This window comes from Lynx rufus, unplaced genomic scaffold (genome assembly GCF_022079265.1).
Source record: "Lynx rufus isolate CCGP_SWC_20201006 ecotype Redwood Valley unplaced genomic scaffold, mLynRuf1.p SCAF_8, whole genome shotgun sequence".
In the NCBI taxonomy this organism is placed as follows: Eukaryota; Metazoa; Chordata; class Mammalia; order Carnivora; family Felidae; genus Lynx; species Lynx rufus.
Window position 1 is genome coordinate 102,758,773 of NW_025814896.1, and position 63,672 is coordinate 102,822,444.

At 45.6% G+C, this 63,672-nt stretch overlaps 3 protein-coding genes across 8 annotated transcripts; all 3 read right to left on the reverse strand.

Moving 5' to 3' along the window:
- Nucleotides 1-10,113: 10,113 nt before the first annotated feature.
- Nucleotides 10,114-27,206, reverse strand: IL1F10 (interleukin 1 family member 10). Of its 3 annotated transcripts, XR_006960141.1 has the most exons (6): nt 26,005-26,198; nt 16,947-17,006; nt 15,072-15,157; nt 14,664-14,791; nt 13,993-14,379; nt 10,114-10,251 (listed from the first exon to the last, which is right to left on the reverse strand). XR_006960141.1 is itself a non-coding variant. In XM_047068148.1 (5 exons), exons 2-5 carry the CDS (start codon nt 16,976-16,978, stop codon nt 14,167-14,169), a joined length of 459 nt encoding a protein of 152 aa, XP_046924104.1. In that variant the 5' UTR covers nt 16,979-17,006; nt 27,121-27,206; the 3' UTR covers nt 13,701-14,166. The 3 variants fall into 3 exon arrangements, 2 of the variants coding, with proteins under 2 accessions (XP_046924104.1, XP_046924103.1); XM_047068148.1 differs by lacking the exons at nt 10,114-10,251; nt 26,005-26,198 and adding an exon at nt 27,121-27,206 and having other exon boundaries at nt 13,701-14,379; XM_047068147.1 differs by lacking the exon at nt 10,114-10,251 and having other exon boundaries at nt 13,701-14,379.
- LOC124503254 (interleukin-36 receptor antagonist protein) lies at nt 24,541-37,364 on the reverse strand. Of its 3 annotated transcripts, XM_047068151.1 has the most exons (8): nt 37,323-37,364; nt 36,603-36,765; nt 32,724-33,472; nt 30,123-30,428; nt 29,693-29,748; nt 28,285-28,370; nt 27,121-27,248; nt 24,541-26,918 (listed from the first exon to the last, which is right to left on the reverse strand). In XM_047068151.1, the coding sequence occupies exons 5-8, from the start codon at nt 29,719-29,721 to the stop codon at nt 26,694-26,696; spliced, it is 468 nt and encodes a 155-aa protein (XP_046924107.1). In that variant the 5' UTR covers nt 29,722-29,748; nt 30,123-30,428; nt 32,724-33,472; nt 36,603-36,765; nt 37,323-37,364; the 3' UTR covers nt 24,541-26,693. The 3 variants fall into 3 exon arrangements, with proteins under 3 accessions (XP_046924107.1, XP_046924110.1, XP_046924109.1); XM_047068154.1 differs by lacking the exons at nt 32,724-33,472; nt 36,603-36,765; nt 37,323-37,364 and adding an exon at nt 31,948-31,989; XM_047068153.1 differs by lacking the exons at nt 32,724-33,472; nt 36,603-36,765; nt 37,323-37,364 and having other exon boundaries at nt 30,123-31,103.
- Nucleotides 37,365-37,452: 88 nt separating this feature from the next.
- On the reverse strand, nt 37,453-58,325 carry LOC124503253 (interleukin-36 beta-like). 2 transcript variants are annotated; one of them, XM_047068150.1, is made up of 6 exons: nt 56,624-58,325; nt 55,609-55,641; nt 54,946-55,053; nt 52,190-52,329; nt 41,521-41,623; nt 37,453-37,492 (listed from the first exon to the last, which is right to left on the reverse strand). In XM_047068150.1, exons 1-6 carry the CDS (start codon nt 56,676-56,678, stop codon nt 37,476-37,478), a joined length of 456 nt encoding a protein of 151 aa, XP_046924106.1. In that variant the 5' UTR covers nt 56,679-58,325; the 3' UTR covers nt 37,453-37,475. The 2 variants fall into 2 exon arrangements, with proteins under 2 accessions (XP_046924106.1, XP_046924105.1); XM_047068149.1 differs by lacking the exons at nt 37,453-37,492; nt 41,521-41,623 and adding an exon at nt 50,769-51,395.
- Between the last annotated feature and the right edge of the window lie 5,347 nt (nt 58,326-63,672).

The following is a 63,672-nucleotide window of genomic DNA, read 5'->3' on the forward strand; positions in this document are numbered from 1 at the left end:
GCCCCTCTGCTCTCCCATTGCACTGCTTGGCAAAAATCTGGATCTATCCGAAGTCTGCCTCCTCAGATTCTACACCGAAGTCACCAAGTAGCTCGGAAGATCATGGCAGATCTGCCCCATTGCATCTTGATGACAGGCCAAACCAGCTAGCCTCTATCGTTGCTTAGCATCCCTTCTTTGTTTCTATAATTTGCTAGCTATCCCATCTCCACAGAAAATATTTCAAATATTCCTTATATTCTTTAGTCTCCTGCCCAACCTCCTCTTCCTTTACTTAATAACAAAGTAACAGAAACTAGCAGGAAGAATTTCTCAACTCCTCATCAGCCCATATTGAACCTTTTTTTATCTTTGCCTTCTTCCCTCTTACCCAAGGCTAGTCTCTGACCTCTAGCTTTGGGTACCATCCCATTCAGCCTCCTCAAGTTTCTCACATCACCTACCATTTTTGATCATCACGTGAGAACTCTTGTGCGCCTGGTCCCATGCCAAGAGCTTGGCATGCCTTGACTTACTCAATCCTCCCCCAAAAGGCTACGATATGGTGGCCACCATTAGTATAAACCCACTTTATTTGCCCAAGTTTACATTAAGTGGAAGAAAATCGCTCTACGTTCCTTATTCTACTATCATTAAATAAAAATCCTATTTAGTTCTTTTTCCATTCTGCTGTTAAGATTAAACCCAAGGGACTGCTGCTTATTTATCATAGAAATAGTATAATTTCTATGCCTACAGTGTTAGTCTTCATAACTGAAAAACAAAAAATCCTGGTAATATAGGAGGTATCTGCTCTTCCTCACAGCTTCAGCGGGACAGATATGGTTCTGCAGCATAAACTAGTTCAAAGAATCCATTTTAAGCAAGATTTTTTTCCATATTAAGCAATAATTAAGAACAGCCACGGGTGCCTGGGTGGCTCAGTCGGTTAAGCGGCCGACTTCGGCTCAGGTCATGATCTCACGGTCTGTGAGTTCGAGTCCCACATCGGGCTCTGTGCCCACAGCTCGGAGCCTGGAGCCTGCTTCGGATTCTGTGTCTCCCTCTCTCTCTGCCCCTCCCCTGCTTGCACTCTGTCTCTCTCTGTCTCTCTCTCTCTCAAAAAAATAAATAAATAAATAAACGTTAAAAAAAAAAAAGAACAGCCACAAGACTATCACTTTTTGAGTGTGTGCATTGTGAAGACCTGTATGAATATTCGTTACTGTCACAAACTTTTCTATTCTTAGTTAAAATAAATAATCCCTTGCAAGTGTCAGTTGAACAAAACGGTCTTATAAAGCACTGAAGCCTTCAGAAGTTGTGTCCTGTGAAAGTAACCCCCCAAAAGAAACCTGTAGTTTTAATTTGACTCAATTGGCACCGTGTTGCTGTTGTGGTTTCAAAACATACCCACACATTGTTTGAGACTTTTCTCATGAGGAGGTGGGACCTAATTTCCCCCCTTCTCAAAGTGGGCTGACATTGGTGATGCACTTCTAATGGATAGAATGAGGCAGGAGTGATACCGAATGACTTTTGAAGCTAGGTCATCAGAAGTTATACAGCTTCTGCCTGGCTCTCTCTCTCTCTCTCTCTCTCTCTCTCTCTCTCTCTCTCTCAAGACGCCCACTCCTGGAACCCAGTCACCATGTCGTGGAAAAGCCCACACTGCATGGAGAGTCCATATGAAGGTGATTTGGTCAACAGCCCCACCAAGGTCCCAGCAGAAAGCCGGTATTACCTCTAGACCTGTTAGTGAAAGAACCATCGGATGACCCCAGCTCTTAACCTTTGAACTCCCTCAGCTGATGCTGGGGTGGATCAGACTGAGTCTTGTTCAACTGCAGATTCACAAGCAAAACGAAATCGTCTTCTTCTTCTTTTTTTTAAGCTACTAAGTTTCAGGATGCTTTATTTCACAATAATAGATCAATGAAATCGTTGGAAATAATGTTGAAAAAGCATTTCCATATCCTTAAATGGTATAAAGATTTAAAAGATGTCTCGTTAAATCTGAAGGTCACTAGCACTTTTCTTTTCTCACAGATGCATCATGGAAAGAAAAAAAAGCATATGACTCTGCAATGTAACTTAAAAAATAACTTGAGTATGCCTATTTCATTCATTTTTCTCACATGAGAAAGAGCAGAACAGGAACTTAAAGTCACACAGACTTATTTGAGGACCACATACTTACCCACAAACACACATATTGCATCCCTGCCCTGACTTTTCCAACCCATCCTTCTCCATTAGCTCCTTCCCATCCACTTTTACACTTGTTTAAACCTGTTACATCTTGGGGCGCCTGGGTGGCGCAGTCGGTTAAGCGTCCGACTTCAGCCAGGTCGCGATCTCGCGGTCCGTGAGTTCGAGCCCCGCGTCAGGCTCTGGGCTGATGGCTCGGAGCCTGGAGCCTGTTTCCGATTCTGTGTCTCCCTCTCTCTCTGCCCCTCCCCCGTTCATGCTCTGTCTCTCTCTGTCCCAAAAATAAATAAACGTTGAAAAAAAAAATTAAAAAAAAAAAAAAAACCTGTTACATCTTGAAAAATCCTTCCCTTAGCCATGTGTCTCCCTCTAGCCTTCCCTAGCCACATGTCTACTCATCTCTCTCTCCCCTTCAGAGCCAAATCTATTGAAGAAATTATCTCTGCTCACTGACCTTCAGTTCTCACCTTCTACTCACTCCTGAAGATGCTTTATTTCTTTTTTTTCTTTTAGTATTTAAATATCTTTTTTTTAATGTTCATTTATTTTTGAGAGAGACAGAGCACGAGTGGGGAGGGGCAGAGAGAGAAGGAGACACAGATTCTGAAGCAGGGACCAGGATCTGAACTGTCAGCATAGAGCCCAACGTGGGGCCCGAACCCATGAACCATGAGATCCTGACTTGAGCTGAAGTCGGCCACTCGACCAGCTGAGCTACCCATGTGCCCCATAGACCCTTATTGAAACTTTTGCCCTAGGGTTACCTAGCTCCTAGATCCAATGGACACTTTTCAAACTTTACCAGCCTTGATGTACCGCTAGTGTTCAACACCGATGATTCTTACTTTAAAACACTTTTTTCTCTAGACTTCCATACTCCGTGTCTCCTGGACTTCCCTCCACCTCCTCAGGCCTCTCCTTCCGAGCCTCCACTGAAGGCTCTGCACCTTCCACCTCTCAAACATCCCTCTGTCCTAGACCATCTTCTCTTTTAAACAAATCTCTCTCCCCATTTTATTCACCCCACACGTTCAATTATCTCCTTTGCTTTGAAAACTCCAAATTTTAAATCTCCATTCCAAATTCCTCTCTTGAAAACCAGATCTATATAAATAGCTGCCCACTGAGCACCTCTATCAGGAGTTCACATATACCTCAATATTCAACATCCAAAGCTTATCAGCTTTCCCCCAAAACTGCCACTTTCTCTTCCATCACTCCTTATGTCAGTGAATAAAATTGCCATCCATCACTAGAATCACTACCCGTCAGTAGAGACATCCATCAATAGACACCAAAACTGTAAATCTGTTAATCAATCTCAACAATTACCCCCTTCATTCTGCATATAATAAATTACCAAAATCTATCAACTCTACCCTCTTACTATGCCTTAAATCCATTCACTTCCCTCAAATCCCCTGTGACAATTATTAGACACTCATCTCTTATCTGGAAGCAAGAAACACTGGAGTAGGGAAACTTGAGAGGCTGTCCCAACATCCATTCTCCAGCCAGGAGCCAGAAGCAACTATTTTAGGAGGTAATTTGGTCATGTCATTCCCCTGCTTGAAATCATTGATAAGAACTCCATGTTGTCCTCTTGTTAACAACCTGGGTTTAGCATGTATAGTCTTAATAAATGTCATGATCTGGCCCTTATTTTCCTCTAAGTCACCTCTCTCACCTTACCCCTTTTTCTTCTACTCTGTTCCAACCACTTGTGGCTCCTCGAAATGCGTTAGCATAAGGCTTCCCTTTTTATTCTCATCAGCTAGAAAGTCAATCGAAGTACTAGCTTTTTTAGTACAAGGCACCTTATTGTCAACTACCATAACATTGTCCTAATAAATATTCAAGTCTATGATGTCAAAATGTGAGTGGTGTCCTCTAGAGCCATGCAGCCTAAAACACGCACACCCGTGTGAGGTAATGTTAGCTGCCTTGTGCTCATTTATGAACATTTAGAAATGAAAATTTCAAATCTCTTCCCTGTAGGAGTTCACCGTCTGGTGCCTTGTAATAAGAACATTGATAAAGCGTCAAGCATTAACCTACCACCATCAGAGTATTTGGAGCGTGCGGGTTTGTGCTCTGCTATCCCATATTCTCATGTCAGGATCTCTCCAGAGAAGGAACTCCCATCCCTTTGGCTAAGTGATTGGCCAGGCCTAGGAAGTGCCACCTACAAGATACAACAAAAGTGTACCCAAGGACAACACAGTAAGGGGAGACACCCAAGTTCCAGAGCAAGAAAGGAGGTAACGTCAACCTCAAACTCTCACCTAAAAACCATTGCCCTGCACCACCCCCCACCCCCACTAACCAATCCTAGGCAAAGCACTTCCTGTCCCAGTGGAGTCTATTCTAATGAATTCCCAGAACCAAGCTTTCCTGAATTTCCACGCTGGTCATTCACTTTTCCCCTCTCATAGGATGACTGGGGAAGTAACACCTGACAAGCAGCTCTCATAATGAGGATGATTTTCCATGATCTTCTATGACTAATGAGCCTGAGCAGAGAATGACATATTAGGTCACATCTGTGGCACATGTTTTTGTATAGAGACTTATGTTCTGATTCTCAACTTCCTGTTTTCATTAATCCCCTTTGTGTCATGGAAATATACACAGACAGAGTGCCATGTGCTCTGATTGGGATCTCATTTCTATGGGGCTGGTTGTGGAGGAAGTGAAGTTTCGTTTACACTGGGGATCCTCAGAATCTTCCAAAATATCACCCACAGGCTCCCTAGAAATTCAGGTTCCTGGGCTTAGCCTCACAACTCTGTACCTGCCAGTTTGAAGTGGGGACTCAGGAGTCTTTGTTTTTAACTGGCTGATCCTGATATACATGATCAAGAGATTCTGAGAACTTTTGGTACTCTGAGAACAGACTATTACTTAACATAGTAAACATGTAAATCTATACTACCTACAAGGTGCTCAGCATCCTAGGAATTGTATGATGGGAGGGGGAGAGTGTCTTGGGTAAGGGTCAGGCTACTCTTTAGGATGTCTGTGAAGATACTCTTTGACCTTGCCCTCAGTTTGCAGCTGCAGCTTAGAATCATCCCAAACCATTGATTAAGCTCTCAACATGTGCTCAATATTGAATTCAGGATTTGGGAGAGCAAGACAGAAGCATGAGCTTGAGCAGGCTGTGGAACCAAAACTTACAGGTATCTCCTAATACATAACTTAACGTCGTGAATACAAATGGAAGTAAACACAAATGGAAGAGAGGGAAGGAAGAGGAAAAAAAAGAAGGAAGGAAACATCAAGGAACAGCATGGGTGCCTTTATTATAATATTATTGCCAGGGCACCAGAAGTTAGTTGCTTTGAGGCAGGTGGTATCTATTTCAGAACCCATTCCTGGGGCCACAGGCCCTTTGCTTTCTGATGTTCCTCCTCCTCCTTGAATCTGTTCCTTTTCAACGTTAGTGATTTGCCTTAAATCTTACCCTCACTTATACCAGCCTGTGTCCCATAGACGGAGGCTCCATTTGGGCTTCACTTCCCTCTGGAAGTCCCTCCAAGGGCTAACACTGTCCCTTGGGTTCCCAGTTAGCCTTGAAACCACTAAGCAAGATGAAGAACATCCAAGAGGGCTTGAGCAAGGTGGCTTTCCCACTTTCGTTTGGAGCACCAAGTGCTGGACCCCACTCATTTCTATACTCCCATGCCCAGCACTGCACTTGAACACCATGAGAGCTCAGTAATGTTTGATTAGCAAAGGAGTGAATGAGTGAGTGAGCAAGTGAGTGAGTGAGTGAATGAATGAATGAAGAGTTTACTGCCTTACACAGCCCACTGAGTTAACTATGAAGGTAGGGTAACATGAAAGTCAAGAGTGCTCATTCAGTCTGGGTTTAACCCTTTCCTTTTCCATTTCTTCACAGTGACTTTGGGCACAAATCCTTTGCAGTGCTCCCCATTAAGAGGTAGAGTCTATTCCTCCATCCACATTGCCTTAAATCTGGCCTTGTAAGTTGCCTCGACCAGTAGGACATGGCAAGAGTGATAATGCGAGTTCTGGAGTCTAGGTTTCATGAGGGTTTGCAGCTTCTATTTTTCCCCTTTTGAACAGCAGCCCTAAGACTGCCACATAAGGAAGTCACTCTAGCCTACCAGAGGACACACAGAGGAGAGCCAAGGCCTCCACCCAGCAGTGCGTATCAACTGCCAGACATGCGAGTGAGACCATCTTGGACCGTCCAGTCCAGCTAACACTCAGCTGAATGTGTGTGAGCCCAGGAAAAACCAGCAAAGGACCCACCGGCCAACACACAGAAATCATGAAAAATAATAAGCCATTCTTGTTTTAAGTTCTGAAGTGTTGGATTGGTTGTTACACAGCAGTAGATAACTGGGAAAATCCCTCCTGGAAACTAGACCCTTTCTCCACTACGCCCACCCACTGCCAAATCCTGACAAATCTAGACAGGCGTTCTGGTGCTATTCTTTATAGGGCCTGACCTTCAAATTGGACCATTTTGGGAATCCTAGTTGAGTTTTTTTGGGACTGAATTCCACAGTGACCTGAATAGCCAACATTCCCCCAACTCACTGGTGCATCTACTTCTGTACTAATTCAGCAAATGTTGCTAAGTGCCTGACACATGTTATAAACACTTTTGCATGCTCATGATCTGTAAACAAATAAAAGAGACTAAAACTTCTGCCCTGTGTAACTTGCATTCTAGTGGAGTGAGAAGGAAAAAAGTAAAATACATTTAAAAACTACATCATAGAGTGTGTTAGAATATGATGGTACTATAGAGGATGTGGGAGTGCTGGGATTCATGTTGCTATTTTAAATGAAGTGATCTAGGTAGCCCTCACTGAGGAAGTGAAAATTCTAGGAAGAAGGTAGTGCAAAGGCCCTGGGGTGGCATCAAGCCTGGAGTGTTTGTCTTTGGAGAGAAGTGAGGAGGCTGGGGTGGCTGAAGCAGAGAGTAACAGGGAGAGGAGCATAGGAGGGTAAGTCAGAGATAACTATGTTAGGGTTCTCCAGAGAAACAGAACCAATAGGACAGATTAGATAGATAGATAGACAGATAGAAATACCTATATCTATATCTATTTGTCGAGAGAGAGAGAGAGCGAGAGAGAGAGAGAGACTTGTACAGTTATGGAAGCCAAGGAGTCCCACAGTCTGCTGTCTACAAGAGAGAACCAGGAAAGCCAGTGGCAGAACCCAGTCTGAGTCCAAAGGCCTGAGAGCCAGTGGGGGGTGGGGAGGAGTGGGGGGGGTATACTGTTGGTGTCAGACTGGAGTACAAAGGCCCTAGAATCTGGAGCCCTAATATCCAAGGGCTAGAGAAGGTGGATATCCCAGTCCAAAGAAAGAGAGAGAAAAATCACCCTTCCTCTGACTTGCTCTGTTGGGGCCCTCAGTGGATTGGATGAAGCCCACCTACACTGGTGAAGGCCACCTTCTTTCTTTTTTTAAACATTTATTTAGTTTTGAGAGACACAGAGCACGAGTGGGGGGAGGAGCAGAGAAAGAGGGAGACACAGAATCCAAAGTAGGCTCCAGCCTCTGAACTGTCAGCACAGAGCCCAACATGGGGCTCAAGCTCAGGAACCGTGAGATCATGACCTGAGCCAAAGGTGGCTGCTTAACCAACTGAGCCACCCAGGCACCCCAAGGCCACCTTCTTTACTCATCCTATGGATTCAAATGCTGATCTCTTCCAGAAACACTCACACAGACATTCCCAGAAATAATGTTTCACCAGCTATCTGGGTATTCCTTTGCTCAGTCAAGTTGGCACATGAAATTAACCGTTACAATAACCCCTTTTCCCCATAAACCCATGAACATTCATTGGAATAATGTTCCCCAGAAGAAGTCTGGAATATACTTAGGTAGGAGATACCCAAGTCTCCAGTCCTCTGAGTAGACAAAGTCACATGACCTGTGTGTTTTTTTGTGTTTGTTTGTTTGTTTGTTTGTTGTACCTTAAGTCCTATAGCTATGAGCCTTCAGAAAATGTCACTGGGAAATGCCCCAGTGCAGAAGAGCCTCTGCCAAAACTGCAGGCTTCCAGCCTCCTATGCCACTCTACTTCTATGACCAAAGCCTGGGCAAGGCTTTCCCAGGGGGGTTGGAGGGGATGAGTATGGGAAAGGATGATTCACTGCAGGATGATTCACTGTCACCAGGAGAAGGGATCAGACATACATCTTTGGCTCCTTCACATACATACATAAAGAGTAAAAGTGAGTATGTGTTTAATATCTTTCTTCCCTCCGAGGCTCCAAGCTCCTAGAGCATCAAGAAGGTGCTAGGAAACTTGTCAGAAGGAAGGAGCAGGCAGAGCTTCATAAAGTCTCCATATGATTTGGACCTGCACTCAGATACCATTTGAGAAGGCTGCATCTATGGTAGGAAAGGCAGAGATTTGGTGCACACAGGCTGACACACTGTGGATACTAAATGTAAGAGGAATTGTGATTGCTCAAGGCCTCAAATAGGCAGTGAGGAAGGTTGATCTTTGTCGCCACCTGCAGCCCAAAGGCCTCATTGCAAGTTGCTGGCCTCAGAAATGTGCTGTGGGGACCAAATCCCGGATTGGTGTGAATTTGCGCCTTTTAGGAGCAGAGATCAGAGTCTGCTTTAAGGATAGACAGACTTTGTTTTGGCATAATCGCTAGTGAACCCTATTAGTTACACAAACGTAGAATCCAACCGGTAATGCTGTCAAATAACTCAGATGCCAGCACTTCTGTCTAAGACGTTAACTTTTCTCATAGCAAAGGAAACAACCAACAAAACTAAAAGGCAACCAACAGAATGGGAAAAGATATTTGCAAATGACATATCAGACAAAGGGCTAGTATCCAGAATCTATAAAGAGCTCACCAAACTCCACACCCAGAAAACAAATAACCCAGTGAAGAAATGGGCAGAAAACATGAATAGACATTTCTCTAAAGAAGACATCCGGATGGCCAACAGGCACATGAAAAGATGCTCAACGTCGCTCCTCATCAGGGAAATACAAATCAAAACCACACTCAGATATCACCTCACACCAGTCAGAGTGGCCAAAATGAACAAATCAGGAGACTATAGATGCTGGAGAGGATGTGGAGAAACGGGAACCCTCTTGCACTGTTGGTGGGAATGCAAACTGGTGCAGCCACTCTGGAAAACAGTGTGGAGGTTCCTCAAAAAATTAAAAATAGACCTACCTTATGACGCAGAAATAGCACTGCTAGGAATTTACCCAAGGGATACAGGAGTACTGATGCATAGGGGCACTTGTACCCCAATGTTTATAGCAGCACTCTCAACAATAGCCAAATTATGGAAAGAGCCGAAATGTCCATCAACTGATGAATGGATAAAGAAATTGTGGTTTATATACACAATGGAGTACTACGTGGCAATGAGAAAGAATGAAATATGGCCCTTTGTAGCAACGTGGATGGAACTGGAGAGTGTGATGCTAAGTGAAATAAGCCATACAGAGAAAGACAGATACCACATGGTTTCACTCTTATGTGGATCCTGAGAAACTTAACAGAAACCCATGCGGGAGGGGAAGGGGAAAAAAAAAGAGGTTAGAGTGGGAGAGAGCCAAAGCATAAGAGACTCTTAAAAACTGAGAACAAACTGAGGGTTGATGGGGGGTGGGAGGGAGGGGCGGGTGGGTGATGGGTATTGAGGAGGGCACCTTTTGGGATGAGCACTGGGTGTTGTATGGAAACCAATTTGACAATAAACTTCATATATTGAAAAAAAATTAAAAAAATAAAAAAATAAAAACAAACAAACAAAACAAAACAAAAACAAATACAAAAAAATATATATATAAGACGTTAACTTTTTTGTTTATGCTCATTTTGTTCATTTCTGTCGTGCTCATTTATGAAGGGGCCGTATATTTTAGCAGAACAATACCTGGGAAAATTTGGCTGCCATTAGAGTTTTCTTCTTCACTTTTATTTTCCTCCCCGAATCCAGGTGTAGACCTCCCTACAACTGCCATCTCTTGTGTAGCCTGTGGAGTTTGTGTCCAGCGTTTTAAGTCAGTGTTTGTAGAGGCTGTAATAAAGTGCAGGAGTGGGGTCATGAGGCGAAAATTGGGGTCCAAAGTAAGTGTGACCAGATCTTGAATCCTGGTTGGAATGACACATGTGTTACGGGAGACCCTGAACACATCAGTCCCTTGTATAAAGTTGCTCCAGGCTTCTTGGAATAAAGACAAGGCTCTCTGGTTCTCGACAGCTGGCAATGTCTGGAACCTCTTGTGGACACAAAGAGAACAAACACACTCACGCAGACATTCATGCATACACACGACACACATATGCATGCACGCAGACACTGGTTCACACACGTGCGTATGCACGCCATACACACACGTGCACACATGCATGCTAGTGAGCACACGTATACATGTGCTCACTAACACACACATATGCAGCCACACTCAGGATTGCCTGCAGGCGTGTGACTGTCTCCTCTGCCTGAACCATCTTGACCTGCCCCCACGACTCCCCCATCCCCTCCCCAGGCTGGTCCCCATGCATGCCTCACTTCCTCTAAATCCTCTCCTGACCCCTTGGATGAGACCACTTACCCTCCCCACCAGCCCAGCTCCCTGGTGCTGCCTGAAAGAGAAGTTACTACGCTGCTTTCCAACCGCTTGTTTACTAGTCCTTGGCTCCCAACTACAAGTTCACCCTGAGATATAAATAGAGGATGAACCTGAAAGTGTGCCTCTCCCAGAAATTTACACAGTAATAGCTCTGATTGGCTGGTTTTGGAATGAAGCCTTTGGTGTGGTCACCAGGGAGGAGGAGGAATTTTAAAAACAAGACTTGGGAGGGAGAGGGAGAACATTCCTGGCATCTCTGAAGTGTATCTATCAGAAGTTAGTTCCATTTCTTACTCTTAAATCCCCAGTGCCGGAACATCCCATCATTATTCCTAGAAGAGCCCTACAGAATTTCAATCCCAGGTTCCCTGAGTGCTATTTCGAGTGTCTTCTAGTCATTCTGTAGAAAGCAGTCAATACATGTTGGTTTTTTATTCCTAATGTCTGGTTTCTGCATCTACAGTGTGTGTCTTTAAAGGGGGAGGGACTGTGTCTCCTAAATCTCTTGTGTCCTCTTTGTCCCCTATGCACTAATACAGAATTGGCATATGTTAGGTGCTCAAAAAAAAATTTTTTTTTTTTTTTTACTTATATAGAGAACTTGATCCAATTTATCTTTCTCTTGTGAACTATGCCCGTGGCCACCCAGGCATACCCAATATTCCTCTCATTCGTGAGCCCTGCTCCAAGCAGGATCAAGTTGAGTTACCATGAGTGAAGGAGATGAGCGGGCATGGGGAGGTGACAGGGGCTGGCCAAACCTTGGAACCAAAGCACCAAAGCTGATCCCAGGGTGGTGCCAGACAGAGGCAGTTGGGGCAAGAGGGGGAGGAGAGAGGAAGCTGGAGGGGCTGAAACCCTCATAGCAGCTGGGTTGGGCCAGTGCTGATCTCAGGGGCCCAGGCTTAAAATCCAGGTTCTACTTGCAATACTTGGATGATGCCTCCAGGCCTCCTGGATAAAGTGTCACCTCCTCACCTCTTTCACCAGCATTCATAGCCAGGCCTCACCTCTTCATTTTCAGCAACTCCTCAGCCAGAAGCCCTGGGGTCCAGCACGGCCATGGCTCCCCAGGCCCAGAAGTGTTAGCAACTCCTCTTCATCACGCCTCCCTGAGTTGTTCTCTCTGCCTAGAAATGCCCACGCCCACACTCTCCGCCTGGAAAACGACTTTTTCTCTGAGGCCCTGACGAAGTGCGCTTTCCTTTTTGAAACGTTGTCCAGCCCCCTCTGCCAGCTCCGCCTCTGTGCTACAATGGGGACCATCTCTCTTGCTACCTTGGCTCTCCTTACACTGTATCCCGAATGATCCATAAGACCCAAGTGATCATCCGCTAATCCATTCAAGACTTTGCCCTTCTTCGGCACCTTTGGTGTTTCAGTAGCTACTCTGGGCACTGGTGACCCAAAGTTGAACAGAACGGGCCCTCAAAGAGCACAGAGCAGTCTCAACACATAAACACATAGGTATGACATGATGGCCAGAGGGTGAAGGAATCGGGGCATATGCGGGCCATGGAGAGGCAGGAGAAAAATCTAAGGCCAGCATGTCCCTCCTCTGCTAAAACCCTTCCCACAGCTTCCCTTTGCACTTGAAGATAAACTGAAGCCCTCACTTTGCCTTTAAAGCCCCCATGACCCACGCCCTGCTGGTCTTGCTCCCGTTCCAACCCTCCCTTATTCTCCAGGTTCCAACGCCCCTGCCTCCCACTGCCGTTTGGACACACCAAGCCCCTTCTGTCTCAGAGCCCGCACGCTTGCTATACCTCTGCCTCATCACACCGCTCCCCCCTTGCTCCTGTCCTTCAGTCTCGCTCAGATGGCACCTCCTCAAAAAGACAGAGGTGCTTCCCCTGACCACCTTCTCCAATGTTATCGTCATTCAATACCTACCTCGCTCACCCTCTGTGATGTAAACTGCTCTTGTTTGTCTGTTTTCTTCTTTGATTATGTGCCTGGTTAGTGTTTTCCCCACCCGGTTATCAGTTGTAAGGAAGCTTGTGCTTGTTTGCCATCCTGTCCGAACTCCCAAAGAAAGAGTGGAATAAAAATGCGTGGACCAACACCGGGGTCAGATGGGCCAGGACGACCCTGAGTTCCATCACGTACGGCCCACATGACCTTCAGCAAGGGATTTCATCCCTTCTAGTTCAGTGTCCTCATCTGTCAAATGGGTGAAAACGCTTGCCTTGCAGGGTGGGTCTGAGGGTGAAGACAGCCTGTCATTAAATGCCCCGGCCCCTGGTGCCACGGGGGCTGAGTGGTTACACAAAGGAGGAAGAGAGCCAGCAGCCCACCGCTCTGAGCACTGACGTCATGGGCTCTCCACTCTAGCCTGTGCCAGACCACAGATTGAGAAATGGAGAGGGATTCAGGCTCCAAGGAAGAGGGTCAGTCCCAGCTGCAAACAGTCAGCCGAGTCCCAGCCCTGTATTGCTGTTGGACCAAGCCACCCCAGCCCATCCGCTCCACCGTAGCCTAAACAACACATCCACTACCAGCTCGCCATCTCTCCCTCACTGCCCCTCCTTGCTCCTCACACGTCAAAACTGGCAGACAACCAGAGCCTCTGATCGACCGAATGACTGATTGATTCACTGTGAAGTATCTGAAAGGAAAATCGTAAGACTTGAACTAAAACTACAACTGTGAGCAGCCCAAGGCGTTGTCTGTCCATGGACAGCAGGGGAGAGCTGGGTTCTGCCTGGAGCTTCTGGCTGTTTCTAGGAGCTCTGGGGCAGATGGACTGCAGGAGAAGCTGTGGGCAGCTTCGCAAGAACCCACCGAGTTACCCACACCCCTTGCATTAAACACTGAATACTAGCACCTATTAAGACTCTGTACCATTTTTCTATTGCTGCTGTAACAAATTACCACAAACTTAGTGGCTTCAAACAACACAAATTTATTATTCTACAGTTCTGGAGGTCAGAGGTCTAAAATGGGTTTCACTGGACTAAAATTCAACTGTCAGCCGAGCTGTGTTTCTCCTGGAAGCTCTAGGAGAGAATCCTTCCCTTGCCTTTTCCAGCTTCTGGAACCGCCTGCATTCGCTGGCCGATAGCCCTGTCTGCTACATTTGAAATTCGATTAATAGCATAGCATCTTCCAGCCTCTGACTCTCACCCTCCTGCCTCATTCTTACGAGGACCCTTGTGGGAGTCTTCCCATCTCAAGATCCTTACCTTAATCACATTTGCAAAGTCACTTTTGCCTTGGAGGTCACATATTCACAGAGTCTGGGGATTAGGACGTGGACATCTTTAGGGGGGCATTATTCTGCCTATCAGCAGGATGCTGCCTTCAGCAGGATGAGCTTGGTTTGGGGGCACCAGCCTGGAACTCGGCCTCCTGCCTCGCTACCGACTCTGTTCAAAGTAGAACTCAGTGCAGGCCAATGGCTCACTTTCCTTGGCAAGTCGTACTGGTTGCTGGGGCTCAGCTGGGCCACAGAGGAACCAGCCAGGCCAGGCAGCAGCCTCAAGCCTGAAGGCTGAGCCCAGGCTTCTCTGGAAGAAGGTGAAGCGTGTGGCCTGCTCACCACCCTTGTACAGGTCCTCGATGTTCACATCCTGTGGGAGCAAGGTGGTCGCCGCGGGATGAGGCTACTGGTAAAGATGTCAGCCCCAGAGGCCTCCAGGGGGTGGTCAATAAGGGACTTTACGGAGAGGTTCTATACCCGGGGAACTGCCTTCTGCGGGTTCTGGAGGGCAGAACCCAAGAGGTTGGTGCTAGGTGCAGAGGGAAGGAGAGGAATGTGTGACCTGGCCAGGAATCCACAGATGGGTGCAGAGATGCCAGAGTATCCTGGAAGCCATGTCTGCAGGGTCCCCTAGAACAGGGTGTGGTTTCTCACCTCCAGCTGCAGGGAAGGCCCCTCTTCTGTCTCCACACAGGCCAGGCAGCGACTGCCTCCCTGGAGTCCCAGGAAGATGGGGACTTTGGTGCGGTCCAGGCCTCTGTTGGGAAGTATGCAGATCTTCTCTGGGAGGGAAGAGAGACGAGAGCCAGGAGATGAGAGGGATTCAGATTGCAAGCTCTCAGTGAGCTAAGCCCAGGCAGGAAGGAACCGGGTCAGGCCTGGCCCCTGCATGTGGGCTGCTAGGCGAGCCAGGACCCCTGCAGCGGCCACGACACCCTCCGAAAGAGAGGTCCTCAGCTGTTCCCTGCGTCTTTTCACTGTTACCAGAGGCAGGAGGGAAGGGGAAAGCCTGTGGAAGGTGGAGCATGAGTGTGTCCGAGGGGGTGAAGCCCAGACGCTCACCTGCACAGCAGTCGTCCGCACTGGGATCTCCTACCAGGAGCTGGTCACCTCTTAAGTATAGAGCCTTCTGATCTGCATCCTTAATTCTGGAACAGGATGGCAGTGCTGATGGCCTGCTCCCTTCAGGCACCACCAAACCCCAAAGTCCTTGCCCCCCCACACTCTGAAAGTACCACACTGAGCATTTAGGGGTTCTTCTCTCTTCTACACATGAGAAGTGGGTATACAACTCCACCCAAGAACAGGTGAAACCAGGTCAGCCTTAAGGCCAGGGAAGGTCTTCTGGGGCTCGAGATTCTCAGAGGCTCCCTTTACCAGGCTTGGGCTCTGTCGGGGCCCTGGGGGCACTGAGGAAAGCCAGTACCTTCTCACTGAGGGGTAGACAGAGTTTTCCCGATTATGCCGGCCCTTTTGCATGCCCGTCCTGAGAAATCTCCTAATGAGGCTCAGATATCTGTGGGATGTAGTAAGCCTTATCCCAGATTTTCTGAGCCTGCCCCAATTTTACATAAATGTTTATTCTCTTCAGTGAAGGGATTCATTGAGTATATAATAAAGTGTGGCTTGCTTTTCCAATATCTTAAGGGCTTTCTTATAGAACAAAATCCAGGAATCAGGAAAAAAAAATCCAACGTGACAGAAGGTGTGCCAACATTGTCCCCCCCCCCCACCGTTCCACGCGAGGTATGCCCTGGGGTGGGCCCACATTCTAGGAGCCAGACTTAGGAGGTCAGCAAAGAGCTCGAACAGGGTGTGATTACAGGCATTTGGGGTTGGCAGAGTTTCCATTGATGGGCCTGGGAGGGTAAATACGTGCTGGGGAGCAGGGAGGAAACCACAATGAGTGTGTGCAACATCAAAGTCACACAGGTTATTAGCCTGGTCGCTTGGCTGGTTTCAAACGTCTGTCAGCCACTCTCAGGACCCGGGGAGCCCTCCCTACCTCCTCTGGGCCAATGCCATCGCCTCCAGGAGATTTTTCTCTCCAATAACAGCTAATTATAATACCCTTAGCTAATGACTGTATGTGTTTAAAGTAGGTTCACTTGTACAATAAAAATAAAGATCTCAAAAGAGCCTAGGCTTGCCAACCAGCATTCTCTCTCCAACCTGGATGACCAGGACTTGTCTGTAACTCATCTGCAAACCACATTCTATTTGGAGACCAGAACCCAAGTTAGATACCCCAAAGTGCTGATATCTGTTTTGTCATTTGGGTGCTTTATACACAGGTGTTTTGCCTTCCCAGCCACGTGGCAACTTCCTAGAGGTCCTGACTGGCCCCCTCACGTCCAGGACAGGACAGACCCATGCAGGAGCCGCAGCAATGCAACCCAGAAGTCAATTCTGCTTTTGGCTCATTCCTCAAAGGACTGGAAGTAGTTTCCAATGAGAAATCACAGGCAATAAAGTGTAAGCTATAAGTAAAGTCTCAAATGTCAAATGAGGTAACAGTGAGAGTTGGCAGTGCATGCTGGGAGCAAAGGCCACAGAGACTGACGTGTGAAGATGCTGTCTCTGAGATTCAAAATTGTTCCTGAGCTTCTGGAGAGAGGAGGTTGGAGTGGCACAGAGAGTGTGGGTCCCGGCTCTGTGATACATGAGGTCATTGATCTAGCCTCTTTGAGCTTCGGTTTCCAAATCTGACCGGACTTAGGCGCGTTCCCCTTGTAAGTTACTCAGGATGGAGGCAAGGCATCTTGGATGCTCAGGGAAGAGGGCTATTGTTAGCATGCTTATGATTAACCTTAATTAGGGGGCACTTGAGAGTTCTCAGGTGAGAAGGAGCCGCATCCCTCCCCTGGGCCTTCCTGCCCTCTTCCCACGTCATCTCCAGACCTCCAGTTGGAAAGGATGGACTCCCGGGAGACTTACGTGTAGTATCTTGCCATGGGCAGGGAGCACATTCTTGCAATCCTGGGTGACTGGTCCTTGCTGAGGGGGAAGAAAAGACAGGCTGTCAGAAAAGGAGGGTATTATAAGGGTGGGGCTGGGGGGACAGACCCCCTGAGGGGCCCCGAATCACTGAATCACAAAGCAGAAAGATCTCACTAAGCTGCTTATCTATAATTGGCCTGATGGAATCCACCAAGGTCTCCCCAGCCCAGAAAGCTCCAGGCATCTCTGCTTCGCCCTGCTTTGGGGTCATCTGGCAGGGGTGTGAGCCAGTGACATGTGAGTGGTGCTAGCTTGGGGGAACTGAAGAACAGGTTCCCCGAAGAGTTTGGCCAGGACTACTTCCTGGGGCTGAGACTAGGGTGGGGTGTGCTCCAGCCTCACAGTTTGAGGATGAGCTGAGCTCAAATCCTGTCTCACTGCCCAGCCTAGCCGTAGAGTCACCGCACCTCTCCCGGAGCTGCGGGAATAGCAGCGCTCCCAGGAGCCATCTCCAGCACGCTGCTGGAGGGTGCAGGGTCTCCCTGCAGAGTTAGAAAGCCTCATTCAAGGAACTAGAATGTTTTCCCAAGATTGTGAAAGAGAGACCATCCAAACTCCCCCATGATGCTCCAGATGGAAAATAGGACAGGCCCTGAGATATAGAGACTTGTGTTCTTGAGGATGAGTGATCTCAACTGAAGCCAGTGTCCCCTTATTAATCCCACACCACAGTTTCACAACAGCTCTGCTCCTTCCGGTTGGATTATCCTGCCCTAGAACTTGACCCTAAAATGACCACCTTTAGAAAGACCATTCCAGAACCTAGCATGGAAAAAAACCCAGAGCCATTCAGGGCATGAGGGTGGTAGCCATTAGAAAATAGCCTGGAAAAGTAAATGCAAGGGTAGCTGGGGCTGGGGTGCACCCAGTAGATCTGATTCTCACAGAGTAAGAAAACAAAATAGAAGAAGAAAGAGAAGATAGCAGAAAATAAGAGGGGGCAGGGGAAAAGGGGCGGGCAGAAAGGAGTAGGGCTCAGAGAGAGAGAGAGAGAGAAAGAATGACACTGAAGGACATTTGGGGAAGTGGGTGAGGAGGAACAGGTTGATGATGACAGCAGAGCTTCTAGTCATGCCAGCAGCTCCGAGCTCCAGGACCCAGTGTTAGTACTGGATTTGCCATGCGGTCACCTTGGACAAGTCATTTCCCACCTCATAGGCTTGGCAGCGGGCATTTAAGTGTTGGTGAGAATAACGAATAACAGGGCATCTCTAGGATTCTGGATGGATATTGGTGACGTGAATCAAAGTCTTAAACTATTCTACATACTCTGTAATTTCATTTGTTGCCCTTTCTCTAAGGGAAAGTAATGGATTGCCCAAATGTTTAATTATGTTCACTACATCATTTCGGACAATAGCAAGAAGTTGGATATAAGCTAAACGTCCAATAACATGTCATTGGTTTAAAAATTATGGCAGGGCGCCTGGGTGACTCAGTCGGTTAAACATCTGATTTCGGCTCAGGTCATGATCTCACAGTTGGTGAGTTTGGGCCCTGTCTCAGCCTCTGTGCTGATGGCTCAGAACCTGGAGCTACTTCAGATGCTGTCTTCCCCTCTCTCTCTGCCCCTTCCCCACTTGCACTCTGTGTCTCTCTCTCTCTCTCAAAAATAAACATTTAAAATTTTTTAATTAAAAAATAAAAATAAAAATAAAAATTATGGCAAGTTAAGTAAATAAGAAACATGTACATTAAACAGGTACACTAAAGATGATATTGTGGAAGAACATTTTATGACACGAAATGTTCAAAATACGTTAAGTGGAAAATTCAGGTTATGAAGAATGTGTACATTACTATTCCATCTAAAGCCACACACATGGAGAGACACAAACAGGAACAAAGACTGCCCATGTTGTTCTCTTTGGCTGACAGGGTTATGAGTGATATTTTCTTCAGCTCTCTTAACATTTTCCCCATATGAACATGATTCTCCTTTGTAGTGTAAAGTAAGTTTTGTTTTCAATAATTAAAATCAGCTAAAGTCATTGGCTCCCAAGCGCACCTGCCCATCAGTCACCTGGGGGACTCTGGATAAGTACTATTCCCTGTGCTGAAGGTTCTGATTCGCCAGGGCTTGAAGTGACTCCATGATCAGCCAGGCTTGGGAACTGGTATACCATCTCGGTTTTTCTCCCTCTCCAATGAACACGTAAATCACCTGACAATTCTGGTTCCCTAGATCTGGGGTAGAAACTGAGACCGTGCATTTCAAACATGCAACCAAGTGAGATTAACGCCGCTCGCCCCTGGCCACACTTTTGAGTAGCAGAGGGCTAGACAGATGATCCCCCAGCCCAGATACGCCATTAGCAGCGTGGCCTCAATGCAAGCACACTTGGTGCTGTGCTCTCTCTCATCCAAACTACTGGGGCTTCTTTGGTTGTAGCAGCAAAAATATGGGCAGCCTAGTAGCTATGCCAAGGCCTGGCCAGGGCCGATCAAATGGAGGGCTCCATGTGAGGATGATGACTCCCACTCTTGGTCAGTGTCGGTGCAAGAGACGGGCAGAAATTCAGGGCTTGTCCAGTCCAGCCAGATCCCCTGGGGCCCCAGAAGCCTCCTGTCCCAACCCCAAATTCCAGTGTTTCCCCCAAAGACTCTCTTATCAGGCACCCCCTGCCTGGGTCTGGCTAGACTGTGATGAAGTAAACAGGAGTGAGAAGCTGGCTTCTAGCCCATCAGAGAGCGTGGGGTCCTGATGCTGAGTCTGTCATGGTCCCTCCCAATGCACCACACACTCCATTCCCTAAGATTTCCCTTCCCTATTGTCTCCAAGTGACCTTTCACCGGACTTTGGCCTATAGTCCTCCCTGGACACCATCTCTGGCTGTCTCAGATTTCATCAATCCACCCGTCCTGAGTCAAAAACCACTACCAAGTAGCATTAGGCATTTCTCTATCACACCCTCTTCTCATTCTCCTACACATTTTCCGTGTGAACTATGTTCTCTCCAAGACCACTATTAACCCCTGTGGAGCCAAATCAAGACTCTTTTGATTCCTCTAATATTTGGCTACTGCCTCCTTGGAACTCTTGACACTGATTGACTCCCTTTGCACTTCATTTTCCCCTTCTCAGGTCCATGTAGATTCTCTCTTCCATTTGGGGGCATCCCTCAGGCTGGAAGTCACACATCTAAGTCTTAAGCACTTGTATCACATGCCCCCCAGAGTTGCAATTCATACATTTCCACATCTGCACTGATCATCTTGGTCTGATGCCTCCCAAGCCCAGACTGAACACCCTACTGTATCTCCAGCAGACTATAGGACACCCCCCTTTGGACATCCTGCCATCACACCCAACAAATAGATCTGAAGCCAAATCTATCTTCTCCTCCTCCCAGCCCATTCATCTCCCCACTTTTCCTTACTCTGTATCTGATTTACCAATAAGTTCTGATAATTTATTCTTTAAAATGTAACTTTGTCCAAAAAAATAAATAAAAATTTAAAAAGTAATAATAAAATGTAACTTTGTCTTCTTCATAGCCATTAGACCTGTGCCTGTATTCCTGGTTTTTCTCCCTTCAATCCAGCCCAACCTATGTGAGGTACCTGGACCTACATTCTAAGTACTGCTTTCACAATATCCCTGCTCAGCCCTGGAGTCTACAATGGCTGTCTATTTCATCACCATCTGGCCCCGATTCACTTGCATGAGTGTATCTCACTCCTCTGTGGACACTAAACCACCCCTCCAGGCACATGACCTCTTCCTTATCTTCCCAGAGGGCATGCTCAAAGTTGTCTTTGGTTTCCCTGCCTCAAAAGCTATCCCTCCTCCTTGCCGTCCATTCAGATCTTTTAATTATCAGGTCAGAGTAACAGCTCAGGCATACAAGGTTGTGACACTTAACCTCCAATTCTCAGTTTCAGCATCTATAAAATTAGAGTCTGTGGTTATTAAAGATTCTTTCCAGATCAAACTACCTGTGATTCCATGACTCAAAGTTTAATGAATCTTTCCTTTACTATTGCAACCCTACTCTGAACTCCTATTAAATCTCACTGTATTGTGTATTGTTCTATATATAGACATTCATTTCCATAAAAGTTAACAATATCTTGATCCATGAAATGTGGCTTCTAACTCCCTCCAACCACCCTGACACACATGTATGCTTATAAGCAGGACATAGAAACACAGCAAGGTTGGGTTCTGGACCTAGCTCTGCTACCAATTCATATTGCCACCCTTTGGGGCAAAAGTCCCTTTTTGTCCCTGGGCCTCCAACTTGTTATCATTAGGACGAGAGGCTAGGTAAGGCCACTATTGCTCAAAACTAAATTTCACAATGAAATTTTACACAGAAACCTGATGAAAGTAAAATGGATAAAGGGGACCTTCTTTTGCTGAGTCAGAGAATGATGGTGACTCCAGAACCCTGTTAACACTGTCCTTGACCACGGAAGCAGGCACCAGGACATATCCAAAGAACTCCAAGCCTCACCACATACTGTGGAATACCACCGGCTTAGCTGATTTCTTCTGAAATTACTTTCTAAAATCTATGGTTCTAAATATTTAAAAATCTTGACTTGGCTTAAACTATATCTTCTCTCAAATTTTTTTCTATGTGCTTTCAGGCTTATTCAGCATCCTACTACGTTCCGTGGAGGAGATACCTCGTTATCTAGAGAGCTTGTCAGGAGGAGTTAAGGGAGGGGGCATATCAGAGATATTAACAGAAGGGAGAAGGAAAGTGAGAAAGAGAGATAGAATACTGCCTACCAACCACTGACCTTCAATCCTGGGTGCCTGAAAGGTCCGAATGATTTCTCCCGGGCATTTGCCCTGAGTTTATACTGTCGGGTCAGGGTGGGTCAAGCCTGCAGCAATCTTTATAATTGGTTCCAGGATGGGGAAGAAGAGCCTAGGGATTTCACAATGTCTTTAGCACAGTATGGATAATAAGAAGGTGGGGGCATTAATGAGTGTTTGTTGAAGGGGGAGAGAGTCACCCATAAAGCCCTGGCAGAAGCCAGGCACTGGGCCCCTGCTCATAGCTACTGTCATTGACACTGTTATTGGTGCTTTCAGTAGCCACATAAACAGCCTTGGGGTCAGATGTCTTCATGTCACCTTCCCTTTGGTGCCCCATGGGGCTCCATCCTAGACTTAGAGGGATAGAAAAGGCAAGAGTGAATGGGTCTGAGGGGCCCAAAGACAGAGTGACCTTTAGTGTTTTAAGCCAGGCTGTGGCCAGTGAGGCAACGTGAGAGAGAGGACTGATGGCATTGCAAAGATGGCCCTGTTTGGAAAGAGGGGAGGGAAGTCTCTGCTTTTCAACAGGTCCTATTAGCTAGTATTAGGCTGATGAGACAGAGCATCTGAGGAAACCTACCTACAGAGGACATGGACCTTAGACCCATCCTGGGACTGGGCAGCCACCATGTGCCCTGGACTGCTAGGACACATGGCACAGTGGGAACAGGGCAGGGGTAAAGAATAGTCAAGCATCTAATTGATATTACTTAACTCAGTCCATCTATTCACCCATTTGTCCATCCAGCCATCCACCCAGCCATCCATTCATCTACTCACAAGGGGTAGAGAAGCTTGGCATAGCATTCTCTGGAGACCATATGCCTTACTGTAATACTCGCTATTATGTCATTTGCACAGTTCCACAAAGGGCTTGGTAAGGAGGTAGGAGAGGCCAACCCACATGCAGATGTCTGAAGAGGGAGAGACAAGAAAAGATGGGCAGGGAAGGGACCCAATTTGTGTTTCCTAAGGCTGACAGTCATTCTTCACCCCTCTCCCAGTCTCTTCTCTCTCCGTGGAAAGGCCCAAAGCATGGGGTATTATGCCAGGCAATCAATGGGCATTTACTGAGCATTTACACTGCTGTGTGACAAAGATGTGCAATACATAGTCCCTGTTGTTAGGCAGCTTCAGAGTCCAGCTGGGGAGCTAAGTCATAAACACTTAAAAAGATCATTAAGGAGACCAGACTCTCTAATCTGCAGAACAAGGGCATATTGGAAACAATAGATGCAGAGAATCTCCTCGAGTAAAAAAATTCCTAGAATTCTTTTTATGACTTAGACGTGGCATATAGGTTCCCTCTAAATGGAGAGACCTGTGCTATGGCATCCCTGGGACATAGTTAATCAGGCTTTGCTTCAACACCTCCACAACCTCTTAAAGAAACCCTAACAACATGTGTGATCTTTGCGGTTAAAATTTTTGGGTCACACATAATTTCTATCAATCGGTCCTGCTTGTACCTCCTGGAATTACACAGGACAAGTTTATTTTTCTAGTAGGCAGAGCTCTGAGTGCTTGAATGGAGCTCTCTGTGTATTGCTTCTCCAGGATAAAGACCCTCAGCTTCCTAGCCTCTGCCCTTGTGACTTGCTCTTGGGACACTCTCTACTATTCAGGACCCACTCAGTCCTCAATGCCTACAACCTACACAAACTCCATGTGATGTGGGCATTACACCTCTGTAAATACAGGTCAAGCAGGGTGCTTATACTGAAATTGAAGAAATCTAAAACCACTGTATCTTTTTCATATAAACAGTCGTGATGCCAGGGTCCCCCAGCCCAAACACTTCTAAGGTAGCATTTTACATTCCTTCCTTTTCTGTTGACTCACGTCAGCTCATCCTTGCTAACGCCATTTTGAATTCTATCATCCTACAGATGATGAAGCAATCACTGCAGGCTGGAGAAAGCTTCCAGAGTGAGGCAGAATTTCAGCTGCTTCTTGAAGGGTGGGCCCATTTAGATGGGTGGAGAAGAGAGAAGAAATATTCCAGGGTGGAGGAATAGTTTCCACTGTCTGTATTCACGGGTTTCCAATTATTTGTCAAACATTATTTGAGGTGCTTGGAAACAAACTGATACAGCCTTGACCTTGAGGTCACTTCAGGGGCCACAGACCGCAAATCAATTCTTACAACGAGGGGAAGTTAACATAGCAATGTAGCACAGTCAGAGCAGATGACCAGATGCCTCAATTCAGCAAAGGCTTCTCGGAGGAGGAGACAAGGTGAGAGTATGGCTGGGCCTGTGAGCAAAGACAGAGTGTGAACTAGGTCTGCAGAAGCAAGCCTGGTGCCCAGAGCCCGTGTTCTCGGCCCTCCTGAGAGGCCTCTGGAGGCACTTGTGCTGTCTGCTACCCGAGACCTTCAGCTACATCGGGGTCTCAGCCGCTCCACGGAGACAGAGGCTTCCGGCCTGGCCACCTCCTTACTAGTGCCTCAGCAGAATCTGAACCTGCCAGGCTGGTCTGACTGGTGAGGTGCAGGCAGAATCCCTGGGACTCAGATTTGAGCCTCTCCTCTGGCTTCTGTTTTCATCTCCCAGAGTTTAGGTAGGGACGCTGGAGTCACAGTCCCTGGCATGTAGAACTAGAGGTGTGAAGGTAATCAAGGAGGAGCTAAACCTTGCAGGAACAGAGACTATTCAGCATATTTAGCATGGTCAGTTTTTACGTAGAATGTTGGGGAAATTAAAGGGCCGGTGTTGATTTTGAGAAGGAAAATGAAAATACTGGAGAAAATTACAATCATAATAAAAGAAATGTGTTTATTTCTCTTTCCTTGTGTATTAGTTATCTATTGCTGTGTAACTAGTGACCCTGAAACTTAGCAACTGAAAGCAACAAACACGTATTTTCTAGCACAGTTTCTGGGGGTTTGGGAATCTAGACCAGCTTAGCCAAGTGGTTCTGCTTCAGAGTCTCTCCTGAGGTGGCAGTCAAGCTGTCCCCAGGGTCGCCTCATCTGAAGGCCTGACTGGGGCTGGGGGAGCTGCTTCCAAATGCACTCATGTGGCAGTTGGTAAGAGGCTTCATTTTTCAACACATGGGTTTCTCTACAGAGCTGCTTATGCCATGGCAGCTAACTTCCCCCCAGAGCAAGTGAACAAAGAAACAGAGAAAACAAGATAAAACCTACAGTCTTTTATAACCAAATCTCAGAAATGGCATAGTATTATTCCTGCCATGTTCTGTTGGTCACAGAGACAACGTGGGTACAATGTGGGAGGGGACACACACACTGTGAGATGGGGTCATCGGCAGCTGTGTTAATTCATAGGGCTGCCACAACCAATCCCCACAAAGTTGGTGGTTTAAAGCAACAAAAATTTGTTCTCTCACAGTTCAGGAGACTAGAGAGCCATACTCCTTCTGAAGGGTTTGGAAAGAATTCTTCTTTGCCTCTTCCTCACTTCTGGTGATTGCCTCAGTCATGGCATTTCTTGCCTTACTGCTGCATGAGGGCAATCTCAGGCTCCATCTTCACATGGCCTTCTTCCTGGGTCTCCTCTGGGTCTCTGTTTGTCCTTTCCTCTTCTTGCAAGGATACCAGCCGTGTTGGATTTAGAGCGTGCCGCCCCCCTCCCCCAATACAACATGACCTCTTGACTAATTGCATCTGCGAAGAACCCATTTCCAAATAAGGTCATGGTCTAAGGTTCCCAGAAGGACACGAATCCGGGGGGAACACTATTCAACCAGCACAGGTCCCTTTGGAGGCTGAAACCCACACTCTGAAATCTCAGGGAGTTGTGACCACTCCAGGTCCAGGATGGTTCTTTCTGTAAATTCCTTCTCTGGGAGATTCCAACCACACTAACTAACCCATCATATGCTTTTTCTTGGCAGCTCTGTTGAGGTCTGTTTTCTCATTCTCACTACTGCTGCTCAGAGCAGCAGATCTTAATTCAACATGAATTTTACTCAAGGAAGTGGATGTGGAGGACCATCAGAAATACTGTCTGCTCTGTTTTCCTCAAGGTTAACTTACTTATTACACAAGGAATCCATCTTCATTGTATAACAATTAGAAAAATGCAAATAAATAAAAGAACAAAAAGAAGAATCACCTGTGATACCACCACTCCGACATTGCTAAAATCGAAGGAAACTCTTACAGACTTTTTTCTATGCAGAAATATATAGATAGGCATTTCTTTTTAATTAAAATGAAATTATAGGATACGCGACTTTGTAATTTGCTCTCCTTACTTAATACGTCGTAAGAATCTTTCCATGTGAGTGGACACCAGCATCTTGGATTTTAATGGTATCTCGGGTCTCAGAATGTATGACATGCCTGCCTGGCCATTCTTCAGTCTTCTGAGCTGGAGCCACTTCCTCACACACCACCACCCTCTCCTGCCATGGCTAGAGCACAAGGATAGGATGGAAAAAAATAGCATACAATGTCAGCTGAGTTAAAGGGAAGAGGGAAGGGGCTGGGCCTTGTGCCCCTAACTCTATGACCTCCCTCTCCTGCACAGTGGTGCACGAAAGGACCTCATGTGGGCAGCTAGTGGCCCTAATAGGCTCAACTGGGATGGGCTGCCCTGTGGGCTCAGGGGTACTGGCTGAGTTACCATAAAGCATGAAGGATTTCTACCACTCCCTGCACCCTGACCCGTAAGGAACCTTTTTATGTGACTCCCAGTTCATCTCATATGGTTTTTTGCAAGGTGCCACGAGAGCAGCAGCACCCAACAGGGAAAGAAACTGTGGCCTAAGCCCCGAATCGCAAAAGAATTCACCCAAACTGGGAACCAAAAGGGAGAGTGGCCAAATGCGCAGCCAGAGGTGGGGTCCCTGAGAGCAGAGGGGGTGGCTGCCATCAGTGTCCTCTTCCACCTTCACCCCTGCCTGAGCTGGCTCTGCCCAGGGAGTTCTGGGGGCACATTGCCCTAGTCACACTGCTGGAAGTAGAAGTCCGTGATGGGGCTGTCCCAGCTGGCATCCTCTGAGAGTTGGGTGAGTCTGAGAGGCTGGTCTGCTTCCGGCACAGTGCAGAGGAACCAGCCTGGGTAGGCAGCTGACTCAAAGCTGGAGGTGAGCCCTGTGTCTCGCCGGTAGAAAGTGAAGCTCTTGGATTCCTTGGCACCGAGGTAGAGCTCCATGATATTTACTGGCTGTGAGCAGAAGGGCATGGCAGGTGAGGGGAAAGGAGTGGGGGAGGCAGGAGAGCTGGGCCGGGAGCACGGAGAGGCAGGGCTGCAATCAACAGAACCCCACAAGGGAGAGGAGCTTGGGCCCCAGGACACCCAGCTCAGTGGCTTCAGCATCTGCTGGCTTTGTGAGATCAGAGAGCAAGGATGTCCCAACAGGACTCACCTCTAGTTTCAGAGTCGGTTCCTGCCCCGTCCCACATGACAGGCACTGGCTCCCTCCCTGGACACCCAGGATGACTGGAGAGAGCTTGGCATCCAGAGACCGATTGGGGACAACACTGATCTCCTCGCCTAGAGAAAGGAAGTCAGATGCAGAGGCCTTGACTGCCCTTCCCTCCCTCTCCCTGCATCATGGACTTTGGAGAGCAGGACCTGTGTGAGACCTCCTGTCCCCAGACTGAGAAGAAGGGAATCCTGTTAGCAGCTGTCACCTAGGGAAGGGTGGTCTCCCGTCAGTTGGCCCAGTGACATCAAGGGACATAAGCACATTGTACCACCTCCCACCCCATGCCCACCCCCTGGTCCAGGCTCAAATTTTCAAGTCTTCTCTAGTCCCCAGGAAGATTTGACCACTTCCTTTAATGCCGCTTGACCCTCTGGCCTCTTTTCGGAAACTCGATTGGATAAGCCTCTCATCAGGGTTATTTGGACATGTTCTACCACCTGTGAGATTCCTGAGACCAGAAGAGGGTCTCATTCTTCTCTGTACCATCCCCCACTACTCATACACACACATGCACACATGCACTCACATATACATACATGCAAGCATGCACACGTGCACGCACACGCACACAGGCTATACAAGTGTCCCAAGTGGCCAGGTATGTGCTGTTCTAGAGAGAAGACCTGCCACAGTGTACGGGGCAGAAGGAGTAAGCCCACCAGCCACCTGGGTCCCACCACTCTGAGTGACCAGGAATCCCCAGAGAGCAGAGGGGACCCAGGGTAAAGGGGCAGAAAACCACTCCCACATGGGAATAAAGGCCTAGAGAGCCTGTTTTAGATCTCTCCTCAGCACTGGATCCCAGGAAAAGAAATGTTTGGTCTAAGTCCACCTCTGAGGGAAGGACAAAGCATTCATCTTGGAAATATTCTCCATCTCTGCATAGAGGCCTCAGGTGGCGTTGGGGCATGTGTCCTCACTTTGCTGGAAGATACTGTAGTTTATTTGTCCTTGTTCAGGGTCTGCTTTTATGATGCCTCATCCACTGTGTCAGGCCTGGGCTCTGTAGGTCTGTGCCAGTTTGCATGCCTGTTCTAAGCCCTCTTCAGGCCCCGTCCCCTCAGAGTGTCTAGGGAAGTGGTGTCGTGTTTTGCCACCAACCTTGGATGATGTTCCCTGCATGCAGCCTTCCAGCTAGAAGCTGGTTATCATGCAGATAAAGCACCTTCAATTCTGCATCCTTCATCCTGCAACATCAGGACAGGATGACACTTAGTTAGGGGAGGAGTGGGTGCTCCAGCTTGCTGGGCTCTACAGAGACCCACTGTCTCCCTCTCCTCTGCCAGGAGCAACAGTCCAACCTTCTTCCCAGCCCTGCTGGGCTCATACCCTACCAATGGGACAACAACTGGACTCCAACAACAATGGGACTGCACCTGAGTCTTGGATTTGCTCTTCCACCCCATTCAATCTTTGCTACACCAACCAATCTCCTCCATGGGTGATGTTGGAAAAGAAACTGGACTGTGAGTCAGAGTCCTGGGTGCTTGTCTGGCTCGCCACCATTATTTCCAGATCACAACAGACAAGTCACTTGACCACTCTGGGCCTGAGGCTCCCCACTGCTAAATTAAGACAATGGGTTAGATAACGCCCAGGCCTTTCCCAGATGAAAATCTGATTCTTCAGTCATTATTGAAGACATCAAGGCACATTTACTTCCACTTATTAATTGTGGGATATCTTTAAATTTGAAATGAAAGAATTTATTTTTCATCTCTGATCTCAGTTGATTTTCCAACATCCTATGAGGTGAAAAGATACATCCCAAAGTGGGTCTCTTCAGATATTATATGGAAACAAGCACGCTGCGTGCAAACTGGTTCAATGGTAGCTAAACATAAACAAATCTGTACTTCAGAGTTGCTAACATGCGGAATTACGCCATGGTTCTCTTATGCGGAGACGTAGAAAGCAATATTTCCCACATTTCTTGATCACGGGGCACCACTGTATCAAGCAGCTCATAGGACTGGGGTTCCACTGAACACACCTTGCAAAAAGCTATAGTAGACTCTCGGTTCAGAGAGAGCAGGGACCATTTTTGCTCATTAGTGCAAAGTCCAGAACACGGCAGACTGCCTGGCTCAGTACATGCTAGGAGACAGACAGACTGACTAGTTTTGCCCCAAAGGGCAGCAAGGATGTAGCAGAGCAGAGCCGCTGGATGGACATTAATATTCACCCCAGTGGGTGGTAACAGCTCCAAGCTGGGTCTCCCGACTTCCATCCTCATTATGGATACATGAAGCTGCAGCTCGACACAGAGTGATTCACTTGCTCCCCTTCTCATCGGGGAACCCCCATGAGGTGGCCAGCCTCAGCCTGACGAAGGCTGGAAAAACTTTCCTTAGGACAGTGAGGGGCTGTTCATAACTGCCCAGCTGCCCACCCACCTGCACTCTGAGCAGCCACAGCCCCTCCCTACGCAGAAAGGATGGACAACAGGTCTACCTGGAGCTTAACTTCTCCCCAGAGGACACAGCCCATCAGAGGCTCAGATACTCACCGAAAGCACAGCGCCCCACTCAGGACCATCTTGAGTTTCACAGTGTGTAGACTCTCCTGTTTTGAAATAACACAAAATCTTAGGTGGAAATAGAGGTTGAGCTGGCAGGGGCCTGGGTAGCAAGCAGCGTTCTGACCCCACCCCCTCAGCATGGGAACATCCCCCCCAGAGCAGGGGATTCCAGGTCTGGGGTCAGGAGAGAGCCTCGGCCCTGCTGGGGAGAATGAAGCCCAGCTCCCCAAAGGACACCTCAGAATGCTCCTTTCTCCTGGCAGAGCCCGCGGTATCTGCCTACTCCTCCGAGGTGCCACAGCCCTTTTAATAATGCACTAGGGAGGAGCCCCTGAAACTGCCACAGGCTGAGGAGGAGCGGGGTGTCCCAGGTATTTCACACCACCCGAAGCCTCCAGAAACACCTGCTGTTCCTTACCTCTCCCAGGGAAGGAAGCTTCTGGAGATAATCTTCTTTTAGCAATTCTGAGGAACTTCCCTGAAGCTTTCCAGCGCTTCCCAGCACTCAGCTCCTGGACTTCAAGTGCTTCCAGACCCAAAGACTGCAGTGCAGATAGCCCCCCCAGGCAAGCAGATTTTAGAACAAACCCCCCTTCCTCTTCCTTCCTTCCTTCCTTCTTCCTTCCCTCCTCCCTTCCTGACTTTGCCAAGCCTATGGAAAATGCTGGAGGTGGGGTTTTCCTGTGTAGGCAACGTTTAGTCTACATGTTCACTGTAGAAAAACCTGAAAATCCAGATCAGGAAAAAAAAAAAGTGAATACTTGTGTTCTGTGAGTGTGCCACCAAAAAGCCAATGAAAACAGTTTTCCTCTGCATACATACACACGTAACTGTCAACAGTGTTTCACAGAAACCTACACTAGATTCAGCTTGCTTTTTTCATATAGCAAATAGCAGAATATCTTTCCATACCAAATATGAATGATGCAACATTGAATAGCTGAATACATTTCATTATATAGATGCAGCATCATTTATTTATAGCAATGAATTATTAGTTTATTATTATTTGCTTGAAAATCATGTTGTGACAAATTTTTTGCATCAACATCTTTGCTCATGCGTTTGATTATTTCCTCAGAAAGTAAAATCTAGCTCATGCCATCTGTGATTGACCTTTCTCCAGTACCTGACTGGCAAAATAAAATGTGATTGGATAACAATTCATGCAGTTTCAACACCTCCATACATTCTCTGTGATGGATCTGAATTAAAGGTAGAGGGCAGTGCATAATAACAATTTAATTATATCTTGAGTGCCATTGATAGCAATTTATTGTTCAGGTATCAATGTTAAAGAAATTGCATTCCAGCCTATAGACTAAAAACCCTTACAGCATTCAGGAATAAATAAAATATCAAGTTATTCTTTTTTTTTTTTTTTTAACGTTTATTTATTTTTGGGACAGAGAGAGACAGAGCATGAACGGGGGAGGGGCAGAGAGAGAGGGAGACACAGAATCGGAAACAGGCTCCAGGCTCCGAGCCATCAGCCCAGAGCCTGACGCGGGGCTCGAACTCACGGAGTGCGAGATCGTGACCTGGCTGAAGTCGGACGCTTAACCGACTGCGCCACCCAGGCGCCCCGAATATCAAGTTATTCTAATGTGAAAAACACCTGCCAAAACATTTTAAAATCATTAAATGGACCAAATGGAAATGACACTGAAATCATTGCAAAAAAAGAAAACCAAAAGGAAACTCCAGAAGGTGTTGTCCTATCAGCAAAATGGGTTTAAGCAGACAGGCTTTCATTTGTAAAGTGATTATAGAGAAGTACATATTGTTTCACCCAAAAAAGTAAAACACCAACCTCCCTGGGCTCTGATCCTCTAACCCCAGTGAATTGCACCCACGTGCCCACAGGACACGTGTGTGGGGCTTCAAAAGCTCTGTCCTCATTCTGACTAACATGAAATGATGCCAATGCATGGCTGTCCCCCTCCAGATGGGGTGACTTGCTGAGGGTGCAGGGGGATGTTTCTGCCAGCTGTGTTTGCTCCGCAATGTGTTTCACGGTGATGGGTACAGGACAAATGGATGGAGAGGTGAATGAAGGAGCTAAGACGGTGAAAATATAAATAAATAAATAAATAAATAAATAAATAAATAAATAAATAAATAAAATAAAATAAAATAAAATAAAATAAAATAAAATAAAATAAAATAAAATAAAATAAAATAAAATAAAATAAAATAAAACAAAACGAGCCCTCATTAAGAAAGTTAAGTTCTTGGGGCACCTGAATGGCTCAGTCGGTTAAATGTCTGACTTCGGCTCAGGTCACGATCTCTTGATTCGTGAGTTCCAGCTTCGTGGCAGGCTCTGTGCTGACAGCTCGGAGTCTGGAGCCTGCTTCAAATTCTGTGTCTCCCTCTGTCTCTTCCCCTCCCCTGCTCATACTCTGTCTCTCTCTATCTCTCAAAAATGAGTAAACGCTAAAAAAAAAATCAGAAAAAAAAAGTTAAGTTCTTCAATCTTGAAAAAAGACAAAATGGTGACCACATGTGCTTTCAATGTTGCATTGGAACATCATGGAACAGGCTCCACCAGTGGTTACTCAATTCTCTAGGAAACGGATGCCTTGGCTTGACTTATGATGGTGGAGTAGATACCAGATTCTGTAAAGTTAGATGTGAACTAAGAAGAGAGAGATAAATTGCAAATCATTTCTGCCTGATAAAAAATATAGCATCCAAAGGGTGCAGTTTTATTGCCTTGCAATTCATTAAGTAGGGTTTTGTTTTTGTTTTTCTTAATCTAAGTCAGCCAACCCATTCCACCATTTCTTTCCTGACTGATCGTATCTTTTGAATCAGTTTCATCGTCCTGCTGGTTCCTTCATTTATTAACAATGGTAAATCTTTGGCACATGCCCACTTTGTGTTTGTATGAGAGTTATATTTTGGACTTGTTGAAAACTAAACTGGTAATACTTAAGACAATGTTATTTCGCCCCAAGTCACACATCACGTGTGGTGGTTTTAAAATCTGTCCACAAATTCTTTAATACTCTACCATTTAAGAGGTGGAGCTTAATTTTCCTTCAAGTGTGGCCTGGACTTAGTCACTTGCTTCCAAAGAATCTACTACCTGGTAGAAGTGACTTGTCACATCTGAGGCTAGATCACAAAAGGTATTGTAGCTTCTTCCTGATCTTTCTTGGCTCTCACCCCTGGGGGGAGCCAGCTGCCAGGTGAGGAGGACACTCCAGCAGGCTGTGGAGAGGCCCACGTGGTGGAGAACTGAGGCCTCCTGACAACAGCTATGTGTGAGCAATCTTAGAAACAGGCCCCACATCTTCATTCCAGCCTTCGGATGAGGCAGCCCTGATGACATCTTGACTGCAGCTTCATGAGGAGCCCTGAGCCAGACCCAGATAATGCCACTCTTCTGATTCCGGATTCTGAGAACCTCTGTGGAATAATGCTTGCTGTTTGAAGCCGCGGCTAAGGCTTGGAATACTTTGTTACACGGCAATAGGTAACGAATACACTTTGCCATCACTATGGGGCATTTCTGCTCCTGTTCTCTTTTCATTCTCCTCAGTCTTCAGTGGGTGTCTTCCCTTCTTAGGAAACATCTCAAGTCTTCATGGACTTTATATGGCCATGGAGGTTGCCCCAGAAGCTGTCCCAGTCTGTAGAGGGGTAATGCTTCCCCATGGTGATTCTCACCACCTTTGTGAGATTGGCAGTGCCCCGGAGTGGGGTATGGTTCCCGCTCTTGCTGTGGAGATGAGGAATCAAACAGCACAAGGGACACACCTGTATCAGTGTGTAAGCACACATTCACAAGCAGTTTAGTAAAACAGTAATTTTTTATTAGGAAGATACATTTCACAATAATTTAAAATGACCAGTATCCATTTGGTGTTCACTATGTCCCTAGAATTATGTGTAGTGGGTTTTTTTTCTATTTCATGAGAACTTTCCCATTTTATGCTCATAACTGCCCTGTGTTGTAAATGCTATTATTATCTCTGTTTCATGGATGTGGAAACCAAGTACAGAAAGGTTAATTATGTTGCCTGATACGAAACCAATAATTAGTATTGGTCAGAACCAAATCCAGAAAAGCTAAATCTAAAGCTGTTGACCACAGGATACAACACGGCAGTCAGAGGGAGCCTTCCTCAGTCGGCCTCAGATCATGTAACTCTTCTGGTCCCTGAGTCTCTGAGAGTAAGAGGCAAGTCTCTGCCATGCTCCCAGGCCCCACAAAACCAGGCTGTCATTAACTCTTGACCATGTTCTTTGATCACACCATGCAGTAACTCAAGCCCATGGACCTCTTGCTCTTTCTTGAACAAGCCAGGCACAGTCCTGCCTCAGGGCCTTTCCACCGGCTATTGTCTCTGCCTGGGAACTTCAAGATATGAGTGTGGCTCATTCCCTTACATCCTTAAAGCCTTTGCTAAAATATCACCTTCTCCGTGAGACCAATACTCATTATCCTATTCTTTCCTTTCCTGCTATCACACTCCCCTTACCATGCTCTATTTCTTCCCAGCACTCATCATCTGTTAATACATTGTATAATTCAGCTGTGTGTTATGGGTATTATTCATCAGCTCCCCCACCAAACCCTGCTGGAAGATAAACTCATACAAGGGAGCTGTTTCCTGTCTATTCTGTTCATTAGCGTATTCCGAGCACTTTATGGGCCTGGTATACAGTATGCCTTAAAAAAAAAATTTTTTTTTTTAACATTTACTCATTTTTGAGAGAAAGAGGGAGACAGAGCATGAACAGGGGAGAGGCAGACAGAGAGGGAGACACAGAATCTGAAGCAGGCTCCAGGCTCTGAGCTGTCAGCACAGAGCCTGACACAGGGCTTGAACCCACGAACTGTGAGATCATGACCTGAACTGAAGTCAGACGCTTAACCAACTGAGTCACCCAGGTGCCCCACACAGTATGCCTTTAATAAATAATATTGCACTAACACTGAACAAGTTGTATGCTGTTTCACATTGAAAAGGCCAGACAATTGTCTCACGTTTTGCTCGCAATAATGATCTTTTTATTTCTCAGAGAACTTTGATGCTTCTGGGTCCTCATTCTCTTAACACAGCAGTTAAGACCATGGTAGACATACTTGGGCCAGTGGGCCAACATGGGCCCTCTGTTTGTTTTCTAAACAAAGCTTTATTGGAACACAGCCACGCTCATTTGTTTACAGTCTGTGGGTCCTTCTACACCACAATGGCAGAGTTGAGTATCTGTGACAGAAACTGCATAGGGTGCAAAACGTAAGATATTTACTGTGTGGCCCTTGATAGGAAAATGTTTGCCAAACTCTGGTCAAGACCATCTTGATTCCAGTCCTAAATCTGTCACTTATTACTATATGTCTTTGGCCAAGTTGTTTAATCTTTCTGGGGTTTGGAGTTCTCATCTGCAAAATGGGGATAAAAAATAGTACTGGCTCAGGGGTGGTTGTTAAGATTAAAGGAGTTAATGTTTGTGCAGTGTTTAGAGCAGTGCCCGGCACAGGCAGGTCCTTAAACGTCAGCTGTATCATCCTCCTCCTCATCAGCCACGTGGTCTGGGGGAATTTGCCTCATCTCTCTGATTCCATGATTCATCTCACCTCATTTGCATTTTTTCGTAAAGAAAAGAGGAACAAACCACCTCACCGGGTTGTCATGAGGATGGATGAAACAGAGGCTGTGAAGAGCAAGGTCAGCACTTAGCACAAACCCGTAGGCACCTCCTTCCTACCCACCCACCCACCCCTGTTTCCCACCTCTCCGGCACCCCTCCCCAGGTATGTAAAGAAAACCCTGAGAACGTGGCAGAGGCCATGTTTACATTGACCTAAATGTGAGGCTAGCTCAAGACTAAACACTTCCTTGCCCGTGTGCAAATGCATCTTACTTGACCCAGAGAGGGAGAAGGCCCCACCTGAGCACATGCAAATCCCTTACAGGAAAGGTTAACATTTGCTGCACATTCACTGGGTCAAGCATTATCTCGAAAGCAATATAGGCATTGTGCCATCGGGCCTGTGAAGTGAGTGCAATTTTTATTCCCATTGAACTGTTAAGACAAAGTCAGGCATGGAGAGATTAAGTAACTAAAGCCAAGGTCACAAACTAGTAAGAGATGGACCTGGTGTTAGTACTCTGGCAATTCAATTTCATACTAACTCATCCCCATTCCCCACTGTGAACGAATAAACCATGTAATGCTTATAGATTCAAGCAATCAAGGAATGGTAGGCAGAGCTGGAGGCCAGAGGGGCTCCCTTCCAGGAGTCTTTTGCAGAAAGGACCAAGGGGCTTCTTGAGAAGAACAGAGGCTTCAAAAAAGTCAGAAGAAACCAATAGAGTTTGTCCAGAGACAAAGGGCTCCCACCAAGACAGAGTGTGGTACACATCAGGACAGAGGGAATTCTTCATTCCCTAGAGTGACTTTTCGTGGCTGAGAACAAACATGAAGGCCCTACCTGGCATAGGGGAGATGGTGGTGACACATAGACACACAGCCTCCAGGGAGCTGTGAACAGAAGGTTACCTCCTACCACAGCCCAGGACCCCTACCCCAACTACAGCCACATCCTGTGGTCACTGTGGGGAGCAACAGAAGGGAAGGTGCTACTTGGCTCACAGCATATTTGAGTTAACACTGGAAACCCTGTGAAATCACAGGGAAGTTTGTGGGTCATGTCACTGCAGCCAGAACGTGCTGAGCCAGAACGTGTTGCTTTGTTGTTTTTGCTTAGTCCCCTGGCATCTTCCAGGGTGGGGGGTCTAGGGAAGGGCCAGTTCTACAAGCTGGAACCGGGGAGTGTGTAGACAACGATGGGGTGAGACTCGTGTGTGTCACACCTACGGGCAGTTTCTCCTGACTGAGTCACCAAGGACAGAAGAGCCATTGGCAACCTCCTCACCTCAGATCATGGTGAGACCCTCCAAAGCAGGTCCAGGTGCTTTGCTCATCTGTACTTCTGAGGCCTCCAAGAGTCTGAGGACTCACCTCCCACAGATTGTGTGGTTTGGCCATTGCTGGACCTCTGTCCACAGAACAGCTAGGACGTGAACCAGATTCTGTAGCTGAAAATTGGAAATAAGCCAGTTGTGGAAAGGAAAAGCCAACAGGTCAGGAAGAGTACCGGTCTGGCCCCATCTTTGCTTTCTGGGCCATAGCCTCCTCCTGTCCAGCCAAAGCACAGGCTCTGGGTGCAAGGCTATGACCCCACAGGGAGGCCACTCTTGGCCAGGCTGGATTGGACAGTCTTTCCTCCACAGGGTTTGTTTTTTTGTTTTTTGTCTCCTTCCACAGAGGACCTGGACCAGTGAGCATCCATAGCAGAATTAGACAAGGCCAGGCCAACTGCCTTGGGGCTCCCCCAGAGGAGGCCTCAAGCCTTCCTTGGCTCTGACTGTGACACTTAGCACTGATGGAGTAGAACCATCTCCTTTCACAAACGCCTCAAGAACCAGGGATTACTTCTTTTTTTAATATCTATATGCTGCTGTGGCCGAGGTCAAAGAGGTTGTTGCCTGTTTTCTCCTCTAGGATTTTGATGGTCTTCTGTCTCACATTATACACTGTATGTTAGCTAACTTGACGATAAATTATTTTTTAAAAAAGCAGAACTCTGGGGCACCTGGGTGGCTCCGTTGGTTAGGCGGCCGACTTCGGCTCAGGTCGTGATCTCACGGTCCGTGAGTTCGAGCCCCGCGTCGGGCTCTGGGCTGACAGCTCGAAGCCTGGAGCCTGCTTGTTTTTGTGTCTCCCTCTCTCTCTGCCCCTCCTCCGTTCATGCTCTGTCTCTCTCTGCCTTTCAAAAATGAATAAATGTTTAAAAAAATTAAAAAAAAAAGAACTCTGTGTAGCTACATATGTAAATAAAAACAAAACGATAGGCAGAAAAAATATATAACAGTTATTATATAAGTGTTTACATATTTGTCTTTTCTAATTTATTATTATTATTATTATCATTATATCTAACTGCGGTAAAATACACTTAACAAATTTATCATCTTGACCATTTTTAAGTTTACAGCCATGTATGGATCTTTTACATCTTTTGTTAAATCTCTCCTAAGTATTTTATTATAAATGGAATTTCTTTTTTATTTCATTTTCTAACAGCTTGCTGTCAACATATAAAAAAATACAGTTAGTTCAAGGATAATAAAAATAAACGTAGTAATATTTTGCAATCATCATAGTAATGACTGATTCAGGCAAAAATCATCAACAAGAGTTAAAACCTTTAAGCAAATGTTTGATAAGCACAAGATGTACATTGCCTTAAAGAATCTCCTCACAGACTACCTATCAATTACAAAAGGAAAATTGGTGGGGCGCCTGGGTGGCTCAGTCGATTGAACGTCTGACTTCGGCTCAGGTCATGATCCCGCGGTTTGTGAGTTCGAGCCCCATGTCGGGCTATGTGCTGATAGCTCAGAGCCTGGAGCCTGCTTCAGACTCTGTGTCTCCCTCTCTCTCTGTCCCTCCTCAGCTCACACTCTGTGTGTGTGTCTCTCTCTCAAAAAATAAATATTTTAAAAAATGAATAAATAATTTTAAAAAATCTTTAAACAAAAGAAAAATTGGGAATTTTGCAGTGGAGAAACCTAGCCAACCTCACCTTAACCAAGTGGCCAAAATTTCATTTACCAGTAAGGGCACAAGCCAACACAAGGCATCTCCTTACAGATGATACACTGAGAAGGACACATGATCTCTTCTGGAATGTTCCTGCCAACCGTGCATAAGCTGAATCTAATCATGAGGAAACGCCAGACGATCCCAACTTGAGGGACAGTCACAAACTAACAGCCCCTTATTCTTCAACGGTGAATGAACAATGACAACAGGGATGGAGAAAGAGTAGGTTGACTCAGAAAATATCTCAGAAGTACATCCTCTGAAGGGTCCTCTTCTATATGTAGCATGTGCTACCATGTATGTGGAAAAAGTACACATTCAGAGGCCTGTTTGTGTCCTAAATTTCTCTCCAAAGATAGTCTGCAAACTGGAAAAAGTCGATTAAATTATCTCTAGGCAAAAAAGAAAACAAGAAAATGGGTTGGGAGGCAGAACGGATTTTCACTTTGTTCCCTTCATCCTACCTGAATTTTTTTAAAAAAATCATTCAAGTGTGTTATTTATTTAAAGTTTGCTTTTTTGCTTAACTTCAAAGGTGGTTCTCAAACATAATATTGCGAAAGAAACCAAGCACAAAAAGAAGGTACGCTGTATTGTTTCATTTACATAATTCAGAACTGAGGAAAACCAATCCATGGTGTTGGACATCAGGCTAGGGGTTAGCCACACCCTGAGGTAGAAATAGTGGCTGCAAAGAGCAAGGGCTGTTTCTGGGTGCTTATGTGTATAATCGGAAAATTCCGCAAACTATATCTTGATGAGCTGTGCAGTGTCCTTTGTGTATGTTATACTCCAATTTTTTAAAGAAAGTTTGTTATTTGTTTAAGAAATACAATTAGGGGCTCCTGGGTGGCTCAGTGGATTACTCATCTGGCTCTTGGTTTCTGCTCAGGTCATCATCTCAGTGTTTGTGAGATTGAACCCCGCGTTGGGCTCTGCGCTGACAGCACGGAGCCTGCTTGGAATGTTTTCTCCCCCTCTCTCTCTGTCCCTTCCCCCCACTCAAAGTAAATAAATAAACATTAAAAAATGCAATTAACTTTCCTATATTAACACTGTATCCTGCCACCTTACACTTATTAGTTCTGGTAGTTGTTCTGTAGATTTCTCAGGATTTTCCATACAATCATATCGTCTGCAAATAGGGACAGCTTTCCTTATTTTCGGGTCTTTATTCCTTGGATATTTTAATTTAATTTATTTTTAATTTAAATGGCTAGGATCTCTGGTAAAATGTTGAATACAACCATCCTTGACTGATTACCGATCTCAGGAAAAAACATCCAGTCTCTCACCATTAAGTGTGAGCTGTAGATTTGTGTGTGTGTGTGTGTGTGTGTGTGTGTGTGTGTAGATGCCCTTTTAGATACTGAAAAAGTTTTTTCTGTTCCTGGTGGACTGAGAGTGTATATCATGAGTAGGGGTTAACTTTAACCTAATGTTTTCTCTGTAGCCATTGAAATAATCATATGGCATTTCTCCTTTATTCTGTTAAGATGGTTCTGTTTTACAATTCTTGCCCACTAATTCTGACGTCTAGATCATTTCAGGGTTGGTCGTCATTGCCATAATTCTTGACACAGGAGCACACATTCTTTGTTCCTCGTAACTTTGAATTGTTCCCTGGGCATCATAAACGTTATATTGCAGAGGCTCTATATCTGTTACACCCCTTTGAAGAAATTTATATTTCTGCTCTACCATGCAGTAACTTCATTAGACTCAAAATACAAACCCTGTCCCTCAAGTGGCAGGAAATATGTCAGATCAATTCCTTTACCTTTAGCTGGGCTTCTAGGCATAGCTCGAGGGTCAGCCAGGGATTTGGGCACTTTTTACACTGAATTTTGAGCTCTCCCTCACTGCCTCTCTCCTTTTTTTTTTTTTTTAAGTGTTTATTTATTTTTGAGAGAGAGAGAGAGAGCACAAGCAGAGAAGGGGGCAGAGGAGGGGCAGAGAGAAAGAGGGGGACGCAATCTGAAGCAGGCTCCAGATTCTGAGCTGTCAGCACAGAGCCCAACAGGAGGCTCAAACCCACAAAACATGAGATCATGACCTGAGCCGAAGTCGGATGCTTAACCTACTGAGCCACCCAGATGCCCCTGCCTCTCTCCTTCTAAGATTACCCCCTTACTTTCCAGTGCTGTGGTTGTCCCAGATCTGTCCCCTGGTTCTTCAAGGAGGACTTTAGGGTTTAGCTTTAGTTGTCTTATGCTGTGTGGCTTAAGCCTGCCATCAGAATGAAAATTGGACATATTTTTCCAAGTAGCTACTCCCCTGCAGAATGTGCTTGCATGTGTTTGCTTATGCTTGGTCACCAATGCATTCTGGGTCCCTCCCCATTTCCCACCAGGTCTTGTAGTTGGTTTTGTGAAAGTCTTGGTCCAATCAGAGCCTACTCAGTGACACTGAAAGAAACTCATGCCTTTTAGTTCTAAGGATGTCTCTTGTAATTAGCACATTGCAGTATTTCTTTTTCTAGTCTGTTAACCTTCTTTTAACTGGAAAGTTAAGTTAATTTAAATTGACTAATTACTGAAATATGTCAATTTATTTCTACCATCCTTTTGTTTTCTTTCTTTTTCTGTCTTTCTTTCTTTCTTTCTTTCTTTCTTTCTTTCTTTCTTTCTTTCTTTCTCGTTTCTTTTTCTCCTTCATTTAGTGCCTTCATTTGGATGAATGAGGTTTTGTTTGTTTCTTCTTTGTTCATCCTTCCCTCAACTTTGGAAGTTACATACTCTATGTTAATTTGATGGTTACTCCAGCTATTTTAAAAATCTTTCTTGACCCAACTAAATACAAAGCTAATCAGTGTTTTTAGCTGGAGAAATGTGCCATAGTGAGGATGCCCACAGGGTGAGGATGGTGACCACGTTTGGGGTTATCTGATTTTTCCTTCTTTCGTGTTCACTGAGTTTTGTAATGAGTGCACAGTGGGACTCTGTCATTCAGCTTGTAATGGTTAAGGGTCAAGAAAGAGCAGAACTCAAAGTTGGTGCCTGCCTCATCCTACAAAGCACACACTGACTACCTCCTTGGACACCAAGATGCCTGGAGTGAGTTTGGCATCCAAAGTCCAATCTTCACTAGTTGATATCCAACTCAGAAACAAGAGGCCAGATGCAGAAATATGAGACCACCCTACCCTTTCTCTGTCCTCCGCCTTTAGACCCATGACTACTTGCCTTCAGTCCGATGATAAAGGAAGTAGATCCCCCGAGGACGTGGTTTGTCTGGTCTGCAATGGGAAGTTTCGCACTGAGTCAGTCTCCTTGCTGAGTTCATCACCTGAAACACAGGCATAGATGGAGATTGAGCAGTTGAGAGGAGGGGATGGGGTCTCCCAGCCTGTCTCTGAATCCATCTGAAGCTCAATCTCTTGTCCTCATTTCTGTCTCTCTGCCTCCCTCTCCTATCACTGATCCTTGAAGTCATGAAGCTTATCTCTTCTCCCTGCATTCTGGGGTCATGACTTCCTAAAATAACCAATCCCATGGTCTCTCATCTGAGACTTAGTCTTCACTACCCTGTATCTTTCCCAACATTAGTCAGCCTCCTCAGCTTGTAGCCAGAGTGGACTGAGACTCAAGGATGTCACCCACTACCATATATCTCACTCTGTATGAACTACCACAGTGATGCAACCAGAGGTCACAGCTGGGTTAAATATTTCCCATCAGGAAACTACCTTTCCTTTCTATAGGAATTGGACCTTCTAGAGAAGAAACATGGAGCAGAGATTTCCTGAAAACAAATGGGCACGTCCAGAACCATTTGACTTCCCAGTAAGAAAGCTCCTCTATTTGCAAAGAAATAGAAGTACCACAGGACAGGATCTGGTACACAATGACCATGTTTTGGTTTGGGTTTTGGGTTTTTTGCAAGTGTCCATATTTACTTTATGCACACAACATATCGTCACCTCTTGAGTCTCTGTTCAAGCAAGAGTCTGGCCAGGCCACCCTTATCAGGTCTCAAGACCATCCAACTGAGGACATTCCCTCAGGGGACACTCAGGTCTTGGCGGAGCTGGGCTTTTTGTTTTAATAATAAATAAAAACTCAACTCTAACAATATATACATCCTAACTGGGGAGAGATTAAATTTTCTAACAATGGAACTCAAAATTCCCAAATGGAAAATGTTCAGAGTGATCCAACTACATCCCACCCCCGGGTCTGGCCTCAAAGAAGGCCATTCCTGGGCAGCTAGCCTTCTGGTCCCCTAGCTCTGGGCCCCTTCCCTCTCAACTGTTGCTGGTCCCAGATGGGAAAAGGGCAGAGTTTGGTTTTTAGTCAGAAGCCAAGAGTGACTGAAGTAAAGAAAATGAAGGACTGATATTAACTTGCTCTGCACAGAGGACCAGCAAAGGTGGCTCAGACGTAAATAGCATTTGGGTTAAAACTACATCATTAGCTGAATAGATAAAAAAGATGTCACACACACACACACACACACACACGCACACACACACTCTCTGGAGTATTACTTGGCAATCAAAAAGAATGAAATCTTGCCATTTGCAACAATGTGGATGGAACTAGAGTGTATTATGCTAAGCATAATAAGTCAGTCATAGAAAGATAAATATCACATGATTTCACTCATATGTGGAATTTAAGAAACAAAACAGATGAACATAGGGGAAAGGAAGGAAAACAAGATAAAAAAGAGAGGGAGGCAAACTATAAGAGACTCTTTAATACAGAGAACAAACTGAGGGTTGTTGGAAGGGAGGGGAGGGGGGATGGGCTAAATGGAGGATGGGCATTAAGGAGGGCACTGTAGGGATGAACACTGGATGTTATATGTAAGTAATGAATCATTGGGTTCTACTCGTGAAACTATTATTACACTACATGTTAACTAACTTGGATTTAAATAAAATTTAAAAAAATACTATGCCATTAGCCAATTTAGTTCTCACATCTTTCACTCTCTTCGGCAGATCCCTGAGCCCAGCCAGCAATGAGAAGCCCTCTGGAGCTGGAATTGTGGATCTGGTCTGGATACTTTGTTCTCTAAAGCCTCCTCTCCACCATCTTAGAGCAAGAAGGGGGAAAAAAAAGCATCTTTCCTGTTTGGAAGTGCAAAGCTCAGATCGCAAGCTGTTTCCTGGCCCAAGTTATCAATACAATCTGTCCTCTGGGGATATCTCAGCCCCACTTAGGGCTTTGTAGTGGAGGGGAAGAAGGTGCCCATCAAGCTATCATTTAACCTCAGAAGGAACAATACCACTGAACTTCAAATGTCAGCTTCAAAGGCTCACTGAAACTCCTGTTATTCATTCCCTCAAGGAGGGAAATGCCCAAGGAAATTCTCTCATTGCAGAACTACCCTAATTATGATGCATACACTAAATTAGACTAAGAAACACAAAATTATCCATGCAAATTTAGTAGTACCAAACATGCACTCCTTTAATTGAGCTGAGTCAATTGAAGAGTCAAATCAGCACATAAAATTTAGTATTCGATTTTGATGAGAATTTGCCTCTAAATCATATCTGGCAGTTACTAAGCCCAATTGCCTAAAGGGCACTTGAGTGTGTTTAAAACTAGACAAAATAAAAAGACAACAAAAAGGATGCAGAAGAATCCCATTATTCATATAATGATTCGAAGAATGTACGAAAACAGAAATTATGGACCAGCTGGGTCTTCTATAGGAGCCAAGCCTTCCAAAAGAGCATATGGTTGCACTCTCTGGTCTATTGAGAGAACCCACAAACAAGTCTCAAAGGAATTCAGAAACAGCAAAGCATTCTTGATGCTGGAACATCCATGGCAGTTCATGGCAGAAAGAACCTGGACATGGTGATACACAGCTTCTATCTGCGGTCACAGATGCATGCAGACACCCATGCGCACCATGGAGAGGGACAGAGAGGGATGCCACTTGTTTCTCAAGCACTTATAAACATACCTAAGGGTCAGAAGAAGGAATCTAGAGCCAGGGCTCCTCCCACTCTATAGATTCAGGTTTAGTTTAGCAATTATTATGCTACAGTTACCGTGATTCAATTACACTCTCCAGACTGGAGAAACTCAGGGAAGGGCAAATTGCCTACAGGTAGAATGCAGGCAGGGCAGTGCAGCCCTAGATTTCGTCTTGCCCGGACATAGCCTCCTCTGATCGGCTGAATCACCAAGGCTGGTCTCCAATAGTATCCACCTTACTCTAAACCAGGAGAGGGACATCTCTGGGTTCCTTTCTTTGAAAAAGCAGGATGAGGCACTCTGGACAGAATCAAGTACTTACTCATTCATTGGCTCAAGGGCCTCTGAAGGCCCGAGAATGACCTGTCCAGGTGCCCTGAGCTATTTGGGCACCCACAGAAGGGTCAGGGGATGGAAGTTCTAGTTCATCATTGACTTTGTCACCAAGAAAGACAAGGATTGAGGCAGAAACTCCAACATCCAGGTGAAAATGAATGTGAAAATGAGCTTGATGTTCTCAAGTGTATTCATCAGAGGTTTGGTTTTCCTCTCTGGAGAAAAGAGGAAAGATGCCATTTTTGTGATTTAGATAAACCCTCCTGGATTTCCTATATTTATCTCCTTAAAAGGGAATCAGTTCCCATTCCCAGTGAAAAAAGAAAGACATTTCCAGATGAGTAAAACAAGGGCACAGCATCATACTATTTTAATTCATTTTAATTTTTATCATTGTAATATACACATTATTTTTAAAAGGCAGATAGAGGCGTGCCTGGTGGCTCAGTCAGTTAAACATGCGACTCTTGATTTTGGTTCAGGTCATGATGCACAGTCACGGGATTGAGCCCCACTTTGGGAGCAGAACCTGCTTAGGATTCTCTGTCTCCCTCGCTCTCTGCCCCTCTGTGCCCCTCAAAATAAATAAATAAACATTTCAAAAAGGCTAGATAGAATTTTTTAAATGCATAACTATAAACAAGAGAATCCTGCCCCACACCATCTTCCTTCTCGTAGCCCAATTTTCATATCTTTTCAGGAAAGGTATTCTCTATGCCTTCGCAGGAATCCCCATGCCCCTCTCCAGGGCTAAGCCCCCACCCTATGACTCCTGAGTCTTTCTTCTCCTTGGTCTGTTTGCTTTTCAACCCATTTATAAGTGGCCATCTAATCATCTAGGTATAAATGTCAAAATATTTCATTTTTTTATTTTCCTTTAGAGCAGTCACTTTAGATTTTGCAGTATTCACTCCACTTTCCCACCTGGTTATCAGGCCCCCTAACAATACCCAGTCAAGGTGTCCCAACTTTCTCGTCATTTTTCTCAGAATGGTAGGGTAAGAGGAGATGATGTTTTGGTTTTGGAACCCTTTTACCAGGCTTAGGGCCAAAATGCTGCAAGCAAAGAGCAAAAATAGGAAAGGCACAGCCCCCTCTGTGGGGCACTGGCTTCGGATCTGCAGGGAAGGTGTTCCCACACTCTTGGGTGTAGTCTGGTTTCATCAGATTTCAGTAGGTGGGGTGTGTGTGGCTGTCGGGGAGGATATGACTTTTGGTGTCACCCTGCCTCTACCCACTGTTAAGCACTGTCCGAAGGACTTAAGTAACTCCCAGGCTCAAACTTTTTTTGGGATTGAGCATCTCATCACTTGACCCACTGCTCCCTTAGAGAAAAATCTCATGGTTCCAAGCCTTCTGCCAACCCCATCTTCTTTACATGAGTCTTGAGGACGTCTGGGATTATCTTCCACCTTCCTATATATCCCAAAGTTCTGAGCTGGGGTGAGAGTTTCCACCAACTGCTTCTGAAGAATATTACCCCACAGTCCCTTCAAGCTCTGCTGGCATAGGGAATGCAAGAAGAGTCTTCTGTCTTCACAAATCTCTAGAAAAGCCCACACTTTCCAGGCACTGGGAACTGAAAAGAGATTACTGGGAAAAGCTATAAGCTAGAGTCTCAGTCTTGGAGAAAGTGCCTCTATCTTCTGTATTCCTAACAGAGGGATTTTCAATCTGTTTTTAAGGACCAGGATGCTCACAGGGGTGACCTTCCCTGGACTCTGAGAAGCTGGGGACCTGTCAGGTGGAGGGGCTCCTCACCAGAATTCCTTCATTCAGCCTGAGGAAGTATTCTCCCTGACACCAGGGAGCTTCCATGTTCAGATAGAACAGCGTCCAGGCACCTGACTCAGGACAGTTCCACAAAATGTTTCTGTCATTTCACCTCTATAAGGATGCTTTCTTCAATTCAGTTGGTTCCCAGTGGAAAGTAGGCAAATAGCAACTGAGCCACACTATCCCTTTTTCTAATAAGTAGGGTGACCACATAATTTATCATAAAATATGGCACTTTTGAAAGGGAAAGGCAGTGGTACTGGCAATTACACCAGGACAGTAGGTGTGCACTAGGACATATGGTCTTGCCTCCACTTGGGTAGAGAGAGGGAGGGAGGGAGGGAGGGAGAGCAGAGAACAGGTGTGTGATGGCAGGAGACATCAGGAGTGAGGAAGAACTGTTCTCCCTCTTTGGTGGATTATGTCAGAGGAGAAAGAGAGGTTAAAGAAGGCAACAGAAGTAGCATTCACAAAGCTGAAGGACTCTGTGGACATGGGAGCTCCTTTTTCCATGATGTTCCATGACATAGGAACAGGAAGGTAGGTTTTATTCTAAATGAGGCCAATCTCACAAAGGAGGGCAGCCTGCCTGGGAAGGAAGGCAGGTCCTCAATCATTCATTCACTAATTAATTTATTAGCAATGTATTTATTCAACATATATTTATTAAACACAAACACTGTGCTAGGGACTGGGGATATAGTGGTAAACTAGACAAACGTTACTTCCCTGCAATCAAGGACTGTAATGTACGTAAGGAGGAAGTAGAGATAAAGAAAGATAAAGAAATTGTGTGAAGGATAAACAGTCAAAAACGAGAGATAGAAAATTCAGGAGGTAGAAGAAGGGGCTTACTTCAGACATGGTGGTCAAGGAAGGCTTCTCTGAGAAGGTCACATATAAAGAAGTGACTTGAAGGAGCCAGAAAGGCAGAGAATCAGAGTAAAATGATACAGGTATAGGGATGTGCATGAGCACATCATATGCAAAGGTCCCGAGGCTGGAAAGAATTTGGCAGGTTCAAGGAACTGAAAGATTGGCATGACTGAGAATAGAGATGGAAAAAGAATTACCTGGAAGAGGGGTTGGACACGGGGGTCAGGCCATCCAGGCAACCCTGAAAATTTGGTAGGGAATTTGCATTTCCTTATAAGTGCAAATGGAAGCATTGAAGGGGTAAACATTGAAACTACATAGCTTAGATTTCCATTTATGGAGATAACCCTGTCCAGCTTGTGGAGACCAGACTGAATGGGCAGAGGGAGGAGCAGGCGGAACTCACGAGTCAGGAGTCTGATTTATAGCACCAGTGAGCTATTGCTGCTACTTGGTATGGAGTGGTGAGTGGCAGAGAAGTTGAAGAGAGACGGGTGTACTGGAGATGTCTTTTGAAGGTAGCCTTCTTTGGAGACAGACTTCATGAATTAGAGGTAGGGTTCCAAGGAAGGGAGGAATCAAGGATGGCTCCTAGGTTTCTGTCTTGAGTAACTGAGAAGGAGAAGATGGGTGTGGGAATAGGCATGTCTGAGTCCTTCAAAATTCCTATGGTGTAATCCTAATGCCCAGTGTGATCAGATTAAGAGGTGGGGCCTCTGGGAGGTGATTAGATCATGAGGGCAGCGCCCTCATGAATGAGACCAATAGCCATTTAAGAGAGGCCTAGGAGACCTTCCTCTCCCCTTCTACCATGTGAGGACACAATGAGAAGTCTGCAACCTGCCAAGGGCCCTCACCTGACTGTGCTGGCACCCTCATATCAGACTTCCAGCCTCCAGAGCTGCGAGACATCATGCTTGTTAAGCCTCCTAGTCTATGGAATTTTGTTACAGTAGCCCAAATAGACTAAAACCTCCCTGGAACTAAGAGAGCCAGTAAAATATCTGAGAATACCTCTTGGCTCCTTCTATGGTTCCTCCTCCTCCTCCTCCTCCTCCTCCTCCTCCTCCTCCTCCCCCTCCTCTTCCTCCTCCTCCTCCTCCCCCTCCTCCTCCTTCTTCTTCTTCCCCTCCCCCTCCTCCTCCTTCACCACCACCACTTCCTCACCTCCTCTTTCAGAGAGAAGAGTGTAGGCGGGCTGGCCATCTACTCCCTGCTCATGTCCAGTGCTCTTGGGATTTCTGAGAAGCTAATATTTACAAGCACAGCCTAGGGTTACATTGTTTTTGGTTCATCACTATCTACTATTCTTTCTACACATTCAGCTACCTACAGAACTCACATTCCTCGCAGCCCTTCTCAGAAAACTTGCTTACTATATGTCCATTTCATTGCTGCCACAAGTCTCTCATAGTCATCCCTGGGGTCATCTGGTGCTGCGTCCTGACCTTGTCAGAGAAAAAAACCAAAATACTGGATTCCCCTGGTGTCCTTTTCCTGTGCCCCCAAATGGTTTGTGAGTGCATGAATGTACGTTGGTGAGGGTTTGGACAAAATCCAAGAAGAAGATGCCAACGGGCATTGGCTGGAGGCTCTCTGGGAAGCTCTGGGCTGTGCTTTGTTTCTATATCCACCCTCTCCTGAGAGGATATCCTGACATCATTACAGTCCCCCAAGGTCAGACTGGCACAGGAGGAGGAAAAGTTGAGACAGGGAGGCTCCTAGTCAGCCTTTCTGTGCTGTCCTTCCCCACCTTCTCTGAGGAGCTTTGATGTTCCTCGTGCCCTTATTGCAGTTAGGGCTGTCTCTGCCTTGATCGAGCAAACTCCACTCTGACACACTTGAGTATCAATGGAAGACGCTAGTACATGCAGTGAGAATTCATTTGTTTCAACAACTGCCAGGTAGGAGGCAAGATCTGGCACCCAAGGAGTATAGGGTTATCAAAGATACAATCTCTGCCTTCTAATGTACCTAGAATTTGGTTGAAAAGAGAGAAAAGAGGCCAAGACAAGGAAAAAAAACTCCAGCATGAGTCTAACAAAAGAAATGTCTCAGGATAAGGTAAAGTGCTATAGACCTCAGAGAAGAGAAGATGTTGTATTTCGTTGGGAGATGAGGAGTGGCTTCTGAACACTTTAGACAGACGTAGGATGTTAGGAAGACATAAGGGGTGGATAAGATACACAGTGATGACAGTGCTTGAGATGTTTGCAAAAGCACGCGCAGAGGCACGGAGGGAAGAAATCCAATGCGTTGGGAGTAGCTGGTAGACGAAAGAAGCTCGCCTTGACCGAATCTGCCTTACCCTGGGTTTACACCAGAAAGCAGCACCTGAGACAAGGGCTTGCATTCCGATAATGAGAAGTGACCCCAGGGAACAGGATTGGGGCCTGAAGAAACTGAAGCAGGGAAATGAGGCAAGCCAATGCAAGGCTATGTTCTTGAGCTCAGCACTGCCATGGGTGACAATGACTCATTCCTACTGGGACCCTCCGAGGTACTGTGCAGGTAGAATGCATCTCAGAATTGTACACTTGAATGGTCACAGCGAGTAGCATGTTCCCATCTACTCCCACAACCTCCCCACGACGGTCAAGGGTTCCTCATGGGGCTGCTCCCTCTTACTTCCGAGCGTGTACATGTGTGAGTGCCAAGTGGGTTCCTACAAGTCTTTCCCCATGGTGTCCTAGGAGCCTCCGAGCAGAGAGAGACAGATGCTTGGTGTAGCTGAGATAACATGCTGTCAGGTTATTTATACCTTCTCCGAGCTGGTTGCACAGCATTGACTGGAGTAAGAGGCATGCCACCAGGATGTAAGAGGGGATTCAAGGATTAGCTCAGAACCATGGGCAGTTTGTTTTTTGGTTTTTGTTTGTTTGTTTGTTTGTTTGTCTTTGAGAGAAAGACAGAGAGCAAGCAGGGGAGACGCAGAGAGAGAGGGAGACAGAATCCCAAGCAGGCTCTGCACTGCTAGAGCATAGCCCGACACGGGGCTCGAACTCATGAACTGTAAGATCATGACCAAAACCAAGAGTCAGACACTTAACTGAGCCACCCAGGCACCCTTGTTAAGTGATTCTTTGAAATACTGGTTGATTTAAATTCACTACGGTAAATAATTAATCTTAATCAAAGTATGTATTACATGTCAGATTATTAACTAATGATATTATGAACCTGTTATGATGATCAAGACATTTAAATTTTTTATTTCACCTTTATCTGTTTTCTTTTTAAAAGCGAACTTTTAATGGAAGCATACATACGTACACACAGAAAAGTGGCTACATCATAAATGTACAGCTCACAGCTTCCCATTCATTTGTATTTCACATTTATCCTTAGATTCCTCTTTGGTGGGGGGCCTGGCTGGCTCAATTTGAAGAGTACGAGACTCTTGATCTCAGGGTCATGAGTTCGAGTCCCACATGGGGAGTAAAGATTACTTAAATAGAAACTTTAGATTCATCTTTGGGAATACATATCATAATACATGCAGAGAATTAACAAATAATACTCTTTTATTGATAGGGTTGTATGAACAAAAGTGTTTGGAACTCGCATCTCTAGGCCATAGGTTGTCAGAAGGAATAGGTATAGAGAGGTGTGTGCGTAAGAAGCATTTGGGATGTTGACTTAATCGGACTTGGCAACTAAGTGGATAGTGAGACAAGATCAGGAAAGAATAAAAAGTGATTCAGGTTTCATACTGGGGTGATGTTCATATGAGGAAACACGGTGCACAAATGGCCGTCTAGAGAAAAAGGTAGTTTGGGGTGACGAGAATGAGGTGGGGCTACGGATGGGCATCAGTGCATGTTAGTCTATGAAGATGACCTACTATGTCTCCGAATGGAAGATTCTCTGATTGCTTGATCCTCTTTCCTGGAATCAGTTACCCACAGCCCAGGCTGAATTTAGTCCTGAGGCTCTAGATAGAAGTTAGTGATGTAATCTTTGCCCCTCTCCTTGGTGAGAATGACAGGCTGTCCTGCTGTTTTGGAAGTCGCTATGAACCAGTCAGGGTAGGAGACGGACTGAAAAGTGGAGGTGGAGCCCTCCTTATTATGGAAAAAGAGAAAAGGCTTCTGTGCTTTCTTCTTGTTGTGTACATCCATGATATTTTTCTCCTAGGATTAGGAAAAAGGTTTATTAGAGAGGATTACTGAGAGAAAGGGTCTAAACTAACATAGCCCTTGAGGGTGACCGCTTTCCCCAAAGGGAGGGCCAGGGGCCAGGGACACAACCAGATGAAAGGACACAAGGTGTCAGAAGAGGCAACCCACTGGCTCCTAATAGCTTGGCTCTACCGCAGGATCCCATGATACAAGGTGCTTCTGATTCTCTGAGACAGCACTGTCTTCCCTGAGAACAGACAGAGGTTTAAGTCTCTTTTGTGGGTGCTCTTGGTGGGCACCCACCCACAGGTGTGGGCGTCTCCCAAGATTCCCAGCCTCCGAGTGGGTTTAGATCTTAAAGCTTTCATCATAACCAAAAAGATTTGCTTCATAACTATAAATGCTACCTTCAGGACAGGAACCATAGGCACATAATCCACAAAATCCAGACTAACAATCTCCCCCTTGTCTCCTCTGTCATACGGTGGCCTTTGTTTAAGTGCGAGCAGCCCAGCATCGTGGGGGATTTCTGGGAGGTAGTTAAAGAAAACTGAGAATGGAGAAACCACCATTCTTTGGCCTTTCTGAAGCATTCTCGTGGGTGTATTCTCTGGTTTTTGGAGAATGTTTTCACATTAAAATGAGTGTTAACACCCACACCAAAAGCAGCATTTATTGACTTGGGGGACAGCCAAGAATTGAACAATCCAGGATTGAAAAAATGTTATTTTTTCTTCAGTGATATGTTAAATGAAATAAAAAGTACATCTCACAGGGCTTCTCTCATTAGCTGTACAACCACTCACCTTAAGCTGTAAAGTTGGCTGGCCCTGAATTTCTCCACAGAAAAGACAAAGATGGTTGTTCTTGATTCCCAAGTAAACTGGATTGCCTTTTCCTGCATCATGGAATTCTTTGTCCATACATGTCATTAAGTCAAGACTAACTGGAAACACAAGGAAAAATGGAAACAGGTATCAGCCTCCAGGGAGCAGAAAGGACAGTCCTTCTGACCTGACATTACTCCTCCCAGTGAGGGGGACACTGAGCAGCCAGGACTCCCCCAGAAGCCTCTTCCTATTCATCATGTAGCTGAGACCCTACATCATTATCTGAAGCCCATTTCTTTCACTTACTTAATATCAGAACCCCAGATGTTACCAGGGCACACTGCATCCCCAAAATAAAAATAAAATTCCCCACCACATTTGCAGCTAAATTTTATCATATGCTGAACTTACAGCCCACTAGATAAACATGGAAGTGCTGTGTGGGGCTTCTAAGAATGTTCTTTAAAAGGAGTTGACTCATCTGGGAGAAGCTCCTCTCTTACACGTTGTGTCTTCTTACTGCCTGCCTCAAATACGTGGATGATGGTTGAGGAGAACTTGAGCTTGGTAAAGCAGAAAGCTAGAATCCTTGGGCCATGGGAGCATCATGGTGCCACCATACCAACCTCAGCCTGCCTGCTCGGGCTTCTTTTTCATGAGAAAGAAATAAGCTTTTTTTTTTTTTAAAGTAAACTTCTTAGTTAAGTCCCAGTTATGTGGGTTTCCTGTCACTATCAGCTAAATTTAATTCCCAACTAATTTAGCCCAGGATCCTGGGTGTTCTGCTTCTATCCTTCTGGGCAGCGGGCTGAGAATTCTCCAGTCAACACTCTTTATTGAATGCCGACTCGGGACAAGGATGCATGTGAGCACACAGAGATTTAGATGAGGATAAGAGAGACATTGTCATTCCCCCTATGGAAGATGAGACCAAAAGATGTAAGCAGAGAAATGACAGAACCACAATAAATTGCAAGATCTGCTTTGAGGGAAGAACCAAAGCCTGAGACAGTAGGAGACCAAATTTACACAGAAGAGTCAAGAAAGACCCCTCTGTAGAGGTAAAATGCAAACCAAGATCTGAAAGTTAAGAGGAAACTAGTATATGAAGACATGGGAATAGGATGATGGAGGGGGTCTGGAGGGAGAGTGTTATGGAGAAAGGATGGGTAAAGGCCCCTGTGTAGCTCTGAAAGAAGACTGGTGTCCCTGAGGTGTCCCCACTAGCCCCCACTTCCCACCCCTAAAACACAAACACATAGGAAAGACACTGTTCAATTAACATAGTCCAAATGGTCACTCTTAATGCTTTGTAGAGAGTGGATGAGAGGCTACACAAATGAGGTGGGAAGGAGGGCAGTGAGGAGACAATGGCAGTGGTCCAGGTGAGACATGATATTATCTTAGAAATAAGTCATATTTTGCACACAGACTCATCAGTCTTTGCTGTTGGACTGGACAGAGATTGAATCACGGATGTCTCTTGCATTTCTCGCTGGAGGAAACAGGTAATGGTAGTGCCACTAATGGCGATAGGGAAGACTGGGCTGATCAGCCGTTTTGAGAGGTCAGGTCCATAGTTCTGCTTGGGATAGATGAAGTTAGAGATGTCTGAGAGGATATCAAGAGGACATGGGTAAATTTTTTAGAGGGTCTTCAGGTTGGAAGCATAAATGCCAGAGTGATAGAGGCATTGGATCCATAAATCCAAGAGACCAGCCCCCAATCCCTTCAGTGGGGTTGCATAATGATTGAAGACTAAGATCTGAGGACCTCCAGTATTTGTAGATTGTACAGAAAAAGTCGAGTCAGAAAGGAGAATGCCAAAGAGAAGCCAGTGAACCACAAGGGAATGTTCCTACAGAAGGAGAAGATGGAGGGTGTTCAAGAAAGAAAGAATTACCAATTATGCTGACTGCAGCTGAGGAACCAAATAATGTGAGGACAGAGAGTGTATCTGGTGACCTTGGGAAGAGGAACTTGAGATAACAGTTCAGAAGTCATGTTGTTTGATGCAAACATGAGCAGAAGGTGAAGTAGAGACAAGTTATGTAGCCAGCTCTTCCATGAAGTTTGGCTATGACTGGTACATAGAACTGTATTGAGACTAGCATATGGGAAAAAAGAGTGGAAGTAGGAATGGAATGTGGGGATCAAGAGAAGGTGGAATTTCTATTAAACTTAGCAATATTATATTAGAGCACGTATACCAGTGATGGAAAGGATCCAGTAGATAGACAAAGGTGGAATATACAGGGAAGAGAAGAATTAAATCAAACATTGAAGTCCTAGAAGAGGGAAAGAAGCTGAGATAGATTGACTTTTGATGGAGGAAGGAATATCCCCAATATTAGAAGAGAGGACACCGAATTAGGAAAGTGTATAGTGGAAAGATGATCAAGTTTGATTCTGAGGACATAGGTAGCAATGGTTGAAATTTAAAGGAGAAAAACTCCAATAAGAAGGTCAAATACTGTTTGAGTGGACAATCCCTCCTTATCTGAAGACATTTTCTCTTGGTAAGAAGGGCTGCCAACCCCTCATCCCCTCATTTCTAGGTGCAGGGTTTCCTCTGTGGAAGGGAACCATCTTGTCCTTGCTTGCCCTTCCTGTGGACATTGGTCCCAGAAGCAGGACAGGCCGAAGGCATGTAAGCTCATGCAGGCTCAGCCCCATCTCCAGTGGAACTGGTGCCCCTTTAAGAAGAAAAAGTGGCTTTGATTGTCACTCACCAGGACTGACATTGTTGTTAAAAGGAGTTGTTATTAAAGAATTTCCATTCAGGACCCACACCATCTGTAGAGAATCACGAACATCAAAGATTCTGGAATAGTCTACCGCTGCCAGAAGACAGAAAAGCACAAAACACATATAAGGTTATTATAAACTTCAGGACTCTAGCTGCATCCTGATCATAATGACTTCTGAATCCTTAGGGGTAGGCTCACTGCTCGGAGAAAGAGTGGCTATAAGGAGAAAGGGAGGGGAAATAAGCCAGGAGCTGGTTTGTGGATCAAAGAATCTGTAAGACTCTACCTGCATTTATACTCCCCAAGAGATTTTCAAGGTTTGTCTTTTTTCTAGGGATATCAGTGACTTGTCTGTTTCTAATTTATACTCTCTGGGTAGTAACAAAGCCAAAAATATTTAAGTTTGTCATCAGTTTCTTATTTTTTTTCTTTATGCTGTTTAACAAAGTAAATAAATTCCAAATATACATAATAAGAAAAGATCTAAATGCTCTGAGATTTTCAAATGCACGTTTTATGATCTGAGTATATTAGCAAGAGCAAATGCATCTGTAGCTAAGTAAATGATAGGGGCCCTTGTACTGTATTATCTTTGGTGAGGCAGGATGGAGATATTTCCAAGCTGGTTTGTGATTCACCACTCACCTTGGGGGGTGGCCATGTTGGCTTCAGAGCTTCCTGTGAAGAAGACAAGGTAAATCAGACGATGGAGAGGAGGTTGTCAGCAGCAGGTCTTGTGGAAAAGGGAAGAAGAAAACATGTCATCCAGTTCTCTCCCTTTCCCAACCCCAGAATTTTGTGTAAAAATTCTTCTAAGAAAGCTGCCTCCAAGCTCCTGTCCCAGATGCACATCTGAGACTAAGGAGAGGGTTTTCCAAGGCCAGAAAACCCCAAATGGAAACTCCCATCTCTATCATGACTGGTAGTCCTGGTTCTTCAGACTACAGTGGCCTTGGGATGCCCTCCATCCATCACATCTGTGATTGTTAGGAGGTTCCAGAGCACCACCTCAGGCATTCTTCAGTGCACCAAGTCTCTGGATTTAAAGGAAGGGAGAGGAGAGTGTGCATCTATCTCCATTCTAGCCTCCCACATATCTAGTGAGTCACCACTTATCCTGTCTTCAAGTCACTTATCCTGGCTACTAAATAACTGTCAGAAAATCGGCCTCTCTGATCCCCCATTCTTCATCCAAAGAGGCATCCCTAAGGATCTTGCACACGGACATCCACAAGTTCCATTAGGCATTTTGATTGTCAGGAGTCATCTGTCCCTGGGCTTCTGGTTAGGGCACCAGGGCAGTTCCCTAAGAAGGCCACAAGCTCCCCCACAGTGAGAGCCAGTTGTTCATATCCTTCCCTGCCTCAGGATCCTCAGGGCCCGATTCAATAGTTATCCATGGACAGGAAGTAAGCAAATCATCACCTGTACTCTTGGAAGTAGCCCTAGCTCCTCCAGTATCCTGTGCCTTCCACCAAGGTCCCCCAAGGCTCCCCAAGGACAGCAGTGAAAGAAGTCCATCATGGACTCTAGATCACTGCCCTAGATTAGTGGGGAGGGGAATCTACCTACCAGATGCTCCAGTACTCTGAGCTAGTAGATGCACATTAGGTCTTCCCCAAAGGAAAGCTTAGACACATGGCTTCTGAGCTCAAATTACCTTTGTCCAAGAGATGCTTTTTCCCCTGGATCCAAAGTAAATGTTCTAGCTGCATCCAAGGGCTCTGGAAAGCTGTCTAGGACTCCCCAGAAGCAAGAGAAGATCAAAGATCAGCAGGTTTCATGGCTTCAGACTACACCTGTAATCTGTTATTATGGACTATGGCTTCTTCCAGACTTAGGTGCTCTGACTGAATCCAACAGGTTCCAAGCTTTTTATACACACAGGGAAGGAAGGAGGTTCTACCTCACTTGGGTTGGGACTGCCTGACGCTGAATATTTTCTGGTTCCTGGTGCAGAGATTCAGTGAGTCTTTATGTAAATGTCAACCAAGTATGACTGTGACTTGCCCATTCACCCTGAAAAAGTAGGGCATGCTAAGTAAGCTCTTAAGAGCAACAACCAGGAAATATAGTCATCAACACTGAGTTTGAGGGAAGAAACATTATGGGACTGCCCCAGGGCTGATGACTGGATTCTTTTGCCACAAAATGACACACTGGAATGTTATTCCTAGGAGTGGAAGCCCCCAGTAGGTTCAAGGTAGGAAGTAGACTAAGGAAGGAATGGGTCCCCTAAGACCTGTGTAGCTTGCAACTACTCCTGGTTCACAATCACCATATTCTCTACCAATCTCAGACCAGGTAAAAACACCCCAGTGTATGCTTCTCTAGCTTTTCAGAGCCTGTATGCATGCTGCTTCTCCACTCAAGGGAGCCTCCCCTGGGCAAGGCCAGCTCCTGGGCACCCTGCCCATCATGGACTACAGGTCACTGACCTAGATTAGTGGGGCAGGGAGTATGCCTCCCAGATGCTCCAGTGCTCTAATCTAGCAAACACACATTAGGAACACACATTAGGTTTTCCCTGAAGGAAAGCTTAGACAATGCTGTAGATACCCTGCCCCAATCCCTTCAGCCCAACTGAGTTCACCATCACTGTGGCAGTTTCTAGCACCTGTCTGCTTCACACCTCAAGGGTATTTATTTCAATAGCAGCCTCAACCAATGGGGGAAGGGACTGGTGGGTTAATATCTTAGCCTCCCTAGCTTCTGAAACAATGCTAGGGTTTCTCAGGGAGAAAACAGACTAAGACAGTAGTTTAGTATTCAAGAGCCAGAGACTCATATTCAAAAGATGTATGTTCACAATTAGGCTTTGCAACTTTTGGACTTGTGTCCTTGGCACAATCCTTTCACATCTCTGATCCCAAGATGACTGTTATATGAATGCATTGTACCTTGCTGGATTATTGTGTTGGTTAAAGAAGAGTATGCAAAGTCCCCAGTACATGACACCTTCCTGTAGCAACTGGCCTATTGAGTCTCCTATGTCTGTCACTAGACCCCAGATCAGCCTATTTGTCTCTACCAGCCTTTTTGCTTTGACTACCAGTAGATCATCCTAGCTCTTGACATTTGTGCTACCTTATCAGCCTACCTAACACATAAAGACACTCTCAAGTTCACACTATATAGTCTTCCAAGGGATTCTCACTGCACAGTGGGATATAAAGGTCATTATGATCTTGTCCTGAGTAGCTCCATAGCCATTCCCTCAAGAGTGTAGAATCATGAAGCACTCATACTCAAATGTGCAGTAGGTATGTCTGAGTCAAAACTAGGATTCAAGGGGCGCCTGGGTGGCGCAGTCGGTTGAGCGTCCGACTTCAGCCAGGTCACGATCTCGCGGTCCGTGAGTTCGAGCCCTGCGTCAGGCTCTGGGCTGATGGCTCAGAGCCTGGAGCCTGTTTCCAATTCTGTGTCTCCCTCTCTCTCTGCCCCTCCCCCGTTCATGCTCTGTCTCTCTCTGTCCCAAAAATAAATAAACGTTGAAAAAAAAAATTAAAAAAAAAAAAACTAGGATTCAAAATCGATCTGTGGCTATGAAAAGGAGTTTCCCCAGGTATCCATTAGCATGAGTTGATTTCCATGCTCAAAGAAGAAAGTCCAGAGCCTATGACATCACCCCCATGCTCCTTATATAGGACTGGACCCACTTGGATATCTTGAGGAGAGGATCTCAATGTCCTGCCATAAGGTACAAAGAAGCAAACATTCAGGACACATTGATATGGATGCTGCATATACTAATGCAAATTCATTCAGGACCACAGCTAATAAGATGTGGAGTCTTTCAGATTCATTATTTCATCCTATAAATACATGGAGCTCCGTGTAGCCTAGGCACTTAGTCCACAGTGCCATTAGTTGAGGTGATGGGGGCTTTGGTGACACCAGATAACACAAGACCTCAACTTATGTCTCCCTAGAATGGAGGTGCATCCTTTACCACCGAGGTGGTGGGTGATCCTGAGAAGGGCCCCTGGGTCAAAATATGTGAAGGAAACCTCTTTCCCTGTAAAAAAAAGAACTCCATATGAATAAAATCTAGAGATATAGCCTTTCTTCTCTCTTCAAGTAGCCCGAACTGGATCTGAATTAGGATTTCATTCCCTTGTCCATCCATATCTATCCTTCACTAGTCAGGTCATGGTCTAACATAGTCCCCTCGGTTCCATAAATCTCTCCCAATTTATATAGCACAATTCCTATCACTCAGTTTGACTATTGTTCACATATTGCCAAGTTATTAAATGAAAGAGTCCTTGTTCTATACATCCTTGATGTTCAAAGTATGATCTGTGGACCAGCAGCATTGGCATCATCTGGCAGCTTGTCAGAAATGCAGAATCTCAGGCTTTATCCCAGACATATAGAATCAGGATCTGAAATAAAGGAGCCTTAAAGCCACGATATGTTCTGTGCTGCTATAGCATGCACCCATGCCATACTCTAGTCACACCAGCACGAGAGAGAGAGAGAGAGAGAGAGAGAGAGAGATCAGGACTCAGGGGCTTCCTAGGACTAGGCAAGCAAACCAGATCTAGATTCACCCAATCTCTGGAACCCATGAAGTAGATGGTCTTGGCACTGAACAAAGTGGGTGAAGGAAAGATATAAAGAAAAGAAGTAATTCCTGGAAGGCTGTGGCCATGAACATGCCCTCCTGAGGATTTTCACTTTGAGTACTCACAGTTTGATTGAGCCAGGAACTCTCAAACTGCATTTGGTTTAATGTAGGCCAAATGCTTTCCACCAGAAACAAAAAGAGAAACCCATCTAGAGGAGGGCAGAGCCACTTAAATAATTTTACAAAGGCAACAAGCCACAAACAGTTGAAGATCACCAGGCATATAAGTAAACAAGATCACAAGAACAAGAACCAAAAAAATAGACAAAGCAAGATAGTAGAAACACACAGAGACATCTGGTTTTATAATTATTATACACAGAGCTTAAAACAGCTATCCTAACCATATTTAAGAAGCAAATGACAAACATGGATGTTTTCCTAGAGTAGCAAACTATGAAAAGTGGCAGATTTGGAAGCATTAAACAGCATCTCTAGAACAATATAATACAACAAATAAAATTAAAATAAACCAAAATTTGTATTTGGCAACAGACAACACACACCAGAGGAGAGAATTAGAGAGTAAAGCAAGCTGATGGTATAGGAATTTCTAGCACTCATTGCCTCCCAGAAACATCAATTTGAACAATTATCCATACACAAAAATACCTTCACAAGAGTTAAGAATTTCAGGTGAGGGATGACAGCATCTGGGTGGAGCACAGAAATGAGAAAAGATACATTGAAAGAAGGGTAGGAGGGGCGCCTGGGTGGCGCAGTCGGTTAAGCGTCCGACTTCAGCCAGGTCACGATCTCGCGGTCCGTGAGTTCGAGCCCCGCGTCGGGCTCTGGGCTGATGGCTCAGAGCCTGGAGCCTGTTTCCGATTCTGTGTCTCCCTCTCTCTCTGCCCCTCCCCCGTTCATGCTCTGTCTCTCTCTGTCCGAAAAATAAATAAACGTTGAAAAAAAAAATGTTTAAAAAAAAAAGAAAGAAGGGTAGGAAATATAATTTCATATTACTCCCATCACCCATCCCCCCAAGCCAGAGTATCCCAGCATGGAGAGAGACATCCAGTTCACAGGAGAAGAGTGAAGTAAGGAACTGACTTCACAGCAGACTCCACCACCAGCCCACACCAGCACCAGACTGACTTCTGTGGCCTGAGGCTCTTGGCCTACTCTGGTACCAGGCCAAGTTACCATGCCCCAGATTTCTGGTGGGCTCCAACAAACCCAGGCTACCTGTCCACTCCAGCACTGGGAAGACCCCCCACAAACCCAGGCTCCAGGCAACTTCCTGCAAATCCAGACTCCTGGCCCTCCCTAGTATCAGGCTCACTCTCATGGACCCAGGCTACCAGCCTGCCTCAGCACCCAGGCCAGCCTTCACAGACCTAGACCCCAAATAAGTTCCCATGGAAGGAGGGTCCTGGCCTGCCCCTGTGCCACGCTGCTACCATTGGCCAAGGTCCAGGCAGTCTCCTGTGGATCCAGGCCACCTGTTCACCCTAGCACCAGGCCAGCCCCATTGCCTCAGGCTTTAGACAGGCTCCCCCCCATAAACCTACGCTCCACATGGGCTCCCATGGATGCAGGCTCCCACCCCACTCCAGCACCAGGTTGGTCCCTAGAGTTCCAGTCTCCAGACATTTCCCTGGGCCCTAGCCTCCAAGCCAGCCCCCATGGGTTCGAGTGGTCCTTCATGGCCCCTGCAGCTACAGGCTACAGGCTGATTCCCATGGCCCCAGGCTCAGGCTTGCCCAACTGCTAGGGTGGCCTCCATGTCTCAGCTTCCAGGCCAGCTCCTATGGACCCAGACACCAGGCCCATCCACATAGACCCGGGTCCCAGGCCCACCACCACAGACAGGCACTGGGCCTGTCCCAGTGAACCCAGACACCAGACCGGCCCCTATGGACCCAAGCACCAGGTCTGCCCACCTGCTGATCCAGGCACCAGACCTGCCTGTCTGAGGACTTCAGAACAAGCCCACGCAGAATCTTTGGACAAGCTGCCTGGTATAGGGCTTTCCCTTCCAAAGCCAGCCTGCCAAGACTGAAAGAAGTGCCTACTTCCTTAAATGCACAGACACCAATAAAGGCCACAAGGATCACAAATAGTCAAGGAAACATGATATCACCAAGGAAAGTTAATATAGTTCCAATGACTGACCCTAAAGAAATGGAGAAAAATGGTCTGACAAAGAACTCTGAATAACCCTCTTAAAGAAATTCAGTGAACTGCAAGAACACACAAGTAGACAACAAAACAAAATACAAAATGTCCCCAAAAAACGAAACAAAAAAACAATGTCCCAAAAGGACAATACACATAGATTCTTGGGCAGTGGTCAATGCCTGCTCACTGATCAGAAGACTAAAAGATAAAGAGATATGGAGTAAAGACATGTGGATGGACATATGGGAATGCGCACAAAATGCGAAGATGTTTGTATTTTTTTGTTAATGTCCGCCAGAAGGCATCAACCACAGAAGAGTCACTGGCTACCCAAGCAAATAAAATCACTCTGCTAGTTGACCTTAGCCAGGCTTTGTCTTCAGCTGCCCTGTGGGCATGTGAACAGTGGGAGTGCATTCTATTCCCTAAGGTCATTAGTAAAATATTGATTCTTCAGCCCTGCTCTAAACCTACTAAGTAGGAATTATGCAGGGAATAGGTTTTAATTTACTGGGTCCAGAGTGAGCCCAAACACCTGAGCTTGTAGTTCAGACCCCAGATGATTCTGATATTACTTCAAGTTTGAGAAATATAGATACACAATATATTTCAGCACTTAGACCATTACATAACAATGTTTAGGTGGCCAGGAATGTTCCACCCTGGGTGGGTCATCTGCTGACACCCTGCTAGACAGCCCCAATGATGGGAACAAGGAGGATCATACTTTATTCTGCTGTCTTGCTTTGGGTAATTGTTGCTAATTTCTCAAAGAGTGCTTCATAACACCCCAACACCAGGAGATGGAAATTGAAATCAAGAATATCACATTTCCAAACCTACTACTAATGGTCACTGCAAGTCGCTTCCACTCCATGTACCTCCCCCCGCATTCCTTACCCCTAAAAAGAAAAGGCTGAAGGAAAATGATATCATTCAGAGAAGTTATCCAAATTCCGAAAAAGGTGAAAGGATTATTGTGTGCCTTTCCAATGTCATACCAGAGCACTGTCTAACAGGACCACCCAAAGTTTATCTAACTCTCTATAAATATATTTTGTTTGACTTACTACTTCTATTAACTTTAGCAAATAGATAAAGAGCATATGATTTTTGTATAGTAGGGATGCAAATGCCACCTGCCTGGTAAAAAAGATAATGTCTCAGGCACCTGGGTGGCTCAGTCATTGAGCATCCGATTTTGGCTCAGGTCATGATCTCTCAGTTCGTGGGTTCAAACCCTGCATCAGGCTCTGTGCTGAGAGCTCAGAGCCTGGAGCCTGCTTCAGATTCTGTGTCTCCCTCTCTCTCTCTGCTCTTCTCCCACTTGTGCTCACCTCTCTCTCTCTCATAATTAAATAAAAACTTTTTTTAGAAAAAGAAAAAGAAAAGATAAAGTTGGTCTAAAGTTGTCTAAAGTTGGTAATTCAAGAAATAGGAGTAAAACATATACCTAGACACATGGAGGAAAAAGAGCTGAAAAAGACTTAGCAGTTGCCTCATGGAAATATGATCGGGGCAGGATATTGTTTTCAATCATAGACATGTATTGCTTTGGTAAGAATCTTCTTTTAAACAACTCTTTAAAGGCTGAGAAATAAAAAGTAATGTTTTATTGACATGAGGATCATTAATTACAGCCACTGTTCTCAGTGTCCCGGGGACAGCATCTTTAGTCCCTGTGCCCAATCGTTTGTGAGTTCAGGGACAGTATCTTCAAGTCCAGCTTCAGGAAGTGGTCTTTGCCCTTCAGCCATCCTGGTGCCGGAAGATACAAGCCCCAAAGCAGCTCAGCAGAAAAACATCCCACTCAACTGTTTTCACTGCAATTGTGATTTTGGTGGCAAGGTTCTAAATTCCTTCCTGGAATCCAAAATCCCCTCTCTCAGTGTAATCTCTTAGATTACACTTTCTCAGGAGCTTCCCAGTGTAATCTGAAACCAGTCCTCATATGG

Coding starts and splice junctions, on each gene's coding strand:
- IL1F10 (XM_047068147.1), bottom strand. CDS start 26,198: ATGCTATTTTTTTCCATCCTATCCTTGTGCTCTAGCCATGGCAGGAGA. Junction 17,007..26,004: donor AGATTCTTACGACGTATTAA/GTAAGGAGAGCA, acceptor CTTCCCCCTCAG/CAAGGACCAGTCACCCAGGA. Junction 15,158..16,946: donor CCCATGGCAAGATACTACAC/GTAAGTCTCCCG, acceptor ATCCTGTTCCAG/AATTAAGGATGCAGATCAGA.
- LOC124503253 (XM_047068149.1), bottom strand. CDS start 56,678: ATGCAGCTAGAACATTTACTTTGGATCCAGGGGAAAAAGCATCTCTTG. Junction 55,642..56,623: donor AAAGCATCTCTTGGACAAAG/GTAATTTGAGCT, acceptor TCTTCTTCACAG/GAAGCTCTGAAGCCAACATG. Junction 55,054..55,608: donor CAACATGGCCACCCCCCAAG/GTGAGTGGTGAA, acceptor GTCTTCTGGCAG/CGGTAGACTATTCCAGAATC.
- LOC124503254 (XM_047068151.1), bottom strand. CDS start 29,721: ATGGTCCTGAGTGGGGCGCTGTGCTTTCG. Junction 28,371..29,692: donor AGTGGGGCGCTGTGCTTTCG/GTGAGTATCTGA, acceptor CTGATGTTGCAG/GATGAAGGATGCAGAATTGA. Junction 26,919..27,120: donor AACCGACTCTGAAACTAGAG/GTGAGTCCTGTT, acceptor TTCTGCTCACAG/CCAGTAAATATCATGGAGCT.